This window comes from Phocoena phocoena, chromosome 11 (genome assembly GCF_963924675.1).
Source record: "Phocoena phocoena chromosome 11, mPhoPho1.1, whole genome shotgun sequence".
Classification (NCBI taxonomy): domain Eukaryota; kingdom Metazoa; phylum Chordata; class Mammalia; order Artiodactyla; family Phocoenidae; genus Phocoena; species Phocoena phocoena.
This window is the reverse complement of record NC_089229.1, coordinates 75,101,973-75,174,061: the sequence shown is the minus strand read 5'-3', so window position 1 is coordinate 75,174,061 and position 72,089 is coordinate 75,101,973.

Here is a 72,089-nt window from a genome sequence, read left to right as displayed (position 1 = left end):
CAGATATTATTCAGCCATGGTAAAGAAGGAAATCCTGCCATCTGTGACAGCAGAGATGGACCTTGAAGACATTATACTAAGTGAGATAAGTCAGACAGAGAAAGGCAAATACTGTGTAATATTGCTTATATGTGGAATCTAAGAAAGCCAAATTTGTAAAAACAGAGAATAGAATTGTGGTTACTAGGGGCCAGGGTGTGGGGGAATAGGAGAGAGGTAGTTTAAGGGTGCAAACTTGCAACTAGTAGATAAATAAGTCTTGGAGATCTAATGCACAGTATAGTGATTATAGACAACAATATTGTATTATAAACATCAAACTTGCTAAGAGAGTAAATCTTAAATATTCCAAACCCCCAAATAAATAATAATTATGTGACTGATAGAGCTGTTAGTTAACAATACAATGGCAATCATACTGCAACATGTAAATGTATCAAGTCAACATATGTACACTTTAAACTTATGCAATGTTATATGACAAATGCATTTCAATAAAAAACCTATTTAAAGGCTTTGGAAAACAAACAGAATAGCACAGAATGAATGGGCTAGAAACAGAGAAGGACAGAAACCCAAAAGGTGAGATGAGCATTTGTAGTTCCTTTTCCTCTGGGTTCTTTGTAGACTCTGCAGGAGTTAGATGAAAGACCTATAGGCTGTGACAGTCTCACTGAGCTTGGTGGCCTGCAACTGGTGTTCAGGACCCCTGGGGACCTTGCAAAACTCCTTGCTTTGAATGACCTCAGTAAAGATGAACAAGAAGTAGCCATGGTTCTCTCATATGGCTCAGTTTAGATTTATCTCAATTCTGGGGAACTGGATTGAGGAGACCTCAGTTTGCTTGTGGCCCAGGTGCCTGGCAGAAGCAAACATAATTCCTCCTTAGAGGAAAATTACATCATCTTAGTCCTCAAAATGTTATTTTCACAAACAATTTTGCAAATAAAACCTGTTCATAATAAAACTTAATTTAGAAAGTAAGATAAGACAGCACGAAAGAAAATAAGCAGAAATGGTGAACAATAGAAGAAGACCAATAAAGTCTGATTTTAGACCTATAAAATGAAGAATAAAATACCGAATATTTAAAAACATTGGCTAAATGCCAGGACATAAAGCCAAAGTCAAAAAATTAAAACCATACTTATTATTAATTGCCACACTGCCATTATGCTAGAAGTTAGTAACAAAAAGATTATTAAAAAATCTCCATGTTTGTAAAATAAGAAATACATTTCCAAATAATTTGTTGGACAAATAAGGAATCATAATAGAAACGAGGTAACATTTTAAGCTAAATGACAATAAAATAATACCTAATAAAACTTGAAGGATATAGCTAATGCCCTGCTTAGAGGGAAAAATATAACTTTATTTTTTAAATTTATTTTTAAATTTTTATTAATTAATTTATTTTTTTTGTGGTATGCGAGCCTCTCACTGTTGTGGCCTCTCCCATTGTGGAGCGCAGGCTTGGTGGCCATGGCTCATGGGCCCAGCCGCTCCACGGCATGTGGGATCCTCCCGGACCGGGGCACGAACCCATGTCCCCTGCATCGGCAGGTGGACTCTCAACCACTGCACCACCAGGCAAGCCCGGAAAAATGTAACTTTAAAATAATTTGTTCAAAAGAAGGAAGGTTGAATAAAGAAGAAAAAAAAAAAGCATGAAAAATTAAATCAAAGACTGTAAGAGCAGAAAATAATGAAGAGTAGAAATTAATTAAACAAAAATGAACACACAATAAAGAGTATTAACACATCTGAAAGTGGTATGATTGCTCCAAGACAGAGAGAGCGAGAGAGGAGAAGGAGAAAGGAAGCATAAATAACTGATGTCAGGAATGTGAAAGAAAATATCACTGAAGATCCTGCAGACATTAAAAAGAGCAAAAGAGGGGGCTTCCCTGGTGGCGCAGTGGTTGAGAGTCCGCCTGCCGATGCAGGGGACACGGGTTCGTGCCCCGGTCCGGGAAGATCCCACATGCCGCGGAGCGGCTGGGCCCGTGAGCCATGGCCGCTGAGCCTGCGCGTCCAGAGCCTGTGCTCCGCAACGGGAGAGGCCACTCCGCAACGGGAGAGGCCACAACAGTGAGAGGCCTGCGTACCGCAAAAAAAAAAAAAAAAAAAAAAAAAAAAGAGCAAAAGAGGATATTAAAATCAGAACAACTTCATAGCAGTACATTTGAAAATTTTGATTATATATATAAATTCCTAAAAATTTATGCTAACAATACTGATAAAAGAAGAAATTAAAAAATCTAAATAGTATCAGAATGTTAAAGAAATTAAATCTATAATATAATCCATAGTTATCAAACACAATTCCCACAACTTTATACTGATAAAGCTTAAAAAATGAAATCTACCAAATATTTTAAGTCTTGCACAATCTCTTCTAAAGAATAGAAAAAAAGGAAATACTCCCCAAAGCATTTTATATAACCAGAATAATCTTGATATCAGAGTCTGACAAGAATATAAAAGAAGGAAAATTGCAGAACTATCTCATGCAAGATAGTAGATGCAGAAATCCTAAATAAAATAAAGACATAACAAAATGAATTCAGGAGTTATGTATGTGGTGTGTGTGTGTGTGTGTGTGTGTGTATGCATGTCTGTATATGTAGAGAGAGAAAGTTATGTGTATGTGTGTAGTATGTTATGTGTAAGCATGTGTGTGTATATATAAAGAAAGTTATTCTAAAAATGCAAGCTGTGTTTAACATTGAAAAAAATCCATCACTGAGATTTCCAAATTAAGAGAATGAAGGAGAAATACCATATGATCATCTCAACAGATGAAGAAATAACATTTGTGAAATCCAACATCCATTTATAGAACAGCTTAAGAAGTAAGACATTTTGTTAATGTATATCTACCTACAGTGAACATCATATTTGATGGTGACAGTTTGAAATACTTCCCTTTGCAATTGGTAGCAAGACAAGGATAGCTGCTATCTTATCTCTATTCAAATTGTAGCAGAAGTTTTAACCAAGGTAGAAAGGAAAAAAGAAGAAAAATTAGAAGTCAGAAAAAGAGAAATAAAAACGGTCATTACTGATTGGTATTACTATGTAAATAGAGAATCCAAAACCAGGTATGGATATATAATTAGAATTAATTGGAAGTTTAGGAAGTTTGCCAGATATAATTTCATGATATAGAAATCCATTTTTTTTTTTTTCAGTACGCGGACTTCTCACTGCTGTGGTCTCTCCCATTGCGGAGCACAGGCTCTGGATGCACAGGCTCAGCGGCCATGGCTCACGGGCCCAGCTGCTCCGCTGTATGTGGGATCTTCCCGGACCGGGGCACGAACCCGTGTCCCCTGCATCGGCAGGCGAACTTTCAACCACTGAGCCACCAGGGAAGCCCCATTTATTTTTCTGTACTTGTAACAAACAGAAAATAAAATTATACTTTATAAAGTATATATAATAGGGAGATGGGGATTGATATATACACTAATATGTTTAAAATAGATAACTAATAAGAACCTGCTGTATAGCACAGGGAACTCCAATTTGCTGTACAGTAGAAACTAACACAACATCCAATTATCAGCTGCTAGGGTTTTTTTTTTCTTTCTCTACTCACAGAGGACCTAGGAGGCCACTGTACATTCCAACAATTTTCTTCTAATCACCAGTAAGCAGGGAACATGGGTGAGGGGTTCTGTCCCTGGGAAGGCCTCACAGAATCCTGCTCAGTTTCAGTAGGACAACATCACTGAATACACATGGCTGAAAATATTTGACTTTATCTAACACTATATGCAAAATAACAAAGTGCTGGTGGTGGATTGTAAAAATAAAGGTAAAAGGTGAAACATAAAGCATTTAGAAAATTATAAACATAATTTTCCTCAAGATCTTGGGATAGGGAAAAACTTTACACAGAAAATGAAAAGCACCCAAGCCAAAGAAAAAGATTGATAAATTTGAGTACCTTAATACTAAGAACTTCTATTTATTAAACACTATCACAAAAGTAAAAAGGCAAGTATCAGAATGGACAAGAGATATTTGCAAAAATATATAACCAACAAGGGGCTCATATCTCGAATATGTAAAAAACTCTTAAAAGTCATCAAGAAAAATAACTCAGTAGAAAATTGTGCCAGGGACATAAACAAGAACTGCTCAAAGGAGGATATATAATGGCCAATACACAGATGAAAAGATAGTCAAGATCTCTCAAAATAAGAGAAATGCAAGTAAAAACCTTGATGTAATCCTAATGTACAACTACTATTAGAGAATGGCAAAATTAAAGACTGTCAATACAAAGTATTGGTGACTATGTGGAACAAAGGGAATTCCTTTAGTGCTGATGGGAATGTGAAGTTGTGTAACCAATTTAGAAACAGTTTAGCATTATCTCCTAAAGTTAAATTAATGTATATTCTGTTACCTAGGGATTTCACTCTCAGGTACATACCCAACAGAAATGCATATATATGTGTACCAAAAAACATGTATGAGAGTGTTCATATCACCATTATTCATAATACAAAAAATCTAACCTAGAAAATTCCTAGTGTCCATTAATAATAGAACTGATGAACAAATTTTGGTATATTCATGCAATGAAATGTACAGCAATGAAAATGAACAAATATTTGCTCTTCAAAAACACAGATGATTTTTTAAAAATAGATCTTTATTGGAGTATAATTGCTTCACAATACTATGTTAGTTTTTGTTGCACAACAAAACGAATCAGCCATATGCATACACATGTCCCTATATCCCCTCGCTCTTGAGGGTCCCTCCCGAGCCTCTTTCCCATCTTCCCTATCTCACCCCTCTAGGTCACTGCAGAGCACCGAGCTGATTGTAATGTTAAATTTAAAAGGTCGTATACAAAGTGATACATCCTGTATGATTTCATTTACGTGAAAGTCAAAAAAACAGGCAAAATGAGACTGTTTGGTTTAGAGATACATATTAAAGCTAAAAAACAAATTAAAGATAAAAACCATGAAACTCCAGTTATTGGTTTCATTCACAGGGCAAGAGGGGAATTGGTAATGGGGTGGGAGGGGTTCTCTAGGGTTCTGTCAATACTCTTTTTCTTAAGGTGGATCGTACTTATCTGGGTGTTCATTTTGGGATAAATTACTTAACTGTACTTTTTCGTTTTGTGCTCTGATGCTCCCATAGGTGCAGCAGCAAAATGTACTCCACTGTGTTGGAATACAAATAAATAGAAAGTGTGGCTCTTCTGAGTTTTGCTCTATAATATGGTGACACACAACTTAAAGATTTGTAGACAAAAATGTAGGAACTTTTAGGAAGTAATACACAAATTAGTACAAATTAATATAGATTTAAATATTTAATACTGTATCTTATTAAAAGATTGAATCTCATGCAGCATGAGGCACAATTCGTAACAACATAGGTGTTCAATTCTTGCAAAAACAATAGTTCTCTCTGACATAGTCCTATCCAAAGATTCTCATTGGTGACAGTTCATAAAATTAATTTATTTTTAAAGCAAGACAAGAAAAATTTTAAATATAAAATTCTCTCTCTGACTGTCTGAGCCACTACACCCTGCTCTTTAGTGTGTATTGTGCATCTACATTATATATTAGCTAGAGCCCCTTAGAACACATATTCACCCTACTCACCCAAGAAAGGAATTTCCTCCTCCTAGACCCAGCAAGGTAACCCCTTAGGAGATAACATTTATTTCTCAATCCTATAAGGGGTCATGATGACCCGCTACTTGCCTTGCTGTATTACGTAAACTGTCAGTGTGTTACTCTGATGTATAACCTTTTATTTCAAAAACTTATATAACTGTGCTTTGACCTTTAAGGAAAAAAGAAGTCCTCAGAGCTTTCTGAAAGACTCTCTCCCAGGTAATAATTCTAAGGTTGGCTAGAATAAATTTTTCATTTCTCTTTTTTCTTTTTTTTTTTTTAACATCTTTATTGGGGTATAATTGCTTTACAATGGTGTGTTACTTTCTGTTTTATAACAAAGTGAATCAGATATACATATACATATGTTCCATTATCTCTTCCCTCTTGCGTCTCCCTCCCTCCCACCCTCCCTATCCCACCCCTCCAGGAGGTCAAAAAGCACCGAGCCGATATCCCTGTGCCATGGGGCTGCTTCCCACTAGCTATCTACCTTATGTTTGTTAGTGTATATATGTCCATGTCTCTCTCTCGCCCTGTCACAGCTCACACTTCCCCCTCCCCATATCCTCAAGTCTGTTCTCCAGTAGGTCTCTGTCTTTATTCCTGTCTTACCCCTAGGTTCTTCATATTTTTTTTCTTAAATTCCATATATATGTGTTAGCATATGGTATTTGTCTTTTTCTTTCTGACTTACTTCACTCTGTATGACAGACTCTAGGTCTATCCACCTCATTACAAATAGCTCAATTTCGTTTCTTTTTATGGCTGCGTAATATTCCATTGTATATATGTGCCACATCTTCTTTATCCATTCATCCGATGATGGGCACTTAGGTTGCTCCCATCTCTGGGCTATTGTAAATAGAGTTGCAATGAACATTTTGGTACATGACTCTTTTTGAATTATGGTTTTCTCAGGGTATATGCCCAGTAGTGGGATTGCTGGGTCATATGGTAGTTCTATTTGTAGTTTTTTAAGGAACCTTCATACTGTTCTCCATAGTGGCTGAACCAATTCACATTCCCACCAGCAGTGCAAGAGTGTTCCCTTTTCTCCACACCCTCTCCAGCATTTATTGTTTCTAGATTTTTTTGATATTGACCATTCTGACTGGTGTGAGATGATATCTCATTGTAGTTTTGATTTGCATTTCTCTAATGATTAATGATGTTGAGCATTCTTTCATGTGTTTGTTGGCAATCTGTATATCTTCTTTGGAGAAATGTCTATTTAGGTCTTCTGCCCATTTTTGGATTGGGTTGTTTGTTTTTTTGTTATTCAGCTGCATGAGCTGCTTGTAAATTTTGGAGATTAATCCTTTGTCAGTTGCTTCATTTGCAAATATTTTCTCCCATTCTGAGGGTTGTCTTTTGGTCTTGTTTATGGTTTCTTTTGCTGTGCAAAAGCTTTGAATTATCATTAGGCCCATTTGTTTATTTTTGTTTTTATTTCCATTTCTTTAGGAGGTGGATCAAAAAGGATCTTGCTGTGATTTATGTCATAGAGTGTTCTGCCTATGTTTTCCTCTAAGAGTTTGATAGTTTCTGGCCTTACATTTAGGTCTTTAATCCATTTTGAGCTTCTTTTTGTGTATGGTGTTAGGGAGTGATCTAATTTCATACTTTTACATGTACCTGTCCAGTTTTCCCAGCACCAATTATTGAAGAGACTGTCCTTTCTCCACTGTACATTCCTGCCACCTTTATCAAAGATAAGGTGTCCATATGTGCGTGGGTTTATCTCTGGGCTTCCTATCCTGTTCCATTGATCTATCTTTCTGTTTTTGTGCCAGTACCATACTGTCTTGATTACTGTAGCTTTGTAGTATAGTCAGAAGTCAGGGAGCCGATTCCTCCAGCTCCGTTTTTCGTTCTCAAGATTGCTTTGGTTATTCGGGGTCTTTTGTGTTTCCATACAAATTGTGAAATTTTTTGTTCTAGTTCTGTGAAAAATGCCAGTGGTAGTTTGATAGGGATTGCATTGAATCTATAGATTGCATTGGGTAGTAGAGTCATTTTCACAATGTTGATTCTTCCAATCCAAGAACATGGTATATCTCTCCATCTATTTGTATCATCTTTAATTTCTTTCATCAGTGTCTTATAATTTTCTGCATACAAGTCTTTTGTCTCCTTAGGTAGATTTATTCCTAAATATTTTATTCTTTTTGTTGCAATGGTAAATGGGAGTGTTTTCTTGATTTCACTTTCAGATTTTTCATCATTAGTGTATAGGAATGCCAGAGATTTCTATGCATTAATTTTGTATCCTGCTACTTTACCAAATTCATTTATTCACTCTAGTAGTTTTCTGGTAGCATCTTTAGAATTCTCTATGTATAGTATCATGTCACCTGCAAACAGTGACAGCTTTACTTCTTCTTTTCCGATTTGGATTCCTTTTATTTCCTTTTCTTCTCTGATTGCTGTGGCTAACACTTCCAAAACTATGTTGAATAAGAGTGGTGAGAGTGGGCAACCTTGTCTTGTTCCTGATCTTAGTGGAAATGCTTTCAGTTTTTCACCATTGAGGATGATGTTTGCTGTGGGCTTGTCATATATGCCCTTTATTATGTTGAGGAAAGTTCCCTCTATGCCTACTTTCTGCAGGGTTTTTATCATAAATGGGTGTTGAATGATCATATGGTTTTCCTCGTTCAATTTGTTAATATGGTTTATCACGTTGATAGATTTGCATATATTTAAGAATCCTTGCATTCCTGGAATAAACCCCACTTGATCATGGTGTATGAACCTTTTAATGTGCTGTTGGATTCTGTTTGCTAGTATTTTGTTGAGGATTTTTGCATCTATGTTCATCAGTGATATTGGACTGTAGTTTTCTTTCTTTGTGACATCCTTGTCTGGTTTTGGTATAAAGGTGATGGTGGCCTCGTAGAAGGAATTTGGGAGTGTTCCTCTCTCTGCTATATTTTGAAAGAGTTTGAGAAGGGTAGGTGTTAGCTCTTCTCTAAACGTTTGATAGAATTCACCTGTGAAGCCATCTGGTCCTGGGCTTTTGTTTGTTGGAAGATTTTTAATCACAGTTTCAATTTCAGTGTTTGTGATTAGTCTGTTCATATTTTCTATTTCTTCCTGATTCACTGTTGGCAGGTTGTGCATTTCTAAGAATTTGTTCATTTCTTCCAGATTGTCCATTTTATTGGCATAGAGTTGCTTGTAGTAATCTCTCATGATCTTTTGTATTTCTGCAGTGTCAGTTGTTACTTCTTTTTCATTTCTAATTCTATTGATTTGAGTCTTCTCCCTTATTTCTTGATGAGTCTGGCTAATGGTTTATCTATTTTGTTTATCTTCTCAAAGAACCAGCTTTTAGTTTTATTGATCTTTGCTATTGTTTCCTTTATTTCTTTTTCATTTATTTCTGAATAGATCTTTATGATTTGTTTCCTTCTGCTATCTTTGGGTTTTTTTTTTGTTCTTCTTTCTCTAATTGCTTGAGTTGCAAGGTTAGGTTGTTTATTCAAGATATTTCCTGCCTCTTAAGGTGGACTTGTATTGCTATAAACTTCCCCCTTAGAACTGCTTTTGCTGCACCCCATAGGTTTTGGGTCGTTGTGTCTCCATTGTCATTTGTTTCTAGGTATTTTTTTATTTCCTGTTTGATTTCTTCACTGATTACTTCGTTATTCAGTAGTGTATTGTTTAGCCTCCATGTGTTTGTATTTTTTACAGATCTTTTCCTGTAATTGATATCTAGTCTCATGGCATTGCTGTCGGAAAAGATACTTGATACAATTTCAATTTTCTTAAATTTACCAAGGCTTGTTTTGTGACCCAAGATATTATCTATCATGGAGAATGTTCCATGAGAACTTGAGAAAAATGTGTATTCTGTTGTTTTTGGATCGAATGTCCTATAAATATCAATTAAGTCATCTTTTTTAATGTATCATTTAAAGCTTGTGTTTCCTTATTTATTTTCATTTTAGATGATCTGTCCATTGCTGAAAGTGGGGTGTTAAAGTCCCCTACTGTGAATGTGTTACTGTCGATTTCCCCTTTTATGGCTGTTAGTATTTGTCTTATGTATTGAAGTGCCCCTATGTTGGGTGCATAAATATTTACAATTATTATATATTCTTCTTGTATCAATCCCTTGACCATTATGTAGTGTCCTTCTTTGTCTCTTCTAATAGCCTTTATTTTAAAGTCTATTTTGTCTGATATGAGAATTGCTACTCCAGCTTTCTTTTCATTTCCATTTGCATGGAATACCTTCTTCCATCCCCTTACTTTCAGTCTGTATGTGTCTCTAGGTGTGAAGTGGGTCTCTTTCAGACAGCATATATAAGTATCTTGTTTTTGTGTCCATTCAGCCAATCTATGCCTTTTGGTGGGAGCATTTAGTCCATTTACATTTAAGGTAATTATCGATATGTATGTTCCTATTCCCATTTTCTAAATTGTTTTGGGTTCGTTATTATAGGTTTTTTTCCTTCTCTCATGTTTCTTGTCTAGAGAAGTTCCTTTAGCATTTGTTGTAAAGCTGGTTTGGTGGTGCTGAACTCTCTCAGCTTTTGCTTGTCTGTAAAGGTTTTAATTTCTCCATCAAATCTGAATGAGATCCTTGCTGGGTGGAGTAATCTTGGTTACAGGTTTTTCTCCTTCATCACTTTCAGTATGTCCTGCCACTCCCTTCTGGCTTGCAGGGTTTCTGCTGAGAGATCAGCTGTTAACCTTATGGGGATTCCGTAGTGTGTTATTTGTTGTTTTTCCCTTGCTGCTTTTAATATGCTTTCTTTGTATTTAATTTTTGACAGTTTGGTTAATATGTGTCTTGGCATATTTCTCCTTGGATTTATCCTGTATGGGACTCTCTGGGCTTCCTGGACTTGTTAACTCTTTCCTTTCCCATATTAGGGAAGTTTTCAACTATAATCTCTTCAAATATTTTCTCAGTCCTTTTTTTTTTCTCTTCTTCTTCTGGAACCCCTATAATTCGAATGTTTGTGTGTTTAATGTTGTCCCAGTGGTATCTGAGACTATCCTCAGTTCTTTTCATTCTTTTTTCTTTATTCTGCTCTGCAGTAGTTATTTCCACTATTTTGTCTTCCAGGTCACTTATCCATTCTTCTGCCTCAGTTATTCTGCTATTGATCCCATCTAGAGTACTTTTAATTTCATTTATTGTGTTGTTCATCATTACTTGTTTCATCTTTATTTCTTCTAGGTCCTTGTTAAATGTTTCTTGCATTTTGTCCATTCTATTTCCAAGATTTTGGATCATCCTTACTATCATTATTCTGAAATTTTTTTCAGGTACACTGATTATTTCCTCTTCATTTGTTAGGTCTGGTGAATTTTTATCTTGCTCCTTCACCTGCTGTGTGTTTTTCTGTCTTCTCATTTTGCTTATCTTACTGTGTTTGGGGTCTCCGTTTTGCAGACTGCAGGTTCGTAGTTCCTGTTGTTTTTGATGTCTGTCTCCAGTGGCAAAGGTTGGTTCAGTGGGTTGTGTAGGTTTCCTGGTGTAGGGGCTAGTGCCTGTGTTGTGGGGGATGAGGCTGGATCTTGTCTCTATAGTGGGCAGGTCCACGTCTGGTGGTGTGTTTTGGGGTGTCTGTGGACTTATTATGATTTTAGGCAGCCTCTTTGCTAATGGGTGGGGTTGTGTTACTGTTTTGCTAGTTGTTTGGCATAGGTTGTCCAGCACTGTAGCTTGCTGGTCGTTGAGTGAAGCTGGGTGCTGGTGTTGAGATGGAGGTCTCTGGGAGATTTTTGCCATTTGATATTATGTGGAGCTGGGAGGTGTCTTGTTGACCAATGTCCTGAAGTTGGCTCTCCCACCTCAGAGGCAGAGCCCTGACTCCTGGCTGGAGCACCAAGTGCCTTTCATCCACACAGCTCAGAATAAAAGGCAGAAAAAGTAGAGAGAATTAGCAGAAGTATGAAGAAAGAAAGAAAGAAAGAAAGAAAGAAAAAGAAAGAAAGAAAGGAGAGAAGGAAGGAAGGAAGGAAGGAAGAAAGATAGAAAGAAAGAAAGAAAGAAAAGAAGGAAAGAAGGAAAGAAAGAATGGAGGGAGGGAGGGAGGAAGGAAGGAAGGAAGGAGGGAAGAAAGGAAAAAAGACAGAAAGAAAGGAGATACAGTAAAATAAAATAAAGTACAATAAAGTTATTGAATTAAAAAATAATTATTTAGAAAAAAAAAAGGGATGGATAGAACCTTAGGATAAATGTTGGAAGCAAAGCTATACAGACAAAATCTTACACAGAAGCATACACATACACCCTCACAAAAAGAGGTAAAGGGGAAAAAGTCATAAATCTTGCTCTCAAAGTCCACCTCCTCAATTTGGGATGATTCCTTGTCTAAAGGCGGGAAGGAAGGAAGGAAGGAAAGAAAGAAAGAAAGAAAGAAAGAAAGAAAGAAAGAAAGAAAGAAAGAAAGAAAGAAAGAAAGGTATAATAGAGTTATTAAAATTAATTATTAAGAAAAAAATTAAAAAAAAAAACAATGGACGGATAGAACCCTAGGACAAATGGTGGAAGCAAAGCTATACAGACAAGATCTCACACAGAAGCATACACATACCCATTCACAAAAAGAGGAAAAGGGGAAAAAATCATGCTTGCTCTCGAAGTTCACCTCCTCAATTTGGGATGATTCGTTGTCTATTCATGTATTCCACAGATGCAGGGTACATCAAGTTGATTGGGGAGCTTTAATCCACTGTTTCTGAAGCTGCTGGGAGAGATTTCCCTTTCTCTCCTTTGTTGTCACAGCTCACAGGGGCTCAGCTTTGGATTTGGCCCCGCCTCTGCGTGTAGGTCGCTGGAGGGCGTTTGTTTTATGCTCAGATAGAACGGAGTTAGAGGAGCCGCTGATTCGGGGGCTCTGGCGCACTCAGGCCGGGGGAAGGGAGGGGCATGGCTTGTGGGGCGGGCCTGCGGCGGCAGAGGCCGGCGTGACATTAAACCAGCCTGAGGCCCACCGTGCATTCTCCTGGGGAAGTTGTCCCTGGATCCTGGGAACCTGGCAGTGGCGGGCTGCACAGGCTCCCCGGAAGAGGGGTGTGGATAGTGACCTGTGCTCGCACACACGCCCCTTGGTGGCGGCAGCCGCAGCCTTAGCATCTCTTGCCCGTCTCCAGGGTCCGTGCATTTAGCCGCGGCTCATGCCCGTCCCTGGGGTCCGCGCTTTTAGCCGAGGCTCACGCCTGTCTCTGGAGTTCCTTTAAGCAGCGCTCTTAAACCCCTCTCCTCACGCACCAGAAAACAAAGAGGGAAGAAAAAGTCTCTTGCCTCTTCGGCAGTTGCAGACTTTTCCCCGGACTCCCTCCTGGCTAGCCGTGGTGCACTAACCCCTTCAGGCTATGTTCAAGCCGCCAACCCCAGGCCTCTCCCTGCGCTCCGACCGAAACCCGAGCCTCAGCTCGCAGCCCCGCCCACCCCGGCGGGTGAGCAGACAAGCCTTTCGGGCTGGTGAGTGCTGGTTGGCACCGATCCTCTGTGCGGGAATCTCCCCGCTTTGCCCTCCGCACCCCTGTTGCTGTGCTGTCCTCCGCGGCTCCGAAGCTCCCCCCTCCACCTCCCGCAGCCTCCACCCGTGAAGGGGCTTCCTAGTGTGTGGAAAGTTTTCCTCCTTCACAGCTCCCTCCCACTGGTGCAGGTGCCGTCCCTATTCTTTTGTCTCTGTTTTTTCTTTTTTTCTTTTGCCCTACCCAGGCATGTGGGGAGTTTCTTGCCTTTTGGGTGGTCTGAGGTCTTCTGCTAGCATTCAGTAGGTGTTCTGTAGGAGCTGTTCCACGTGTAGATGTATTTCTGGTGTATCTGTGGGGAGGAAGGTGATCTCCTCGTCTTACTCTTCCGCCATCTTCCCAGCACCCCGACCCATTTCTTTTATAGATTGACTATTCATTAAGTGTTTTCAATGACAGAGTAATCAGGGTGAGCAATAAATTAGCAATGGCTGAATGGAAGAGACTTTAGATACCATTACTTCAGAAATTACAGAAAAATATTCGACAAAATGTGTTAGCTCTTCTAAACCAGCCTATAAACCACTCTATGACACAATCTCAAAAAGGAAGTGGTCAAATAAAGACTAAGACAGGAATGGGAAAATATAGGTAAAGTTTTTTTTTTTTTTTTTAATTTTAGAGCAGTTTTTATGAGCTACTATATCTGATGTGAGGGGAGAAACACCTATGTAAAGTTTAGAAATTCCTTGTATTTAACTTTATTCCTCCCATTTCCTTCATTTAAATTTAAGTAAAACTAAAATTTATGTTTTTATTAAAAATCCAAGGTTTCTAAAGTTTTCTTCCCATTTCCTTTTAGTATGTGTTCATATAAGGATGTGTCTAGAATAATATTTACCAAATTTAAAGATAGTTATTTCTGGGACCTTCAAGATGGTGGAGGAGGAAGAAGTGGAGATCACCTTTCTCCCCACAAATACATCAAAAATACATCTGCATGTGGAACAACCCCTACAGAACACCTACTAAATGCTGGCAGAAGACCCCAGACTTCCCAAAAGGCAAGAAACTCTCCATGTACCAAGGTAGGTTAAAAGAAAAAAGAAAAAACAGAGACAAAAGAATAAGGATGGGGCCTGCACCTCTGGGAGGAAGCTGTGAAGGAGGAAATGTTTCCACACACTAGGAGGCCCCTTCACTGGTGGAGACGGGGGGTGGGTGGGGGGAAAGCTTCAGAGCCACGGAGAAGAGTGCAGCAACAGGGGTGCAGAGAGCAAAGTGGAGGGATTCCTGCACAGAGGGTTGGTGCAGACCAGTGCTCACCAGCCTGAGGTGTTTGTCTGCTCACCTGCCAGGGTGGGTGGGGCCTGGTTGCTGAGGCTTGGGCTTTGGAGGTCAGATCCCAGGGAGAGGTCTGGAGTTGGCTGCATGAACACAGCCTGAAGGGGGCTAGTGCACCACATCTAGTTGGGAGGGAGTGGGGGAAAATGTCTGGACCTGCTGAAGAGGCAACACACCATTGTTTTAGGGTGCATGAGGAGAGGGGACTCAGAGCACCTCCTAAACAAGCTCCAGAGATGAGTGCAAGCCCAGCTATCAGCGTGGACACCAGAGATGTGTATAGAGCACTAACGCTGCTGCTGCTGCCACCAAGAAGCCTGTGTGCAAGCACAGATCACTATCCACACCTCCGCTCCTGAGAGCCTGTGCAGCCTGCCACTGCCAGGGTCCCATGATCCAGGGACAACATCCCCGGGAGAACACATGGCACACCTCAGGCTGTTGCAACATCATGGCGGCCTCTGCTGCTGCAGCCTTGCCCTACATTTTGTACCCTTGCCTCTCCCCAGCCTGAGTAAGTCAGAGCCCCCTAATCAGCTACTACATTAACCACGTCCTGTCTGGACAGGGAACAAACGCCCTCAGGTGACTTACACGCAGAGGTGGGGCTAAATCCAAAGCCAAATGCCAGGAACTGTGTGAACCAAGAAGAGAAGGGACAATTCAATGCCACCAAACCAGCTTTACAACAAATGCCAAAGGAAGTTCTCTAGGTGGGAAACACAAGAGAAGGAATAGACCTACAATAAGAAACCCAAACAATTAACAAAAAGGTAATAGGAACATACATATTGATAACTACCTTAAATGTAAATGGATTAAATTCTCCAACCAAAAGACATAGATTGGCTGAATGAATACAAAAACAAGACCCATATATATACTGTCTACAAGACACGCACTCCAGACCTAGGGACACATACAGACTGAAAGTGAGGGGATGGAAAAGATACTCCATGCAAATGGAAATCAAAGAAAGCTGGAGTAGCAATCCTAATATCAGACAAAACAGACTTCAAAATAAATACTACCACAAGATCCAAAGAAGGGCACTACATAATGATCAAGGGATAAATCCAAGAATAAGATATAACAACTGTAAATGTTTATGCACCTAAGCACGAACACATCTATATATAAGGCAAATGCCAACAGCCATAAAAGGGGAAATTGACAGTAATACAATAATAGTAGGGGACTTTAACACCCCATTTTCACCAATGGACAGATCATCCAAAATGAAAATAAATAAGGAAACATAAGCTTTAAATGATACATTAAACAAGGTGGACTTAATTGAAATTTATAGGACATTCCATCCCAAAACAACCAAATACACTTTCATCTCAAGTGCTCATGGAACATTCTCCAGGGTAGATCATATCTTGGGTCACAAATCAAGCCTTGGTAAATTTAGGCAAATTGAAATCATATAAAATATCGTTTTCAATCACAATGTTATAAGACTAGATATCAATTACAGGAAAAAATCTGTAAAAAATACAAACACATGGAGGCTAAACAATACACAAATAACTAAGTGATCACTGAGTAAATCAAAGAGGAAATTAAAAAATTCCTAGAAACAAATGACAATGAAAACACAAAGACCCAAGACACATGGGATGCAGCAAAAGCAGTTTTAAGAGGGAAGTTTATAACAATACAATCTTAACTCAAGAAACAAGAAACATCTCAAATAAACAACCTAACCATACACCTAAAGCAATTAGAGAAAGAAGAACAAAATACCCTAAAGTTAGCAGAAGGAAAGAAATCATAAAGATCAGATCAGAGATAAATGAAAAAACAATAGCAAAGATCAATAAAACTAAAAGCTGGTACTTTGAGAAGATAAACAAAATTGATAAACCATTAGCCAGACTCATCAAGAAAAAAAGGGAGAAGGCTCAATCAATAGAATTAGAAATGAAAAAGAAGTAACAACTGACTCTGCAGAAATAAAAAGGACCATGAGAGATTACTACAAGAAAATATATGCCAGTAAAATGGGCAACCTTGAAGATATGGACTAATTCTGAGAAAAGCACAACCTTCCAAGACTGAACCAGGAAGAAATAGAAAATATAAGCAGACCAATCACAAGCATTGAAGTTGAAATTGTGATTAAAAATCTTCCAACAATCAAAAGCACAGGGCCAGAAAACTTCACAGGCAAATTCTAGCAAACATTTAGAGAAGAGCTAACACCTATCCTTCTCAAACTCTTCCAAATTATAGCAGAAGGAGGAACACTCCCAAACTCATTCTACAAGGACACCATCATCCTGATACCAAAACCAGACAAAGATGTCACAGAAAAAGAAAAGTACAGACCATTACCACTGATGAACATAGATGCAAAAATTCTCAACAAAATACTAGCAAACAGAATCCAACAGCACATTGAAAGGATCATACACCATGATCAAGTGTAGCTTATCCCAGTAATGCAAGGGTTCTTCAATATATGTAAATCAAGCAATGTGATAAACCATATTAATAAATTGAAGGAGAAAAAACATATGATCATCTCAATATATGCAGAAAAAGTTTTCGACAAAATTCAACACGCATTTATGATAAAAACCCTGCAGAAGGTAGGCTTAGAGAGAACTCACATCAACATAATAAAGGCCATATATGACAAACTCACAGCAAACATCATTCTCAATGGTGAAAAACTGAAACCATATCTCTAAGATCAGGAACAAGACAAGATTTCCCACTCTCAGCACTATTATTCAACATAGTTTTGGAAATCTTAGCTACAGCAATAGAGAAGAAAAAGGAAGAAAAGGAATCTAAATTGTAAAAGAAGATGTAACACTGTCACTGTTTTCAGATGACATGATACAACACATAGAGAATCCTAAAGATGCTACCAGGAAACTACTAGAGCTAATCAAAGAATTTGGTAGAGTAGCAGGATATAAAATTAATGCACAGAGATCTCTTGCATTCCTATACACTAATAATGAAAAGTCTGAAAGAGAAATTATGGAAACACTCCCATTTACCATTGCAACAGAAAGAGTAAAATACATAGGAATAAACCTACCTTAGGAGACAAAAGACCTGTATGCAGAAAACTATAAGACACTGAGGAAAGAAATTAAAGGCAATGCAAACAGATGGAGAGATATGCCATGTTCTTGGATTGGAAGAATCAACATTGTGAAAATGACTCTACTACCCAAAGCAATCTACAGATTCAATGCAATCCCTATCAAACTGCCAATGGCATTTTTCATAGAACTAGAACAAACTACTTCCCAATTTCTATGGCAAGTTCACAATTTCTATGGCAACACAAAAGACTCTGAATAACCAAATGAATCTTCAGAAAGAAAAATGGAGCTGGAGGAATCAGGCTCCATGACTTCAGACTATACTACAAAGGTACAGTAATCAAGAGTGTATGGTACTGGTACAAAAACAGAAATATAGATCAATGGAATAAGATACAACGCACAGAGATAAACCCACGCACATATGGTCATTTTATTTTTGAAAAAGGAGGTAAGAATATACAATGGAGAAAAGACTGCCTCTTCAATAAGTGGTTCTGGGAAAACTGTACAGCTACATGTAAAAGAATGAAATTAGAACACTCCCTAACACCATACATAAAAAAAACCCTCCAAATTGGTCAAAGACCTAAGTGTAAGGCCAGACACTGTAAAACTCTTAGAGGAAAACATAGGCAGAACACTCTATGACATAAATCACAGCAAGATCCTTTTTGTCCCACTTCCTAGAGAAATGGAAATAATAACAAAAATAAACAAATGCATCCTAATGAAACTTTCCTTTGCACAGCAAAGGAAACCATAAACAAGATGAAAAGACAACATTGAGGTTGGGAGAAAATATTTGCAAACCAGGTACCTGACAAAGGTTAATCTCCAAAATATACAAGCAGCTCATGCAACTCAATATCAAAAAAAAAAAAATAAACAACCCAATCCAAAAATTGGCAGAAGACATAAATAGACATTTCTGCAAAGAAGATATACAGATTGCTACAAACACATGAAAGGATGCTCAACATAACTAATCATTAGAGAAATGCAAATGCTAAATGCAAAAACACAATGAGGTATCACCTCACACCAGTCAGAATGGCCATCATCAAAAAGTTTACAAACAATAAATGCCAGAGAGGGTATGGAGAAAGGGAACCCTCTTATACTGTTGGTGGGAATGTAAATTGATACAGCCACTATGGTGAACAGTATGGAGGTTCCTTAAAAAACTAAAAATAGAACTACCATACTATCAAGCAATCCCACTACTGGGCATATACCCTGAGAAAACCATAATTCAAAAGGACACATATACCACAATATTCATTGCAAAACTATTTACAATAACCAGGACATGAAAGCAGCCTAAGTGTCCATCGACAGATGAATGGATAAAGAAGATGTGGCACATATATACAATCGAATATTACTCAGCCATAAAAAGAAATGAAATTGAATTATTTGTAGTGAGGTGGGTGGACCTAGAGACTGTCATACAGAGTGAAGTAAGTCAGAAAGAGAAAAACAAATACCATATGCTAACACATATATATGGAATCTAAAAAAAAAAATGGTTTTGATGAACCTAGGGGTAGGACAGGAATAAAGACACAGACATAGATAATGGACTTGAGGACACAGAGAGGGGGAAGGGTAAGCTGAGACAAAGTGAGAGAGTGGCATTGACATATATACACTACCAAATGTAAAATAGATAGCTAGTGGGAAGCAGCTGGGTAGTACAGGGAGATCTGCTAGTTCCTTTGTTTCCACCTAGAGAGGTAGGAGAGGGAGGGTAGGAGGGAGTAGCAAGAGGGAGGGGATATGAGGATATATGTATACATATAGCTGATTCACTTTGTTATACAGAAGAAACTAACCCACCATTGTAAAGCTATTATACTGCAATAAAGGTGTTAAAAAATATATAAATGTATCAAATCAACATGTTTGTTGAATACCTTAAACTTAGTCAATGTTATATGTCAAATTTATTTCAAGAAATAAGAAAGAAAATTAGGACATCCCTGCTGGCACAGTGATGAAGAATCCACCTGCCAATGCAGCAGACACAGGTTTGAGCCCTGGTCCAGGAAGATCCCACATGCCATGGAGCAACTAAGTCTGTGTGCCACAACTACTGAGCCTGAGCACGTAGAGCCCATGGTCCACAACAAGTGAAGCCACTGCAATGAGAAGCCCGCACACCACAACAAAGAGTAGCCCTCACTTGCCGCAACTAGAGAAAGCCTGTGTGCAGCAGTGAAGACCCAACGCAACCAAAAATAAATAAATAAATAAATAAATTTATTAAAAAAAAAAAAAGACAATTTAAAAAACACAAATGGGAGAAATAGGAAATAGTATAGCGATAATGAGTCCTGAGCAAGTCCAAAACCTTAAGACCCATTGGGGTTGTTGTCTGTAAGCAGATAGGGTAGGGGGTCTCCAGAGGAAAAGAACCAGATATAACTTTCTTAATATAAGAGAAGCCATTTTAGACCTAAGTCATTTTGCTATCTAAGCATAACCACAGTGCTTGCAGAAAAATAGGTCTGGGTAGTTCATAATTTTAAGGGAATAAAAGAAGGTAAAAACAGCTATTACCAGGTCAGGGAGAAAACATAACCATATCAGATACAATATATCAGTTGTAAAGACTCCCAGTTATGTTTCAAAGGTAAAGATTAGCCCAAACCACATTCTTGAGCTGTTTTGCAGAATTCAAACCCCCTTGAGCACTCACCCAACAGATTAACTGGAAACTAAGGAATGAAGATGCTGACCTTTTCTGACCCTTGTGACTTCAATCAGCTAGAGCCTGGACACTGTAAACCTTTGCCTCAATTCTGTGCTGAATTCTCCTTTGCTTAAGCCCCTCCATGAATATACATACACTCTTAGCTTAAAATTTCCCCAATTATGTTGTTCAGGGAGACAGTGCTTTGGGAAATGTTCCAGGTGTTCTCCTTACTTTCTGCAAGTAATAAACCCTTCCTTCTCCCTGCCCCCAAAATAAAGATAGTTATTTCTGTACTATCCTATAGTACAGAATTCTTTTTACATTCTTTTTACTTTCAGATTTCTTAGAAGTTTTATGTGGACATGTATCATTTTTTTCTAAGTCCCTAAAGTTTTAAAAAGAATAAACTGTAATATAAAACTGAAGGATTGAGAAATAGAGGTTAAATATATTAAGTAAATTATTTAAATTGACAAAGATAACAAGTGAATAAATAAAAATGAAATTATAACTAACAAAATTGGAAGGCAGTCAAGAAGTAAATTCCTTGTCTTCCATTTTACGGTTCAGTAAATATTAAATGGAGTTGAAAGATCAAGGAATAGGATATAAGCATATTATTTGATTTTATGCCTATTGTCAACACTGCAGCTAGAATATTTTAAAAATGTAAATCAGATAATAATATTTTCTCACAAAACACTACAGTGACTTCCCATTCCACTTTGAAATTCAAAGCCATGGCTTTCTTGGCTATCTAGTCCTTGTGTGATTTGGCAGGCTGCCTCTCCATTATCCTTAACACTCCCCATTACTCACTAGGCTCCCTGCTGACTGCCTCCTTGCCCATCCTCTACATGCCCTCAGGGTTTTTACCCTAACCCTCCTTTTTGTAAATGAACTATTGTCTTATCACCAGCCAATTCATGAAGGGAATTTTGAAAAAGTATTTGTAAAGAAGAGGAAAAATAATGACATAACAGTATACTTAAGTCATTTATCATTATAATGTGAACAAAACATTTTGTTTCAGGGAAGTAAAATTTTCCATTTCTTTATTAAATTTCTAAATATGTACAGAGCCTAGGGATGTGAAATTGTGATTGCTGAAAATAACTTACCTGGAAAGTTTTAGTAATTCTTGCCTCTAAACCATTATAGTGAATACAAGCAGAAACCAAAAGGACCACAAATCTAAAAAATTTGTACCAAACATCTCTGGCATGCATTGTAGTTGTCATTTTCCCAGTCACCTTAACCAACAGGAAAGTGAGCTATTACTTACTTGTTATATTCATGGTTGTGAAAATTCTGAATGAACCTTCAGTACATTTCCCTAGTGAGTTGACAGGATATGTTCCCAACTCCAGACGACAAGAGGAATTGCTTCTAGTTTTTAAGTCTCCTGAGAAAATCCTTTGGGTAGGTGATTTTTAAAAGAAATTATATCAACTCAACTGCAATCTGGATCTTTTATGTCACAGCAATTATTTTTCTTCTATAAAAATTAAAAAATAATAGCTACCATAGGTTGTTGCTAAGCACAGTTACATATAAGACCTAACTTAATCTTTAAAAAAGCGTATAGGGCTTCCCTGGTGGCGCAGTGGTTGAGAGTCCTCCTGCCGATACAGGGGACACGGGTTTGTGCCCCGGTCCGGGAAGATCCCACGTGCCGCGGAGCAGCTGGGCCCGTGAGCCATGGCCGCTGAGCCTGCGCGTCCGGAGCCTGTGCTCGGCAGCGGGAGAGGCCACAACAGTGAGAGGCCCGCGTACCGCAAAAACAAAACAAACAAACAAAAAAAAAAACCAATAAAAAAGCGTATAAATAGTTATTATCCACATTTTCCAGAAGAGGAAACAAAGTTTTAAAATGCCACATTGAACAAGGTTAACAAGGCTACATAGTAGAGCAGAGTTTTGAACCTGAGTTGGTTTAATTTTGAAGCCTGTTGTGCTCTCAACTTCTAAATTAACTGACTCTTCCTAATGTCATCATCTTGCCTTGATCCAACTTGTCAATTCTTATTAAGACTGGCTCTTGTGGTTAAAATACACAGAGGTTTGTTGTAGACGAACATGTTTGTTTTCCCTGAATATTTTAACTAAGGCTGATTAAAAACAGTCATCTCAGTCATTAAATAATGACATTAGGGCTTCCCTGGTGGTACAGTGGTTAAGAATCCGCCTGCCAATGCAGGGGACACAGGTTCGAGCCCTGGTCCAGGAAGATCCCACATGCCGTGGAGCAACTAAGCCTGTGTGCCACAATTACTGAGCCTGCACACCTAGAGCTCGTGCTCTGCAACAAGAGAAGCCACCGCAATGAGAAGCCTGTGCACCACAACGAAGAGTAGCTCCCACTCACCGCAACTAGAGAAAGCCCGTGCACAGCAACGAAGACCCAACGCAGCCAAAAATAAATAAATAAAATTTAAAAATTACAAAAAAAAATGACATTAATAGTAATCTGTAAATATCACCTACCAATTTTGGAAACCAATTTCTTAAATTTCACCTAGTAAATTTCAATTTTTCTCTAATACATATTAGTTTTTCTTTCAAACTGAATGTTTTACATTTTCAAAATTTTAATAAATGTGTATTGTGTTTGAAACTCAATTTCTTCTGAAGAAAACCTCTGAAGATTTAGAATAGAAAATTATTTTTGCCACATTCATGACATTGTACAATAGGATTATTTTTAGGAGAGCCATTGTTTCTGCCAACAAAATCATATTAACAGTAAATTTTCAAAGTCACATTTAAAAAATTCTTTCTCCAAGCATGGAATTCACTCAGAAAATTATTTCATTTTTATTATCCTCCTTTGCTTATTATTATCATTTCACTTTAAAAGGACAGATTGTGTGTGTGTTTTCAATTAAGCAGATAATATATTTATATGAGTTTTAGGTAAGAACTTTTCAACTGCACATAACAGAAAACCTTACATTAACCTAGTTTCAAGCATGAACAAGTTTATTATCATATATAATATGGCAATCCAGAAATAAGGAGTACCCCAGATCATAATATGGATTAGGGACTAAATGATGTCAGCAAGAATCCAGGATCTTTTGATCTCCCTGCTGAGCTGTCTCCAGAACCAGCTTCATCCTAATGCTAATTCCTCCCTTATGGTAGTAAGATGACCCCTGTATCATTTTGGGCTATATGCTGTTTTTTTCTTGTGCAGCACAGAAGAGTGAGAATAAATACGCCTCTTCCAACCCTGAAACATAAATCCACCAAGTTTTGTCACTTACCCATGTTTGGATCAATAACATATTCCATGGAAATGTCCTGAGATCATAAATTTAGATAAAGTAGGATCAGTCCAAGCCTAGGAATTGGGAATGTTTCAACTTCCTGAAAACTCATGTCTGAGTGGGTAAGGTGGGATATCTGAATAAAATCAGCCTTTCACTGGGAAGAAGTAAGTAAAACAGATAAATAGATAGTAAACAGTACCTGTGAGAACCCACTAAAATAAGTATTTTGAAAAGTTGAAGTAGATAAAAGAATATCAATGAACACTATGAGGCAAATATATTTTGGGCAAAATTGTAAAAATACTTATGAGACCCACAACGTTTTTGTGAAATCTGAAAGCATAATAATAAAGCATTAACTAAAAACTTTGACATCCCCTGGGTCAGGGATCTCCTCATGTATTGGCCTAGGGACATAGTAGGTGTCTGAGAGAGGTTTAGTATTACTTGCCTCTATAACGTCATAGATGGCTGTCATGTTTATTTTATTTATATAGCTCATATAGTCTATCTTCTGAGTGCTCTGTGGATATTAACTCATAATTCTCATAGCAACCTTAGGAAGTAGTTGCTGTATTATCATCTCTATTTTACAGGAGAGGAAACTGAGATGGATAGAGGTTAAGTGACTTGTCCATCTTGTGAAGCTGGGCTTTGAATAGAGCAGCCTGGCTCCAGAGTCCATGTTTCAAACCACTATCTTATGATTCTCATGGTTCTTTTCAAAAGGAAGAACAGAATAATCCCAAATACCTTCTCACTGAATCTAACTTCAGACTGAATTCTCTTCTATGTTCAGGAGTTGGCTTGAGTTTAGAGTAGATATCCTAGGGTTATTCCCAGCCCAAACAAGTGCCATGCATCTGGAAGGAAGAAGAATCTAGAACTATACAAATACAAACAAGCCAGTCATGAGGTCACCTGCAGTTTGGGAAAAAAATTAGTCTTCTTGGAGTGATGGACTGTTCTCTGTCATGAGTGCACAAACAGGCATAGCGCAGAAGAAATTGGTAATTGCTTTTTGAGCAGTTAAGTTCTGTGCTTACAGACAGTTGACAGTCAAGGAAAACCAGGAGATAGAATAAATTAGAATAAATACATCTGAAATACAACACACACGTTTAGCAGCCTTGTCACTCATTTTGTTAAAACACTTGCATGCTAGATGGTAGAAGAGTAAGACGTGGAGATCACCTTCCTCCCCAAAGATACACCAGAAATACATCTACACCTGGAATAACTCCTACAGTACACCTACTGAATGCTGGCAGAAGACCTCAGACCTCCCCAAAGGCAAGAAACTCCCCACGTACCTGGGTAGGGCAAAAGAAAAATAAAAAACAGAGACAAAAGAATAGGGATGGGACCTGTACCAGTGGGAAGGAGCCATGAAGGAGGAAAGGTTTCCACAAACTAGGAAGCCCCGTCGTGGGCAGAGACAGCGGGTGGCAGAGGGGGGTGAGCTTCGGGGCCGCGGAGGAGAGGGCAACAACAGGGGTGCGGAGGGCAAATCGGGGAGATTCCCGCACAGAGGATCAGTGCCGACTGGCACTCACCAGCCCAAGAGGCTTGTCTGCTCACCCGCCGGGGCGGGCAGGGCTGCGAGCTGAGGCCTGGGCTTCGGTCGGAGTGCAGGGAGAGGACTGGGGTTGGTGGCGTGAACACAGCCTGAAGGGGTTAGTGCACCACGGCTAGCTGGGAGGGAGTCCGGGAAAACGTCTGGAGCTGCGAAGAGGCAAGAGACTTTTTCTTCCTTCTTTGTTTCCTGGTGCATGAGTAGAGGGGATTAAGAGCGCTGCTTAAAGGAGCTGCAGAGACGGGCGTGAGCCGCGGCTAAAAGCACAGACACCAGAAACGTGCAGGAGACACTAAGGCTGCTGCTGCTGCCACCAAGAAGCCTGTGTGCGATCACAGGTCACTATCCACACACCCCTTCCAGGGAGCCTGTGCAGCCCACCACTGCCAGGGTCCCGGGGTCCAGGGACAACTTCCCCAGGAGAACGCACGGCGTGCCTTAGGCTGGTGCAATGACACACCAGCCTCTGCCGACACAGACTCGCCCCGCACTCCGTGCCCCTCGCTCCCTCCAGCCTGAGTGAGCCAGAGCCCCCGAATCAGTGGCTCCTTTAACCCCATCCTGTCTGAGCGGAAAAACAGATGCCCTCCGGTGACCTACATACAGAGGCGGGGCCAAATCCAAAGCTGAGCCACCGGGAGCTGTGAGAACAAAGAAGAGAAAGGGAAATCTCTCCCAGCAGCCTCAGAAGCAGCGGCTTAAAGCTCCACAATCAACTTGATGTACCCTGCATCTGTGGAATACATGAATGGACAATGAATCATCTCAAATTGAGGAGATGGACTTTGAGAGCAAGATTTATGATTTTTTCCCCTTTTCCTCTTTTTGTGAGTGTGTATGTGTATGCTTCTGTGTGAGATTTTGTCTGTATACCTTTGCTTCCACCATTTGTTCTAGGGTTTTCTCCATCCATTTTTATTTTTTTAACTTTTTTTTCTTAATAATTATTCTTTTATTTTAATAACTTTATTATATTTTACTTTATCTTCTATCTTTCTTTCTTTTTTCTTTCCTTCCCTCCTTCCTTCCTTCCTTCCTTCCTCCCTCCCTCCTTTCTTTCTTTCATTCTTTCCTTCTTCCTTCCTTCCTTTCTTTCTTTCTTTCTTTCTTTCTTTCTACTTCTACTAATTCTTTCTTTCTATATTTTCACCTTTTAATTCTGAGCCATGTGGATGAAAGGTGCTTGGTGCTGCAGCCAGGAGTCAGTGCTGTGTCTCTGAGGTGGGAGAGCCAACTTCAGGACACTGGTCAACAAGACACCTCCCAGCTCTACATAATATTAAATGGCGAAAATCTCCCAGAGATCAGCATCTCAATGCCAAGACCAAGCTTCACTCAATGACCAGCAAGCTACAGTGCTGGACAACCTATGCCAAACAACTAGCAAAACAGGAACACAACCCATCCATTAGCAGAGAGGCTGTCTAAAATCATAATAAGTCCACAGACACCCCAAAACACACCAGCAGACATGGACCTGCCCACCAGAAAGACAAGATCCAGCCTTATCCACCAGAACACAGGCACTAGTCCCCTTCACCAAGAAGCCTACACAAATCACTGGACCAACCTTAGCCACTGGGGACAGACATCAAAAACAATGGGAACTACGAACCTGCAGCCTACAAAAAGGAGACCCCAAACACAGTAAGATAAGCAAAATGAGAAGACAGAAAAACACACTGCTGATGAAGGAACAAGATAAAAACCCACCAGACCTAACAAATGAAGAGGAAATAGGCAGACTACCTGAAAATGAATTCAGAATAATGATAGTAAAGATGATCCAAAATCTTGGAAATAGAATAGACAAAATGCAAGAAACATTTAACATGGACCTAGCAGAACTAAAGATGAAACAAACAACGATGAACAACACAATAAATGAAATGAAAAATACTCTAGATGAGATCAATAGCAGAATAACTGAGGCAGAGGAACGGATAAGTGACCTGGAAGATAAAATAGTGGAAATAACTACTGCAGAGCAGAATAAAGAAAAAAGAATGAAAAGAACTGAGGACAGTCTCAGAGACTTCTGGGACAACATTAAACACACCAACATTCGAATTATAGGGGTTCCAGAAGAAGAAGAGAAGAAAAAAGGGACTGAGAAAATATTTGAAGAGATTATAGTTGAAAACTTCCCTAATATGGGAAAGGAAAGAGTTAATCAAGTTCAGGAAGCACAATGTGTCCCATACAGGATAAATCCAAGGAGAAATACACCAAGACACATATTAATCAAACTGTCAAAAATTAAATACAAAGAAAACATATTAAAAGCAGCAAGGGAAAAACCACAAATAACACACAAGGGAATCCCCATAAGGTTAACAGCTGATCTTTCAGCAGAAATTCTGCAAGCCAGAAAGGACAGGCAGGACATACTTAAAGTGATGAAGGACAAAAACCTGCAACCAAGATTACTCAACCCAGCAAGGATCTCATTCAGATTTGATGGAGAAATTAAAATCTTTGCAGACAAGCAAAAGCTGAGAGAGTTCAGAACCACCAAACCAGCTTTACAACAAATGTTAAAGGAAATTCTCTAGGCAACAAACACAGGAGAAGGAAAGGACCTACAATAATGAACCCAAAACAATTTAGAAAATGGGAATAGGAACATACATATAGATAATTACCTTAAATGTAAATGGAATAAATGCTCCCACCAAAAGACACAGATTGGCTGAATGGATATAAAAACAAGACCCATATATATGCTGTCTACAAGAGACCCACTTCAGACCTAGAACACATACAGAGTGAAAGTTAAGGGATGGAAAAAGATATTCCATGCAAATGGAAGCCAAAATAAAGCTGCAGTAGCAATTCTCATAACAGACAAAATAGACTTTAAAATAAAGACCATTAGAAGACACAAAGAAGGACACTACATAATGATCAAGGGATCGATCCAAGAAGAAGATATAACAATTGTAAATATTTATGCACCCAACATAGGAGCACTTCAATACATAAGACAAATACTAACAGCCATAAAAGGGGAAATCGACAGTAACACATTCATAGTAGGGGACTTTAACACCTCACTTTCAGCAATGGACAGATCATCCAAAATGAAAATAAATGAGGAAACACAAGCTTTAAATGATACATTAAAAAAGATGACTTAATTGATATTTATAGGACATTCCATCCAAAAACAACAGAATACACATTTTTCTCAAGTGCTCATGGAACATTCTCCAGGATAGATCATATCTTGGGCCACAAATCAAGCCTTGGTAAGTTTAAGAAAATTGAAATTGTATCAAGTATCTTTTCCAACCACAACGCTATGAGACTAGATATCAATTACAGGAAAAGATCTGTAAAATATACAAACACATGGAGGCTAAACAATACACTACTTAATAACGAAGTGATCACTGAAGAAACCAAATAGGAAATAAAAAAATACATAGAAACGAATGACAATGGAGACACGACGACCCAAAACCTATGGGATGCAGCAAAAACAGTTCTAAGAAGGAAGTTTATAGCAATACAAGCCCACCTTAAGAAACAGGAAACATTTCGAATAAACAACCTAACCTTGCACCTAAAACAATTAGAGAAAGTAGAACAAAAATATCCCAAAGTTAGCAGAAGGAAAGAAATCATAAAGATCAGATCAGAAACAAATGATAAAGGAATGAAGGAAATGATAGCAAAATCAATAAAACTAAAAGCTGGTTCTTTGAGAAGATAAACAAAATAAATAAACCGTTAGCCAGACTCATCAAGAAAAAAAGAGAGAAGACTCAAATCAATAGAATTAGAAATGAAAAAGGGAAGTAACAACTGACACTGCAGAAGTATAAAAGATCAAGAGAGATTACTATAAGCAACTCTATGCCAATAAAATGGACACCTGGAAGAAATGGACAAATTCTTAGAAATGCACAACCTGCCAAGACTGAATTAGGAAGAAATTGAAAATATGAACAGACCAATCAGAAGCACTCAAATTGAAACTGTTATTTAAAATCTTCCAACATACAAAAGCAGAGGACCAGATGGTTTCACAGGTGAATTCTATCAAACATTTAGAGAAGAGCTAACATCTGTCCTTCTCAAACTCTTCCAAAATATAGCAGAGGGAGGAACACTCCCAAACTCATTCTATGAGGCCACCATCACCTTGATACCAAAACTAGACAAGGATGTCACGAAGAAGAAAACTACAGGCCAGTATCACTGATGAACATAGGTGCAAAAATCCTCAACAAAATACTAGCAAAGAAAATCCAACAGCACATTAAAAGGTTCATACACCATGATCAAGTGGGGTTTATTCCAGGAATGCAAGGATTCTTCAATATGCGCAAATCAATCAATGTGATAAACCATATTAACAAACTGAAGGAGAGAAACGATATGATCATCTCACTAGATGCAGAGAAAGCTTTTGACAAAATTCAACATCCATTTATGATAAAAACCCTGCAGAAAGTAGGCATAGAGGGAACTTTCTTCAACATAATAAAGGCCATATATGACAAACCAAAACTGAAAGCATTTCCACTACAGTCACGAACAAGACAAGGTTGCCCACTCTCACCACTCTTATTCAACATAGTTTTGGAAGTTTTAGCCACAGCAATCAGAGAAGAAAAGGAAATAAAAGGAATCCAAATCAGAAAAGAAGAAGTAAAGCTGTCACTGTTTGCAGATGACATGATACTTTACATAGAGAATCCTAAAGATGTTACCTGAAAACTACTAGAGCTAATCAATGAATTTGGTAAAGTAGCAAGATACAAAATTAATGCACAGAAATCTCTGGCATTCCTATGCACTAATGATGAAAACTCTGAAAGTGAAATCAAGAAAACACTCCCATTTACCATTGCAACAAAAAGAATAAAATATCTAGGAATAAACCTACCTAAGCAGACAAAAGACCTGTATGCAGAAAATTATGACACTGATGAAAGAAATTAAAGATGATACAAATAAATAGAGAGATATACCATGTTCTTGGATTGGAAGAATCAACATTGTGAAAATGACTCTACTACCCAAAGCAATCTTCAGATTCATTGCAATCCTTATCAAACTACCACTGGCATTTTTCACAGAACTAGAACAAACAATTTCACAATTTGTATGGAAACACAAAAGACCCCGTATAGCCAAAGCAATTTTGAGAAAGAAAAACGGAGCTGGAGCAAGCAGGCTCTCTGACTTCAAACTATGCTACAATGCTACAGTAATCAAGACTGAATGGTACTGGCACAAAAACAGAAATATAGATCAATGGAACAGGATAGAAAGGGCAGAAATAAACCCATGCACCTATGGTCACTTAATTTTGACAACGAGGCATAATACACAATGGAGAAAAAACAGCCTCTTCAATAAGTGGTGCTGGGAAAACTGGACAGCTACATGTAAAAGAATGTAATTAGAACACTCCCTAACACCATACATGAAAATAAATTTAAAATGGATTAAAGGCCTAAATGTAAGGCCAGACACTGTAAAGCTCTTAGAGGAAAATATAGGCAGAATACTCTATTAAAAAAATCACAGCAAGATCCTTTTTGACCCACCTCTTAAAGAGAGGGAAATAAAAACAAAACTAAACAATTTTGACCTACTGAGACATAAAAGCTTTAGCGCAGCAAAGGAAACCATAAACAAGATGAAAAAACAGCCCTCATAATGGGAGAAAATATTTGCAAATGAAGCGACTGACAATGGATTAATCTCCAAAACATACAAGCAACTCATGCAGAAAAGAAAATGTTATTAAGAAAATCTTAAGGAAGAGAAAATACATTTACAGTACTGTAATTAATTTATTGATACCATTTAAAATTACATTCATCTGTTTACAAGATGAATCTGTCTGTGAATACCTACATCAGTATGGTCTTTTATGATACAAAACACTGTTTTTGTTATATGTATTACTAACACTAGATATCAAATATGAAAAGATAGTATGAAAAAGAAATTTATATATATTTATAGGTATGGTGATTCATGCACTGATAATGAAGCAGTGGTATGATTGCTTTATAGTAGCCTAGTGTAATCAATACAATTGCTTCACAAGAGCCTAGGCTATACACTAATGAATGAATCATTATAAATGTTTATGACATACAGTATTACTGTCATATTCATAATACAGTATTAGACAAATTTTACATTAAGAAACCCCTATCTACCTGTGATGATAGACTGATATGCATTTTCTCCAATGTAATTCTTAGAAAGAAAAGTTATAAAACTGTCAGAAAATGAACACATTGTTAATTTTATTGATATATCAAATATCACTTAACTTATGCCTATGTAAAGATAGGTTATCCACTTCAATACAAGTTTTGTACATGATGTTCTACACGTGTATTTTTGTATATTTTGTTGAAAAAATTTCTATGTATACCTGAACCTGAAGAGTTCAAACACATGTTTTTCAAGGGTAAACTGTATATATTTGTATATACATATATATAAATGAAATCTTGTCTAGCAATGGAAATTAACAAACTACTGTTACACATATAACAACATGAATGAATCTCACAAAACATAACATTCAATAGAAGAAGCCAGACACATAGCAATACATACTCTATAATTCCTTTAATATACAATTTTAAAAGGCAAACCTAATCTGTGGTTACAGAAGTTAAGAGCGTGGTTTCCTTTGTGGAGGTGACTGATTAGGAATGGGTTGGAGGAATTCTACTAGGGATGCTAATAATTTTCTATAATACCTTAATTTGGTGGTGGCTACATTGTGTATGTTTGAAATATTTATGAAGATATTCACTTAAAATATATGAACTATATTTTATATTACCATTAATTAAAAAGTTTAAAAAACCCTATAGTACCAGTGCACTCATGCACAAAAAGAATTCTTTGCCAACAACATATTATTTACTGGTATCCAAAACTAGTGAGTCAGGAGACCTTCAAGAAGGTGGAGGAGTAAGACGTGGAGATCACCTTCCTCCCCACAAGTACATCAAAAATACATCTATATGTGGAACAACTCCTACAGAACACCTACTGAATGCTGGTGGAAGACCTCAGACTTCCCAAAAGGCAAGAAAATCCCCACGTACCTCGGTAAGGCAAAAGAAAAAAGAAAAAACAAAGACAAAAGAATAGAGATGGGACTGGCACCTCTGGGAGGGAGCTGTGAAGGAAGAAAAGTTTCCATGCACTAGGAAGCTCTTCACTGGCAGGGATGGGGGGGTGGGGGAAGCTTCAGAGCCACAGAGGAGAGCATGGAAACAGGGGTGCAAAGGGCAAAATGAAGAGATTCCTGCACAGAGGATTGGTGCCGACCAGCATTCACCAGCCTGAGAGGCTTGTCTGCTCACCCACTGTGGTGGGTGGGGGCTGGGAGCAGAGGCTCAGGCTTTGGAGGTCAGATCCCACGGAGATGACTGGGGTTGGCTGAGTGAACACAGCCTGAAGGGTTGTGCATCACAGCTAGCTGGTAGAGAGTGCGGGAAAAAGTCTGGACCTGCTGGAGAGGCAAAATACCATTGTTTCAGGGTGCTCAAGGAGAGGGAATTCTTGCTCCGTGTGCCCGCAGATGGCAGAGCACTGCCTAAGTGAGCTCCAGAGATGGGCACAAGCCACAGCTATAAGCTTGGACCCCAGAGACGGGTATGGAACACTAACGCTGCTACTGCTGCCACCAAGAATCCTGTGTGAAACTGCAGTCTACTACCTACAACTCCCTGGGAGCCTGTGCAGCCAGGCACTGCCAGGGTCCTGTGATCCAGGGACAACTTCCCTGGGAGAACACACAGTGTTTCTCAACCTGTTGCAATATCATGCTGGCCTCTGCCACCACAGGCTCACCCTGCATTCCAATTATGACTACCATACTCCTCCCCTCGCCAGCCTGAGTGAGCAAAAGAGCCCTAATCAGCCACTGCTTTAAACTTTTCCTGTCTGGGTGAGGAACAGATGCCTGAAGGTGGCCTACAAGCAGAGGTGGGGCAAAAACCAAACCTGAACCCCAGGAGGTGTGTGAACAAAGAAGAGAAAGGGAAATTTCTCTGTGTGGCTTCAGGAGCAGCGGATTAAATCTCCACAGTCAACTTGATAGACACTTCATCTGTGGAATACCTGAATAGACCATGAATGTTTCTAAAATTGAGGCAGTGGGCATTGAGAGCAATTGTAGACTGGGGGGTTTGCTTTCTGTGTCTGATTTGTTTTTAGTTTTATGCTTATCTTAGCTTAGTTTTTAGTGCTTGCTATTGGTGGATTTGTTTATTGGTCTGCTTGCTCTAGTCTTTTTTTTTTTCCTATTTTCTCTTTTTGTGAGCATGTGTGTATATGCTTCTTTGTGTGATTTTGTCTGTTTGGGTGTACTTTTACCATTTGTCCTTGGGTTCTGTCTGTCCCTTTTTTTTTTTTTTAAGGAGTTTTTCTTTTAGTTGTTGTTGTTTTGTTTTGGCTGCTAGTTTTTTTTTTTTTTTTTTTTTAAAGACTGTGTGTGTGTGTGTGTGTGTGTGTGTGTGTGTGTATGTTTCTTTGTGCGATTTTGTCTGTTTATTTTTGCCTTTGCCATTTGTTTTGGGGTTCTACCTGTTTGAGGTTTATTTTCTTCCTTTTCTTCCAAGCCGTGTGACCAGCAGGGTCTTGTTGCTACAGCTGGTTGTCATGCCTGAGCCTCAGAGGTGGGAGAACCGAGTCTATGACACTGGGCCATCAGAGACCTCCTGGCCCCATGTAATATTAATTGGTGAGAGCTCTCGCAGAAATCTACATCTCAACAATAAGATCCAGCTCCACCCAACAGCCAGCAAACTACAGTGCTGGACACCCCATGCCAAACATATAGCGAGATGGAAACACAACCTCACCCCTTAGGAGAGAGGCTACCTAAAGTCATACTTAGTTCATAAACTCCTCAAAACAAACCACCAGATGCAGCCCTGCCCTCTAAAAGGACAAGATGCAGCTCCACCTACCAGAACACAGGCCCCAGTCCTTCCCACAAGGAAGCCTACACAAGCCACTGAACCAACCTCACTCACTGGGGGCAGACATGAAAACCAACAGGAACTATGAACCTGCAGCCTGCCAAAAGATGACCCCAGCCACAGTAAGTTTAAAAAAATGAGAAGAAAGAGAAATATGAAACAGATGAAGGAGCAAGGTAAAAACCCCACAGACCAAATAAATGAAGAGGAAATAGACAGTCTACTGAAAAATAATTCAGAATAATGATAGTAAACATGATCCAAAATCTCAGAAATAGAATGGAGAAAATACAAGAAACGTTTTACAAAACCTAGAAGAACTAAAAAGAAAACAAACAATGATGAACAACACAATAAATGAAATTAAAAATACTCTAGAAGGATCAATAGCAGAATAACTGAGGCAGAAGAATGGATAAGTGACATGGAAGATAGAATAGAGGAAATATCTGCCACAGAGCAGAATAAAGAAGAAAGAATGAAAAGAATTGAGGACAGTCTCAGAGACCTCTGGAACAACATTAAATGCACCAATGTTCGAATTACAGGGGTCCCAGAAGAAGAGAAAAAGAATGAGTCTGCGAAAATATTTGAAGATATTATAGTCAAAAATTTCCCTAATATGTGAAAGGAGATAGTTAATCAAGTCCAAGAAGTGCAGAGGGTTCCATACAGGGTAAATCACAGGAGAAACACACCACAACACATATTAATCAAACTATCAAAAAATAAAGATGAAGAAAAAATATAAAAGCAGCAAGGGAAAAGCAACAGATAACATAAAAGGGAATCCCATAAGGTTAACAGCTGATCATTCAGCAGAAACTCTGCAAGCCAGAAGGGAGTGGCAGGACATATTTAAAGTGATGAAAGGGAAAAACCTACAACAAAGATTATTCTACCTAGCAAAGATCTCATTCAGATTCGACAGAGAAATTAAAACCTTTACAGAGAAGCAAAAGCTAAGAGAATTCAGCACCACCAAACGAGCTTTACAACAAATGCTAAAGGAACTTCTCTAGGCAGGAAGCACAAGAGAAGGAAAAGACCTATAGAAACAATCCCCAAATAATTAAGAAAATGGTAATAGGAACAAAAATATTGATAATTACCTTAAATGTAAATGGAATAAATGCTCCAACCAAAGACATAGACTGGCTGAATGGATACAAAAACAAGACCTGTATATATGCTGTCTACAAGAGACCCACTTCAGACCTAGGGACAGACTGAAAGTGAGGGGATGAAAAAGATATTCCATGCAACTGGAAATCAAAAGAAAGCTGACATAGCAATACTCATATCAGACAGAGTAGACTATAAAATAAAGACTATTACAAGAGACATAGAAGGACACTACATAATGATCAAGGGGTCAATCCAAGAAGAAGGTATAACAATTGTAAATATTTATGCAACCAACATAGGAGCACTTCAATACATATGGCAAATGATAGCAGCCATAAAAGGGGAAATTGACAGTAGCACAATAATAGTAGGGGACTTTAACACCCTGCTTTCACCAATGGACAGATCAACCAATATGAAAATGAATAAGGAAACACAGCTTTAAATAAAACTTTAAACAAGATGGATTTAATTGATATTTATAGGACATTCCATCCAAAAACAATAGAATACACTTTCTTCTCAAGTACTCATGGAACATTCTACAGGATAGACCATATATTGGATCACAAATCAAGCCTTGGTAAACATAAGAAAATTGAAATTGTGTCAAGAAGATTTTCCGACAACAACGCTATGAGATTAGATATCAATTACAAGAAAAAGCTGTAAAAAATACAAACACATGGAGGCTAAATAATACACTACTAAATAACCAATAGGTCACTGAAGAAATCAAAGAGGAAATTTAAACATAACTAGAAAAAAATGACAATGAAAACAGGACAACACAAAACCTATGGGATGCAGCAAAAGTAGTTCTAAGAGGGAAGTTTATATCAATACAAGCTTACCTCAAGAAACAAGGAACATCTCAAATAAACAACTAATCTTAAACCTGAAGCAATTAGGCAAAGAGGAACAAAAACAACAAAACCCCCCACATTTAGCAGAATAAAGAAATCATAAAGATCGGATCAGAAATAAATGAAAAAGAAAGGAAGGAAATGACGGCAATGATCAATAAAACTAAAAGCTGTCTTTTTGAGAACATAAACAAAATTGAAAAACCATTACCCAGATTCATCAAGAAAAAAAGAGGGAAGACACAAATCAACAGAATTAGAAATGAAAAAGGAGAAGCAACAACTGACACGGCAGAAATACAAAGAATCATGAGAGATTACTACAAGCAACTATTTGCTAATAAAATGGACAGCCTATAAGAAATGGACAAATTCTTAGAAAGGCACAACTTACCGAGACTGAAACAGGAAGAAATAAAATATGTAAACACACAAATCACCATCACTGAAATTAAAAATGTGATTAAAAAACTTCCAACAGACAAAAGCCCAGGACCAAATGGCTTTACAGGCAAATTCTAGCAAACAATTACAGAAGAGCTAACACCTATTCTTCTCAAACTTTTCCAAAATATAGCAGAGGGAGGAACACTCCCAAATACATTCTACGAGGGCACCATAACCCTGATACAAAAACCAGACACAGATGTCACAAAAAAAGAAAACTACAGGCCAATATCACTGAAGAACATAGATGCAAAAATCCTCAACAAAATTCTAGCAAACAGAATCCATCAGCACATTAAAGGGATCATACACCATGATCAAGTGGGGTTTATTCCAAGAATGGAAGTATTCTTCAATATACACCAATCAATCAATGTGATACAGCATATTAACAAATTGAAAGAGAAAAACCATATGATCATCTCAATACATGCAGAAAAAGCTTTCGACAAAATTCAACACCCATTTATGGTAAAAACTTTCCAGGATGTGGGCATAGAGGGAACCTACCTCAATATAATAAACGCCATATATGACAAACCCACAGCCAACAGTGTTCTGAATGGTGAAAAACTGAAACCTTTTCCTCTAAGATCAGGAATAAGATATGGTTGCCCAATCTCACCGCTGTTATTCAACACAGTTTTTGAAGTTTTAGACATGGCAATCAGAGAAGAAAAAGAAATAAAAGGAATCCAAATTGGAAAAGAAGAAGTAAAGCTGTCACTGTTTGCAGATGACATGATACTATACATAGAGAATCCTAAAGATGCTACCAGAAAACTACTAGAGGTAATCAATGGATTTGGTAAGGTAGCAGGATACAAAATTAATGTACAGAAATCTGTTGCATTCCTATACCCTAATGATGAAAACTCTGAAAGAGAAATTAAGGAAACACTCCCATTTACCACTGCAACAAAAAGAATAAAATACCTAGAAATAAACCTACTTAAGGAGACGAAAGAACTGTATGCAGAAAACTGTTAAGACATTGTGAAAGAAATTAAAGATGATACAAACAGATGGAGAGAAATACCATTTTCTTGGATTGGAAGAATCAATATTTTGTAAATGACTATACTACCCAAAGCAATCTACAGATTCAGTGCGATCTCTATCAAACAACCACTGACATTTTTCACAGAACTAGAACAAAAATTTTCACAATTTGTATGGAAACACAAAAGACCCTGAATAGCCAAAGCAATCTTGAGAAAGAAAAATGGAGCTGGAGGAATGAGGCTCCCTGACTTTAGATTATATTACAAAGCTACAGTAATCAAGACTGCATGGTGCTGGCAAAAAACAGAAATATACATCAATGAAATAGGATAGAAAGCCAAGAGATATACCCATGCACTTATGGCCAACTTACCTTTGATAATGGAGGCAAGAATATACATTGGAGAAAAGACAGCCTCTTTAATAAGTGATGCTGGGAAAACTAGACAGCTACATGTAAAAGAAAGAAATTAGAACACTTCCTAACACCATACACAAAAATAAACTCTAAGTTGATTAAAGACCTAAATATAAGTCCAGACACTATAAAACTCTTAGAGGAAAACTTAGGCAAAGAACTCTATGACATAAATCACAGCAAGATCCTTTTTGACCCACCACCTAGAGAAATGAAAATAAAAACAAAAATAAACAAATGGGACCTAATGAAACTTAAAAACTTTTGCACAGCAAAGGAAACCATAAACAAGATGAAAAGACAACCCTCAAAATAGGAGAATATATTTGCAACCCAAGCAACTGGCAGAGGATTAATCTCCAAAATATACAAGCAGCACATGCATCTCAATACCAAAAAAACAAACAACCCAATCCAAAAATGGGCAGAAGACCTAAAGAGACATTTCTCCAAGGAAGATATACAGATTGCCAACAAACACATGAAAGGATTCTCAACATCACTAATCATTATAGAAATGCAAATCAAAACTGCAATGAGGTATCATCTCACATCAAAAAATCTACAAACAATAAATGCCTGAGAGGGTGTGGGGAAAAGGGAACCCTCTTGCACTGTTGGTGGGAATGTAAACTGATACAGCCACTATGGAGAACAGTATGGAGGTTCCTTAGAAAACTAAAAGTAGGACTACCGTATGACCCAGCAATCCCACTACTGAGCATATACCCTGAAAAAGCCATAATTCAAATAGAGACATGTACCACAATGTTCATTGCAGTACTATTTACAATAGCCAGGACATGGAAGCCACCTAAGTGTCCATCATTGGGTGAATGGATATAGAAGATGTGGTACATATATACAATGGAATATTACTCAGCCATAAAAAGAAATGAGGTGGATGGACATAGAATCCGTCATACAGAGTGAAGTAAGTCAGAAAAAGAAAAGCAAATACCATATGCTAACACATATATATTGAATCTAAAAAAAAAATGGTTTTGAAGAACCTAGGGGCAAGACAGGAATAAAGATGCAGATTTAGAGAATGAACTGAAGTACATGTGGAGGGGTAAGGGTAAGCTGGGACTAAGTGAGAGAGTGGCCTTGATGTATATACACTACCAAATGTATAATAGATAGTGGGAAGCAGCTGCATTTCACAAGGAGATCAGCTTGGTGCTTTTTGATCATCAAGAGGGGTGGGATAGGGAGTGGGGGAGGGAGACTCAAGAGGGAGGGGATATGAGGATATATGTATGTATATAACTGATTGACTTTGTTATATAGCAGGAACTAAGAAAACATTGTAAAATAATTATACTCCAATAAAGATGTTAAAACAAACAAACAAAAGAAAACCAAATGAAAAACTAGTGAGTCCCGCGTATGCTAATGGTTTGCTCTGAAGAATAATTTTTCTAAAGGATGAAACGAAGTTTGGAATTTCTGCACAAATTAATATGACTGATATAATTCAATGTTTTCAAATATTTACTGAGCTGCTGTTTTGTGCCTATCATTTTTCTAGGTGCTGTAGATTTCATTTTTGTAAGCTAAAATATTCAAAAATGTTTCAGAATTATTAGTTTTTTTCAGAATAATAAAGTACGATAATAGTTACTATACTCTTCTATCTAATCAGTGTTTTTTAAAAATTAATTCTTATTGGCGTATAGGTGATTTACAATGTTGTGTTAGTTTTTGCTGTACAGCAAAGTAAATCAGTTATACTTATACATATGTATATGTATATATATACTGTTTGTTAGATTCTTTTCCTATATAGGTTATTACAGAGTACTGAGTAGAGTTCCCTATGCTATACAGTAGGTTTGTATTAGTTATGTATTTTATATATAGTAGTATGTATATATCAACCCCAATCTCCCAATTTATCCCTCCCCTGTCCCCCCTTGGTAACCATAAGTTTGTTTTCTACATCTGTGACTGTATTTCTGTTTTGTAAATAAGTTCACTTGTACCATTTTTTTTTTTTTTTTTAGATTCCACATATAAGCAATGTCATATGATACTTGTCTTTCTCTGTCTGACCAGTATTGAGTGAAAGTCTTGCATGTCAGCTGAATAAGCCTACAGCTACTATAATTCTTCAGGCTAATTGGCAAATAGGCAAATGCTTCTGCCAGTATGACTACCAAACTCTTTTTCTCTGATGGTCTAGTCTCTGGCTAAGGATTTGTTCAGATAAATGGATGTGATTGATTTGGATTATATGTGTGAAGAAGTGAGGTGATAACCAGGTCTGAGTGAAAAGACATAGACCTGTCTTTGAAACTTTGGCTTATTGGAGCAGGAACACTGGGAGTATGAGAGGGGAGTTATTTAGGAAATTTTACAATCTAAGGATCAACTGCTATAACTTCATGGGCAGTTGAGTTGCTAGGTTAGGAAATCTCTTAAATCTATCATAAGGCTAATTTAATCGATTATTTCTAAAAGGCTAAACCAGTAAGGATTTTATTTGGAACTTCATAAAACATTGATTCTTTAGAATACCATTAACATATAATTAGACAAAATATACCTCTTTCCTACAGTGAGTACAAAAGAGTTTTCACTCCAAGGGGATAAGTGTTATGTTGGTTGAGTCTCTGTGTTAAAGAACCATTTTCTTTATTAGAGTGCATGATCAGTTATTGTAAATTTCATTATACCAGCTCTGGCTATAAACAACTTATCCAATATGTCAATATGTAATCTTTTTTATTTTTACTTTTTAAATTGAGATATAGTTGGTGTGCAATATTGCATAAGTTACAGGTGTGCAACATAGTGATTAACAATTTTTAAAGGTTATACTCTATTTATGGATATTATAAAATATTGGCTATACTTCCTATGTTGTACAATGCATCATTGTAGCTTATTTATTTTATACATAATAGTTTGTAACTCTTAATCCCCTAAACCTATTTTGCCTCTCCCCCTTCCCTCTCCTCACTGGTAACCACTAGTTGGTTCTCTATATCTGTGAGTCTGCTTCATTTTTGTTATATTCACTAGTTTGTAGCATTTTTTTGAATTCACATACAAGTGATATCATACAGTATTTGTTTTTCCCTGTCAGACTTATTTCACATATCATAATGCCTTCCAAGTCCATCCATGTTGGTGCAAAGGGCAATATTTTATTTTTTTAATGGCTGAGTAGTATTTCATTGTATATATACATCACATTTTCTTTACCCATTCATCCATTTATTGATGTTTAGGTTGCTTCCATATTTTGGCAATTGTAAATAATGTTGCTATGAACATCAGGGTGCATGTATCTTTTCGAATTAGTGTTTTTGTTTCTTTCAGATATATATACAGGAGTGGAATTGCTGGATCATATGGCAGTTCTATTTTTAGTTTTTTGAGAAATCTCCATATTGTTTTCCACAGTGGCTGCACCAACTTACAATCCCACCAACAGTGTACAAGGGTTTCTTTTTCTTCACATCCTCACCAACATTTGTTACTTGTGTTCTTTTTTGGGAATAGCCATTCTGACAGGTGTGAGGCGATATCTTGTGGTGTTAATTTTCATTTCTCTGATGATTAATGATGTTGAACATTTTTTCATGTGCCTGTTGGCCATTTGTGTGTCTTCTTTAGAAAAGTATCTATTCAGGTCTTTTGCCTGTTTTTTTAAACATCTTTATTGGAGTATAATTGGTTTACAATGTTGTGTTAGTTTCTGCTGTATAACAAAGTATCAGCTATATGTATACATATATCCCCATATCCCCTCCCTCTTGTGCCTCCTTCTCACCCTCCCTATCCCACCCCTCTAGGTGGTCACAAAATTCAGAGCTGATCTCCCTGTGCTATGCAGCTGCTTCCCATTACCTATTTTACATTTTGTAGTGTATATATGTCAACGCCATTCTCTCACTTTGTCTCAGCTCACCCTTCTCCAACCCCTGTGTCCTCAAGTCCATTCTCTATGTCTGTATTTCTGTCCTGCCCCTAGGTTCATCAGAACCTTTTTTTTTTTTTTTTAGATTCCATATATATGTGCTAGCATATGGTATTTGTTTTTCTCTTTCTGACTTACTTCACTCTGTATGACACACTCTAGGTCCATCCACCTCACTACGAATAACTCAGTTTTGTTTCTTTTTATGGCTGAGTAATATTCCATTGTATGTATGTGCCATGTCTCCTTTATCCATTCATCTATTGATGGACACTTATGATGCTTCCACATCCTGGTTATTATAAATAGTTCTGGCCATTTTTAAATCAGGTTGTTTGTTTTTTAGATGTTGAGTTGCATGATCTGTTTATATATTTTGGATATTAACCCCTTATCAGTCATATTGTTAGCAAATACTTTCTCCCATTCAGTAGATTGTGAATTCATTTGTTCTTTAAAACTTTTTAAGTCTAATTAGGTTTTGTTGTTGTTTTTGCTTTTATTTCCTTCTCTTTAGAAGAAAGATCCAAAAAAATTTTGCTACTATTCATGTCAAAGAGTGTTCTGCATATGTTTTCTTCTAAGAAACTTTTATGTTTTCTGTTCTTACATTTAGGTGTCTAATCCATTTTGAGTTATTTCTGAATATGGTTCAAAGGAATATTCTAATCTCATTGTTTTACAAGTATCTGTCCAGTTTTCCCAGTACCACTTATTGAAGAGACTGTCTTTTTCTCCATTATATATTCTTGCCTCATTTGTTATAGGTTAATTGACCATAAGTGTCTGGTTTTATTTCTGGGCTCTCTATTCTGTTACATTGATCTGTGTGTCTGTTTTTGTGCCAGTACCATGCTGTATATACTACAAGACTACTGATTACTGTAGCTTTGGAGTATAGTCTGCAGTCAGTATGATTCTTCCAGCTCTGTTCTTCTTTGTTAAATTTTATTTTTTATTTTTGGCTATTTGTGGTATTTTGTGTTTTTATACAAATTTTAAAATTGTTTGTCCTAGTTCTGTAAAACATACCCTTGGTATTTTGATAGGGATAGCAATCTGTAGATTGCTTTGAACAGTATGTTTATTTTAACAGTATTAACTCTTCTAATCCATGAACATGGTATATCCTTCCATCTGTTTGTGTCATCTTCAATTTCTTTCATTAGTGTCATAGTTTTCTGAGTATAGGTCTTTCACCTCCTTAGGTAGGTTTATTCCTAGGTATTTTATTCTTTATGATGAGATTGTTTCCTTAATTCCTCATTCTGATACTTCATCATTAGTGCATAGAAATGAAACAGATTTCTGTGTATTGATTTTGTATCCTGCAACTTTACTGAATTCATTGATGAGCTGTAGTAGTTTTCTGGTGGCATCTTTAGGATTTTCTATGTATAGTATCATGTCAACTGCAAAAAGTGACAGCTTTACTTCTTCCATTCCAATTTGGGTTCCTTTTATTTCTTTATCTTGTCCAGTTGCTGTGGCTAGGAATACCGATATTATGTTGAATAAAAGTGGCAAGAGTGGGCATTCTTGTCTTGTTCCTGATCTTAGAGGAAACAGTTTTAGCTTTTCAACATTGAGTATGATGTTAGCTGTGGGTTTGTCATATATGGGCTTTATTATGTTAAGGTATGTTCCCTGTATGCCCACTTTCCTAAGAATTTTTATCATAAATGAATATTGAATTTTGTTGAAATCTTTTTTTGCATCTATTGATATGATCATATGACTTTTATTCTTCATTTTTTTAATGTGGTGTATTACATTGATTGACTTGCAGATATTGAAAAATCCTTGCATTACTGGAATAAGTCTCACTTGATCATGGTGCATGATCCTTTTAATGTATTGTTGGATTTGGTTTGCTAATATTTTGTTGAAGTTTATTGTGTCTATGTTCATCAGTAATATTGGTCTGTCATTTTCTTTTTTTGTGATATCTTTGGTTTTGGTATCAGGTTGAGGCTTGCCTTGTAAAATGGATTCAGAAGTGATACTTCCTTTACAATTTTTTTGAGTAGTTTGAGAAGGACAGGTGTTAATTCTTGTCTAAATATTTGGTAGAATTCACCTGTGAAGCCACCTGGACTTGGACTTTGTTTGGAATTTTTAAATTACTGATTCAATTTCATTCCTGGTAATTGTGTGTTCATATTTTCTATTTCTTCTGGTTCAGTTTTGGGAGATAGTACATTTCTAAGTGTTTGTCCATTTCTTCTATGTTGTCCATTTTATTGGCATATAGTTGTTCATAGTAGTCTCTTATGATCTTTTTTATTTCTGTAGTGTCTATTGTAACTTCTACTTTATCGTTTCTGATGTTATTTATTTGGGTCCTCTCTCTCTCTCTCTCTCTCTCTCTCTCTCTCTCTCTCTTTTTCTTGATGAGTCTGGCTAATTTTATCTTTTCAAAGAACCAGCTCTTAGTTTAATTGACCTAATCTTTTGCCTCTACTTCATTTATTTCTGCTCTGATCTTTAAAATTTCTTTCTTTGTCCAAACTTTGGGTTTTGTCTTTTCTTCTTTTGTTCCTCTAGGTGTAATGTTAGGTTGTTTACTTGAGATTTTTCTTGTTTGCAAAAGTAAGCTTGTATCAATATAAACTTTCTTCTTGGAACTGCTTTTGCTGCATCCAATAGGTTTCGGATTGTTGTGCCAGGCTTTCTGCCCAGTTGGCTGTGCAGCCAGTGGGAGAACTTAGGGCTGGTGCAGCCCACTGGATGTTGGGGTTGCGTTTCTCTGACGCTGTCTGTGTGTCTTGTAAACCTTGGTTTTCTTATCTGTTAATTGAAGAGAGATAACAGGACCTATTTCCAGGAAGTTTGGGGGAAATAAATGAGGCAACACACATTTAGCTCTCACAAGGCTTACCAAATATTAACTACAATAATTGTGGTCCTTTTTCTTAAATAAGTAACACAACATACAATGTAAAGTATTTGTTTTCTCTTATTTCCCATCCTTCACCCCACAAGCTATGAGAATACCATTGATAATTATGTTAATGAAAAGTCATAGTTTACAAACAGGACCACTTTCTGGATATTTGACCTTAGGAAAACTACTTAACTTCTCATTGCCTCTATTTTTTCATTTGTGAAATAGGAATGATAGTACTTATCTCATAAGTCTATTGTAAGGAATAAATAAAGCATTCAGGTAATGGTAATAGAATAAGATTTAGTATCAGTACATACCCTATTATATTAACTTAAAAATGTTTTTATGTATATAATCTCATTTGGCTGTGACTGCAGTTTTTCTAGGTGAGACTTTTTAGTAGATACTAAGCCACCTTGGACCCTTTCCAAAACATATACAAATAGACATTTCACTTGAAGTGCTTTTGGCATGGACACCTCAGTGTTATTACCAGGGTCTGAATGTCCAAACATAATCCTTATCCACCCATCTGCTAGGCCTGAAAATCAATAACTGCAGGTACTTTCCAATTTAAATGGCATCAATCATTTATACTTGAGTGTAGATACATTCATAACATTGGGACATTTCCTGAAAGTTTTGACAGGAGATGTAGGGTGATTGAATAAAGCTTAAGTATCTTGGGTGCCTGAAGAGGTCACCAGAAAGGTTAAAAGCCCTGAATCAGGAAAGCTAAAAATGTTAGATGGCACATATCATCTACTTAGGATGTTTGCCTATGGCTCACCCCAAATGTCTTCTCCTTCTTGATAGACAGATACCCTAACTGCATTGGCAGCTCCTTCAAAGATGTTTTTACTCCCTCACGGTAGAGAGGATATTTTCATTTTTGTCACAGACCCTTTTGATGAAATAAAACTGTCATGCCATTGAAAGGAGTTATTAATTCTAAATAAATCAGAACCTCAAATGTGTTTAATTAATTTCTGGTAAAATGTCATTGGATAATAACAACAATTCCAAATCTTAAATAAAATGAAACTGACTTAATTATGCCTGACGTGCTTTGAATGCATTGATTAAAATTCCTGTCCTTTCAAATCTAGGAATTGCATGATAGAGAAAACCTCCAATATCACTTTCCTGTGCCCTGGCTCAAGATTTCCATGTTTTTTACTGGACAAATATGTAGTACTTTGCTTGAGCCTAGTGTGTGTTCACAAAATGACTATAACCTGCCAGTCTATGTGGAAGAGCAAACTGTGGCAATTTGATCTTGCTTTGTTTTAGCTGCTGTGCAAGAATCAAAGGAACCAGACATATTTTTTCCTTGCCTTTAAGTTACTAGGATCTCAGAAGATGACTTCTGTTTAGATTTTGGTAAGAGAAGGACCACTAGAAATAAAGAAAAGAGACAAGAGTTAGGAAAGAAAAAGCAAAGATATCTTGATATAGGGAAAAAATGTGAGTGTCCTCAAGATTGGGAAAGGACGAGAGTATTGAGACATTTTTATCTCAGATCTAGTGTGCAGTGTCCTGGATGGGAGAGGCAGAGGTTGGCTTTGCTGTCTAAGGCTGAGGTTAGTAGCAAAGACCACTGGGAGTTGCAGGAATATTGGATGCAGCAAAAGCAGAAGGCGGGACTCAACAACAGCATTGGTAGCAGAAAGAGTAATCATATTGGCACCAAGCTTTCAGGAGAGACATATTCTTATATAGTGATATACTGCATCTCATATTCTTCTTCAATCTTGCAGTTTGTTAAGTAAGTTATAAGTTAAAATAAAAATCAGTAATATTCAAAACCTAATCTGTAGCTTGCAAATCATAGTCTGAGAAATAAGAGTATTGTATAACCACCATGACACATCTAAAACTATTAATCATGTAAGCCCATATATCAGGATTTTAAAAATACCTAGGAGGAATTGTTCACCATACCAGTCCACAGAAGCAAGGCTGGTGGAAAGTCTGAAGAGGGAGTCATCCATAACATAAATTTGATATTGAGTTTGGGTCTTGTTGGGAGAGTCTTAGAATTTTTAAAGGGTCTTGCTGGAAGGTTTAATCTTAGTTTAAGTGTTAAAAGAACTTTAAGTTCAGTGAGAGGGAGTGTGTGGTAGTTCAGTCTAAACAAATGTGAGTGTGGTATATTTGAGGAAATGCAAGTAGCTTAGAACGGCTGAAGGAAAGGATGTTAGCCTGTTAGCAGGCTGTTGAAGCAACTCAGACCAGAGAGGCAGAAGTGCTGGTGATGGTAGTGAGGAAATGAATTTTATAGTTATTTAGGAAATTACCTTCAGTGAACTTTTATCCTTAATCATATGCATATTTAAGAGAGAGGTAGTAATTTCAGATACCTTGTAGCTTTCCAGATTGGGAAACTGGGTGGTGTCTTTTATCAATTTAGGGAACACAGGAAAAGGAGCACTTTTGAGGGAGGGTGTTTTGATCCACTGCTCTTTCAGAGACCTTTTTTCAAAAGCTTATCCTAAGCCTACAGATAATGAGTTGAATTTCCCATCTATTGTGTTGCTTAAGGCAAAATAAACTACATCAACTCACAATCACCAAAGCAATAGATGTATTTAGGTTTTCCAGATCAGTTGTGATGTAGCAGAAATATAATATGTAGTAAATTGCATGTAATATAATGCTGGAAGACCCTTTATCCTATGTCATTACTGCCCAGCTGTCCTGAGTCTGCATGTGACCTTAGGAAATTAGCCTGAGAAAGGAACTAGAAAGAGGCAAAGACGATGATGTTTGGGAAACTTGGAAATTCTACCTGTGTTGTGTATGAATTTATTCTTGCTACATGTCCATGGGAAGATCTGAGCATGTGCAAGGGCCTGTCCAATTTCTAGTGAATTGAGAAGGGGCTGTGAATTTGGTTTTGGGTTGAGCGTCAGCCTGAAAAGTCTGGTATTGTGACCCTTAATAAGGTCACAAGTTGGTGTGAGCTATATGAGGGTAGATAACTTTACATATATGAAGCCTGTACCTTTATCTTCAATGACCCTATCCTGACCTTGTTTCTGGGAGTCAGGTTGATTTTGAAGATAATAGGGGCTTGTATTTTAGTGAAAGCATTGCAGACATGTTGGTATGGGGAGAGATTCAGGGGGCAATTACAACTAGGCCTGGAGTTCAAGATGGCTTTCTGAGTTGGATATTTAAGAGACTTTTCTGTATGTCTTGTAAACCCTAAATTGACTACTTTGAAGATCCTTAACTCATTTTCCCTCATCATTTTAAATAATAGATAGTCATCTACCCAGTACAGTGTTATAAAGTCTTTAGATTACCTTTAAAAGTCCACTAAAGTTTTACCATTTTAAGTTTAAATACACTTAAATTAGAAGTAATAATTTTTTGATTTGTAATAGGACTTATAGATTTTTATGTTGTATAGGCAATGAAGAAGTTCTCATGTATTAACTAAAGTGTACTGTAAGTTGAGAAAATTATGTAAAAGATTAAAACTTTTCAAACTCTTAATTACCTTGAAATGTTTGTAGAATGTAGATATTACTTATTAAATTCTTGTTGGGTTGCCCAAAAAGTTCATTTGGGTTTTTCCATAACATCTTATGGAAAAACCCGAACAAAATTTTTGGCCAACCCAATATATAAGCAAGTACTATATGTCATGCTATATATAATCTGGCAAAAAAAAAAAAAAAGACATCCTAATCTTTTAGAACTTTCCAGTTTAATACATAGTAAAAAAGATAAACAGAAATACAGTGATGTGTGTTCCAGATTAAAGAATATGGGGAGGGAGATGTTAGATACATGAACACAGCTAACCAAATTGTGCGTTGGACATTTGATACCAAATATGTAGAATTTCAATATTAATTATGCTTAATAGGTAGATGTAGTATTACTTTTTACTCCAATATGACTTCAGAATTTAATCAGATCTGTCACAAACAGTTAAAACAATAACAAAACTAAACTAAAGCAAAGCAAGAAGCCCAATGTTATGTTTTCCAGTTTCATTTTGTCTTCACCTTATTCTCACATCTACCTAGGCAAATGCCATAGCAACATTTTAGATTAAGTTATCTTTAATTTTTAAACTAAATTTTAGCTGACAATTGGCAAAATAACTTTCAAAAAGAGAGAAGAGTTTACACTGTTTGTTCCTGTAGAAGATAATCTCCCCATCCAGGGCCTGTATGTAGAGACCTTTAATGTTTAATTATAACATGGCAGCATTGCAGACAATGTGATTATCATCGACTTTTAAAAAAATTTGAAGTATAGTTGATTTACAATGTTGTGTTAGTTTCAGGTGTACAGCAAAATGGTTCAGTGTATGTATATGTATATATATATATATATATATATATATATATATATATATATACACACATATATACTGAATATATATATTCTTTTTTTCCAGATTCTTTTTCATTATAGGTTATTACAAGACACTGAATATAGTTCCCTGTGCTATACAGTAGGTCCTTATTGTTTATTTATTTTAAATATAGTATATGTATTTGTTAATCCCAAATTCCTAATTTATCACCGCCCCCCTTTCCCCTTTGGTAACTATAGTTTGTTTTCTATGTCTGTGAATCTGTTTCTGTTTTATAAAGTTCATTTGTATCATTTTTTAAGGTTCCACATATAAGTGATATCATATATTTGTCTTTCTCTGTCTGACTTGCTTCACTTAGTACAATAATATCTAGGTCCATCCATGTTGCTGCAAATGGTATTATTTCATTTTTTATGGCTGAGTAATATTCCATTGTGTGTGCGTGTGTGTGTGTGTGTGTGTGTGTATAAAATACATATACACCACACATCTTCTTTATCTATTCATCTGTCAATGGACACCACTTAGATTGCTTACACATTTTGGTTATTGTAAATAGTGCTGCTATGAAGATTGGGGTGCATGTATCTTTTTGAATTAGAGATTTTATCTTTTCTGGATATATCAACTTTTTAGGACAGGCCTAATAATGGGAGATTTGTAATGTAGTTTATAAAGATAAAGACTTAGCATTATAATTTCTTCAGTTCCTTTAGAGGTTGTGCAATGAGAGTCTTTACTTCTAGTTCCTTTTCATTTGCATGTTTTTCATTCTTTTTTGTGATCAATCTGTTTAATTATACATTTGAAGTGGCTAAATCTGCAATGAGTCTGGGACTATTGGCCAGGCAGAAGCATCTGGGAGTGCTTTGGGCCAGAAGAAGGCTCCATAAAATCCTTTGGATCCTCTTTGGCTTGATGATGCTTATTGGCAGCAGGCAGAAGTAGGGGATAGAAGAGAAGTTGAGCTGAGTGCACCTCCTCTGGGTAAATAATGTTATTTGCTGGTGATATTTTTCTTGAGGAAAATGACATGACTAAACAATTTTCTTACTTATTCTGAGTTTTTAGCCTAATTTTAGGAAAAAAAGAGGCTAACATGAATCTACCTTTTTTAATTTTTATTTTATAAGTATTCAACTAATAATACTGAGCTTCACTAAGTGCCAGGAAGTGGTTTAGGTGCCAAGAACATAGCATAAATGAAGACAAAGTCCCTGCCTTTATGATTAGTTTCTAAAACAAAGCCTCTTGAGACTGTAGGCTGGGTTTTTATTATTTATCACTTTTTCCCTTCTTTTCTTATTTTGTGAATGTCGTTACAATTTGGGGTAAAAATGGGCATGTGAACTCACCTCATCTTTCTTCCCTACTCTTGGGAGGCTGCGGCCTGAAGAAAACACATTTCATGCTGCCTGTTTAAGGGGCAGAGCACCATGTGTGAAGGAATGAGGTTGTTCAATGCTGCCTGTGGTGAATGGTAAATCTGTCTATTCTGGGTTTTAGTATAAGGAAGGCCATTTCTGCTACATGCCTAAGTGATGTTTTATCAAAACTTTATTAATAATGTTGATATCTTGATCTTTATGTATCTGTTTAAAATTTTTTGGATCTTATTTTTCAAATTATTTGAAACATGGGCAGGAAAAATGGATGTTATTTATTAGACCCCTTAAACCACCAAATTCTAGTGAAGATTTCAAGAATATTGACAGAAAGGTAAAACCTGACTTTTGATGAGCAAAATAACCTTGACTAGGTTATTTTTAGTTTGATGTTGCTTCTTCAAACTGGATTTTTGAACTTTGCCATGTTTTATATTATTCCATGTGGCTGGATTTTACAGTCAAGGACTCACTTTTAACTGTTCTAACGTAGGCAGGTAGCTTTAGTCATATTGAATTTTCACAATGACAAGACACTACAACTTAATATGGTTTTTCCACAAACAAGGGACTCTTTTCAGCTTATAGGGATAGGCCAATATTCATAAGACCCAGAGTACATGGTTCATGAGTCTCACCTACTCTTCTACGATGGTTTAGTGCAGAAGACACAGGATACTCTACGAACCTCAAGTATCATGGGATTTATAATTGAAATTACCCTAAGGTGTGTTGATGCTGGTGTTTTCTTGATCTTAAGAGAAGTTGTCAATGGAAGAATTTTTTAAAAATTGTGCCATGAATGTTGCATGGTTAATAGTGATTATAGTAATGCTACTGATTACATGATGTATGTACCCCAAATTCAGAAAGGTAAAAATAGGAAAAAATAGATTTTAGAATTGATGAAATATATAGGTGTTTTGAAGATTATTGGACATACTGAAAGAACTAAAAGTTCTGTTAGACCTCCTGAAAAAATTTACAAGACAATATAGGGCTGATCTACCGAGAAAGATACTACCTCTGATATAACACTTAAACTTATATTATAGCAAGAATCTATTGCCACTATCACACTGCTTTTCATACTCAGGAGACTGGAAAATAGGCACTGAAATTCTACCCAAGAAAGTCACACATTTCTAAACTCTTTTTTTTGCAAGAAACGCTGTCTAAGAGCCATAGGAAGATGACCTCTGCCTTATGTTCATTTATTTAGTCTCACAAGAGTTCTTCTAATTGGTAGAACCTAATTTGCATTAAGAATCCCAGATGCATGTGAGTTTGGTGAGTGTAGATTGTAGCTTTCCAACTTCTCCAAATAAAATAATATAGAATGGGAACTGAGTAGTGACTCTTCAATATTAAGTACCTTAAGTAAGAGTGAAAGTCTCAGAAGATGCTGAATAAGTGGGTCTTAGTGTGCAGGTTGTTGCATTTTTACCTTAAACTACCTGGGTGTATATATAGAGCACCAACAGTGACTCAATAGATCCAGGTAGGTGTTAGCCTTAATAAGGGGTTGTAACAGTGGACGGGTAGATTATAGGGAAAAGATTGCCTGATGGGTGGTATTATCCATCTCAGGAGAATGAAAGCAGAAAAGATTTTGTGAGCAATGATTTCTTTTCACAGATCCAGAAGTTACTGATTTCATCTTTCTCAAGATGGGACATCTTAAAGACAAACGTTAGATGGATATCATAGGAAAACAAATGCCAACTAGAATTGAAAGAGGAAGTAAAAGGAGGGCAGGTATTTAATCTCCAAAATGTTTAAGCTTATATTTCAATATATCTGGTGTTTATAGACTCTAGATATCTGGCAGACTGGCTGGCAACCTGACAAGATAAAATACTTTTTTCTAACAAAGACAATATATTGTATTTAAAAAATATGTAGACTTTATTGATAAAATAGAATTTATTTTTTAGAGCAGTTTCAGGTTCAGAGCAAAATTAGGTAAAAGGTACATTTATTTCCTATATATGCCCTGTCCCTATGCATGCACAACCTCTCTTATTGTCAACATTTTTTTTTTTTTTTTTTTTTCGCGGTACGCGGGCCTCTCACTGTTGCGGAGCACAGGCTCCGGACGCGCAGGCTCAGCCGCTCCGCGGTATGTGGGATCTTCCCAGACCGGGGCACGAACCCGTGTCCCCAGCATCGGCAGGCAGACTCTCAACCACTGTGCCACCAGGGAAGCCCCTGTCAACATTTTTGATCAGAGATATAGATTTGTTACAACTTATGAACCTACAAGGACACATTCTTTTTATTATTTTTTTTTTTTTGCAGTACGCGGGCCTCTCACTGCTGTGGCCTCTCCCGTTGTGGAGCACAGGCTCTGGACACGCAGGCCCAGCGGCCATGGCTCACGGGCCCAGCCGCTCCGCGGCATGTGGGATTTTCCCGGACCGGGGCACGAACCCGTGTCCCCTGCATCGGCAGGAAGACTCTCAACCACTGCGCCACCAGGGAAGCCCAAGGACACATTCTTAATTACTCAAAGTCCATAGCTTACTTGAGGGTTCACTCTTGGCATTGTATATTCTTTGGGTTTGAACAAATGTATAATGACATGTTTCCATCATTATGTATCATACAGAATACTTTTACTGCCTTAAAAATCTTCTACAATCTAAATAGTCATCCCTCTCTCCCCTCAGCTCCTGGCAACCACTGATCTTTTTATTGTTTCCATACTTTCACCTTCTGCATAATGTCATATAGTTGGAATCATAAAGTATGTAGCCTTTTCAGATTGGCATCTTTTACTTAGTCATATGCATTTACAATCCTTCCATGTCTTTTCATGGCTTTAAAGCTCATTTCATTTTAGTGCTGAATAATAGTTCATGTAGATAGTTTATCCATTTACCTACTGAAGGATGTCTTAGTTGCTTCTAAATTTTGACAATTGTGAATAAAGCTGCTCCAAATATCCTTGTACAGGTTTTTGTGTGGACATAAGTGTTCAGCTCATTTGGATAAGTACCGAGGAGTGTGACTCTTGGCTTGTATGGTAAGAGAATATTTAGTTATGTTTAGAAACTGCCATGCTGTTTTCCAAAGTGGCTGTACCATTTTTGCATTCCCACGAGCAATAAATGAGAATTCCTCTTGCTCCAAATCCTTGTTGGCATTTGGTATTGTCAGTGTTCTGTATTTTTGCCATTCTAATAGGTATGTAGTAGTATCTCTTTTTTATTTTAATTTGCATTTCTCTGATATCATGATGTTGAGCATCTTTTCATATGTTTATTTGCCATCTATTTATCTTCTTTGGTGAGGTGCCTGTTCAGATCTTTTGCTCATTTTTTAATCAGGTTATTTGTTTTCTTATTGCTCAAAGATTTCTTTGTACACTTTGGATATACAAAGTTCTTCATCACATGTTTTTTTGCAAATATTTTCTCCCAATCTATAGCTTATCTTCTCATTCTCTTGATGTTGCCTTTCACAGAGGAGAAATATTTAACTTTAACAAAATGCAACTTATCAATTATTTCTTTCATGGATCATATTTTTCTTCTGACTTCACTCAAGATTTTTTCTTTATCTTGGTTTTCTGTAGTTTTAATATGAAATGCCTAGGTGTAGGTTTTTGATAGTTTTGTTACTTGGTGTTCTCTGAATTTCCTGGATCTGTGGTTTGTTTTCTGTCAGTAATTTTGGAAAATTCTCATTACTACTTCAAATATTTCCTCTGCTACTTTCTCTCTTTTTCTGGTATTCCAATCACACCTATGTTACTACTTTTAAAATTGTCTTGCAGTTCTTTGTCTTTGTGTTCAGTTTCTTGTCTTTTCCTTTTCATTCTATTTCTTTGCATTTCAATTTGGGAAGTTTCTTTTGATTATCTTCAAACACACTGATTTCTTGCCTCAGCCTTGCCCAGTCTACCAATGAATCCATCAAAAGCATTTTAAATTTTTATTACAGTGCTTCTGATTTCTAGTATTTGCTTTTGAATCTTTACTGGAATTTCCATCTCTCTACTTATAGTACACATCTGTTCTTGCATGTTGTCTACTGTTTTTCATTGAAGCCCTTTAAATATTAATCATAGTTATTTTAAATTATCTTTCTAACAATTCAAACATCTGTATCATGCTTCAGTCTAGTTTTACTGCTTGCTTCCTCTTTAGACTGTGCTTTTTTCTTGCCTTTTAGCAAGCTATGTAATTTTTTGTGGGAAGATAGACATGATATGTTGGGTGATACAAACAGGTAAATAGGCCATTAGTGTTAGGTTTTATGTTAATCTGACTAGGAGTTTGGCTAAGTTTAATTTTTGCTGTAGCTCTAGGTGCCAGAGGCTTTCAATTCCTCTAGTGTCCTTCTATTTGTCTTCCCTGTTGACTTTGGGCTTTCCTAAGGTTCCTCTTCAGAGAGACTCTGTGTCTTGCAGCTCTTTCAGCTGTAATCCATTGTTATTATATTGGAACCCCATAAGTGTGGTGAAAAGTCATGGAAGAAGAGAAACATTTTGTAATCTTTTGATTAAATCTCCATTTTTAGTGGGACTGTGTTCCTCGGTCTTCACGGGTGTTTTATAGCCATTTCCCTCTCTTCAGTGAGACAGAAAGGCTAGAGGGGGCTACAGTGGTAGAAATGCCTTACCTGGAGGTGAAAAAAGACTATGGGAAAGTCTTTCTGACTGGAGAATTGTCCTTTGTTAGGGAGAATGGACTAAATGTGTTTTATAATGATTATCTTTTCTTTCCTAGCCAGACCCAGAAAGAATCTTACTCTACTCTTCACCATGCGTAGATGGATTCCTGGTGGTAAAGCCCCCAGGATTTTCTCACTGTCACAGTAATCCATGCTCTTCAGTCTCCAACAATTTGTCAGAATTATCTGTGTTCCTACTATGTTATAGGTCTGGTCTAGTCTGCATATCTCATCTATGAATCTTGTATTCATCTGTGTCTCTAGATTTCAGGGTGGTGATTTTCCGTATGACCTCAGTTCTCAAATTAGTTAAGAAAAGTCATTGATTTTCAACTGTTCAGCTTATTCCTGTTATAAGAACAGTTTTGATGACTTCCAAGATCTTTATAAGTTGGAACTGAAACTGGAAGTCCCTCTGTTAGGCTTTTATGGGTAACACGGACAATTTATAGGATGAGAAATAGAATAGGAGAGAGAGTCTCAATATTGGAGAGAGTAGTCTCAGATTCTTTTTTGATTGAGGTGCTGCTTGAAAGTATTTCATTACATTTTGGAGGCAAAATCAACACTACCAATCAGGCTGATCATAACAAGACATTAGCATTGGCCATAGCTTCATGAAGGTGGAAGCAAAGAAAATTCTCATCATCTCCTTAAAAATGAGATAATTATACCTTGCAGGACCATCATCATGATTGTTAAGCTCAAATGGCTAAGAGATTAAAAACTGAGGAAATGTTAGAAGGGGCCCTTATTCCCTATTCCTGTTTCCTTCCAGGCAGCTCCATTAGATTTATACTCTGGATCTGTCTTTACCTTCTCACTCTTCTCTAGAGCTGGAACACGACTTACCCTTGATGATTGTGAGAGAGGAACCAGGCATGCACACATCCACCCTTTTACTGTTCTTGAAAACTAGTTACCTGTAAATTGTATCCATTCTGTTCTGCTCCTCTAAGCTGTTTAGAGGGTCAGGTCCCACCTGGGGAAGACTGCAGTGTCCTGTGTAGCTCTGTAACTCTGGCAAGTATGCCTATTTTGTTTTTGTAATTAAAAATTCTATATCACCTCACACTTAAGCCATCTCATACAACCTAGGCTCTATCAGTAATAAAATAATTATTTTGATTTCCATTTTATTTACTTTTTTTTTTAAATGTTCAGCTCCATGCTAAGTAGCATTTATTTTTAATGTTCATTTACAAAGAACACTACAATCAGAATAATTCTGTGGAGGAAACAAATAACATTTCCCCTATAGAGAAGGCAAAAAAAAAAATTCCACTTACAGTCTGGAAATAGTTATTGCTGTCTCTAACTGCAAGTGTGTGTCTGTGTGTTTTAACACTTTTATTGGAGTATAATTGTTTTACAATGGTGTGTTAGTTTCTGTTTTTATAACAAAATGTATCAGCTATACATATACATATAACCCCATATCTCCTCCCTCTAGCATCTTCCTCCCACCCTCCCTATTCTACCCCTCTAGGTGGTCACAAAACACCAAGCTGATCTCCCTGTGCTATGCGGCTGCTTCCCACTAGCTATCTATTTTACATTTGGTAGTATATATAAGTCCGTGCCACTCTCTCACTTCGTCCCAGCTTACCCTTCCCCCTCCCAGTGTCCTCAAATCCCATAAAGTATTTATTTTTCTCTTTCTGACTTTCTTCACTCTGTATGACTATTCAAATAGTTTTACATTTACAGAAGAGTTGGACAGGTAGTATAGATAGTTCCTATAACCTGACACAGTTTCCCCATTCTTAACATCTTATATTACCATGGTAATTTTGTCACAACTAAGAAACAAACATTGGTAGATAATTAGTAACTGCATTCTAGGCTTAATTTAGATTTCATTAGTTTTTTTTCTCTAATGCCCTTTTATTGTTCCAGGATCAAATTTTTCATCAATTGGTCTAGAACAATCAGACCTTCCTTGTTTTTTATAACTTTTACAGTTTTGAGGTGGTTGAATATTTTGTATATAAGATGTTATGGAAAAACCCGAATAAACTTTTTGGCCAACTAAATAGAATGGTCAATTTGAATGTGTATGCTGTTTCTCTCATAGTTAGAAAGAGATTATGGATTTGAGGAAGAATACCATAGAGGTGAAGTGCTGCCCTCATCACACCAGACTGGGGTCCATGCTATCAACATGACTTATCACTGATGATATAAACCTTGATAACCTGGCCAAGGTAGTGTTTTCCAAGTTTAGCAAAACTGTAAAGTTACTCCTTCCACTCCTTTTTTCCATAATGTGATTGTTGGAAACAAGTCACTGTACAGTTCACACTCAACGGGAGATACTTAACAATTTTTGATTTAACTTGAAATTATAACATAGGCAGAGCAGAGAGTTGATATTTATCAGACCCCATGCAACCTCAACATTAGTAAATATTCACCTGCAGCGTTAGTCATGAGAACAGATCCACTAGGTGGATAGAAAAGGCATCATGGTGAGATGAAAAGGAGTGGGTTTCATGGCCAGGGACTTCTCTGAGGTGGGCAGCCAGTCAGAGACTGGCAATTGGTGCAAAACAGGGTCTGAAGGCTAGAATTATGGGGAGAGACAATATGTTCCCACAGGAGGATTTTTAGTACTTTGAGCATCAGCTAAGGAATACAGCATTTGACCAAACCCACACCAGGTAATCAGTTCCTCAGTGAGTTCCACAATTGAAAAATAAACCAATTTTCCTGTTTTGATTTGTATGAAAACTCAACGTTCTTTTGCTTGTTTTACCACATGTGTGTGTGACTAATTGACGGTAAGGAAAAAACAAATTAAATTTTAAGGGCAACCTCAGCCCCTGGGTCATCTTTGCTAAGGAAAGACAAATGGTAGGTGAAAAGACAAAATAAAGTCTTCCTCTGTTAACAAAGTTTTCTCACTTTAAATCAAATACCAAGGAAACTAATTTAATTTTGTGCTGTTTTCATCCTAAATCTCTTACACTCAGTAGGTTATTACTACTATAAAACTGACATTATTAACAGCTTCTTTAATCCATAAAAAAAGGGGAGGGGTCACTGGCTTGTTTGCTAGTTGTAGAATTTTTATCTTATCAACTTATTCTTTTCCAACTAAAATGACCTTAATTTTTATACTTTTACTTTAAATATCAGATAAACTTTTAAAATTTACATTTGTCAAAAAGTGTGTCTGAAAAGGACAGCTTCATAGACAACAGTTGAAAAATCACTCATATTTCAAGATAACAAGTGAATAGTTGGGGGCTAAACCTTGATACAGTAAATTCTCTGGACCTGCTAATATTTTCTTAGATTTTTTTTCTATTTTATTCTTAATGTTTTGATAATTATATACCCATATATGACTTTCTTTATGCTTTGTTTAACTTTTTTTATTTTATAAGTAATTCATGTCCATTGTGCAAAGTTGAAAAACAGAATACTAAAATGGAGACTATCCTGAAGCTATTTATTTTCAACAAATATTTGTGAAACATCTATTATTGGCACTCCTCTAAGTGCTAGAGTTGTAAAACAGAAAAATCCATGCCCTCATGGAGCTTTCATTCTACTGGAAAAAGACAGACAAAAAAAGTAAAATATGTGTTTTAAAGGATGTAATATGTGCTATGGAAAAAAAAAAAAAAAAAGCCAGGAAGGAAGAATGAGAGTGCGTGGGGAAAGATTACATATTAAAATAGAGCTTTGAGGGAAACCTTCAAACATTTGAAGGTTTTGACATTTGAACAAAGAATTGAAGGAGTTGAGGGAGAGAGCCAAGTGTAAGCCTGGAGCAAGAGCTTTCTAGGGAGAGCAAACAGTAAGTACAAAGGCCCTATAGCAAGGCTTTTACTGCAGTGAGGTAGTTGACAAGCGTTTGAGGGGTTTAAGCAGAGGAGAGATTTAATGAGTTAGCTTTTTAAAGGATCACCTTGGTTGCTCTGTGAGAACAAACACAGGTAAGGATGAAGGCAGAGAAACCAATTTTATGGCTCTTGACTGGGATTGTAGCTTGGGGGTGGTGAGAAGTGCTTGGATATTAGCTGTATGCTGATGATGGAACCAACAAGGTATCCAGAGGATTAAGAGAAGTCAATTAGTATGTCTAAAGGTTTGGTCTGAACAACCAGAAAAGTGAAATTGCAATTTACCAAGATGAGAAAGATTGCAAGGGAAGTGGATTTAGAGCAAAGATCAAGAGTTTGATTTATCAACATATGTTCTTATTTCCTTCAGGTTTTCTTTCTTTACATTTTTAATTTTTATGAGTAATATCCTTTTCACCAGTAAAACAATGTTATTTCAAATGCAATTATTTTTTAGCTGTAGCATGGGGAGAAATTCAATATGATTATAGTTAATCAACACAAAACAGTATTTATTCTGCTGGAAATTTGTGAGCTCATAAGTGAGGGACAAAAACTCATTTCATTTTAAATAATAATTTATAAAGTCTCAACATGCATTCTATTATTTTATGTCTAACATTTCAGTAAAATTAAAGAAACTAAAGATCATAGGAAAATCTGCCTGTGGATATTGGTGGAGATGAGGTTCAGTGCCAGCTCTCATGACTTCTACATTTTTTGCTTTTACAATAAATCATACTCTTCTTCCAACAGTATCCTTTTTGGTCTATAATAATGCTCAGACAATTATTTCTAGTTTATTTTTAGGTGATGATTTCTTTTTGTAAAATTATTATTTATTTATTTTTATTGGAGTATAATTGCTTTACAATATTGTGTTAGTTTCTGCTGTACAATGAAGTGAATCAACTATATGTATACATATATCTCCTCCCTTTTGGACCCCCTTCCCTGCCCCCCATCCCACCCATCTAGGTCATCACAGATTACTGAGCTGAGCTCCCTGTGCTATACAGCAGGTTCCCACTAGCTACCTGTTTTACACATGGTACTGTATTTATGTCAAACCTAATCTCCCAATTCATCCCACCCTCCCCTTCCCCCGCATCCACACATCCATTCTTTATGTCTGCCTTTCTATTCCTGCCCTGCAGATAGGTTCATCTATACCATTTTTCTAGATTCCACATATATGTATTAATATATGATATTTGTTTTTCTTTTTCTGACTTACTTCACTCTGTATGACAGATTCTAGGTCCATCTTCATCTCTACAAATGACTCAATTTCATTTCGTTTAATAGCTAATATTCCATTATATATATGTACCACATCTTCTTTACCCATTCAACTGTCAATGGACATTTAGGTTGTTTCCATGTCCTGGCTATTGTAAATAGTGCTGAAATGAACATTGGTGTACATATGTCTTTTTGAATTATGGTTTCCTCGGGGCATATGCCCAGTAGTAGGATTGCTGGGTCATATGGTAGTTCTATTTTTAGTTAAAAAAAATTTTTTTTTATTGGGGTATAGTTTTACAATGTTGTGTTAGTTTCTACTGTACAGTGAGGTGAAGTAGATTTCCCTGTGCTATACAGCAGGTTCTCATTAGTTATCTATTTTATACATATTAGTGTATATATGTCAATCTCAATCTCCCAATTCATCCTACCTCCCTCTCCCTGCTTCCCCCCTTGGTGTCCATACATTTGTTCTCTACATCTATGTCTCTATTTCTGCCTTGCAAACCAGTTCATCTGTATCATTTTTCTAGATTCCATATATATGTGTTAGCATATGGTATTTGTTTCTCTCTTTCTGACTTATTTCACTCTGCATGACCGTTTCTAGGTTCATCCACTTCACTACAAATAACTCAGTTTCATTTCTTTTTATGGCTGAGTGAGTAATATTCCATTATATATATGTACCATATCTTCTTTATCCATTTGTCTGTTGATGGACATTTAGGTTGCTTCCATGACCTGGCTATTGTAAATAGTGCTGCAATGAACATTGGGGAGCATGTGTCTTTTTTGAATTGTGGTTGTCTCTGGGTATATGCCCAGGAGTGGGATTGCTGGGTCATATGGTACTTCTATTTTTAATTTTTGAAGGAACCTCCATGCTCTTCTCCACAGTGGTTATATCAATTTACATTCCCACAGAAAATGCAAGAGGGTTCCCTTTATTCTGCATCCTCTCCAGCATTTATTGTTTGTAGATTTTTTAAATGATGGCCATTCTGACCTGTGTGAGGTGATACTTCATTGTGGTTTTGATTTGCATTTCTCTAATAATTAGTGATGTTCATCATCTTTTCATGTACCTCTAGGCCATCTGTAGGTGATGACCTTTAGTTCTACAGCATTTATGCTTAGTTAATTTTTTGGTCAACTAAAATAAATTTTTTGTGATGATCATGCGGTATATTTTCTGAGTTCTTGTATTATTGAGAATTTTTTAAAGTATGAAAATACAAGATTTTACATTCACCTTTCCCCATGCTCCCGCCACCTCCACCCATCCTGCTCCTTATCCCATAAATAATCTGAGCTCTGTGCCTTGGGGTAGGACTATTTGATATTTGTTCTCTTCTCTTCTTGTTTGGTTGCCTCGTGCAGACCTTTGCATCTCAGCATTCTGCTTGCTGTGCGTCAGTCACTTGATCTTACAAAGCCCCAACTTCATGAGAGAAGTCAGTGTCAGAGCACTCAGACTACCTGCATGAACACAGAGAAACAAACAGCAAAAATCTGGCCGTGACATGGAGAAAAGAAAGGAGAGTGGGAAAAGAATCCAGATAAAATCCAGCATGAAGGATGCTTCTACACCATGATAACCATCCACAATCACTTATTCATAGACTGACCAGAAAATTTGTTGTCGAAACTGGGATACATCTGAAAGTGAAAGGGGAGGCTGTTAATGGTTATGGTAAGGACAAATACCCTATTGGTGGAGCGTTCCTTGCATGCAAGGATTGTGTTACATGTTGGGATTTACAAAGAGGACACAGTGTATTCTCTTCCATACAAGGCTAAAATTTAGTTAGGGAGAGAAGATATTTACAAAAAATAAACACACCATGAATCAGCTAAATCAGGCCATGCCATGCAGCATACAGGATCTTAGTTCCCCACATCTGACCGGGGATCGAACCCATGTCCTCTGCATTGGGAGTGCAGTGTCTTGACTACTGGACCACCAGGGAAGTCCCTAGTGCCTAGATAAATCTCGACTGAATTGGGGAAGGCACTGAAGAGCACTGAAAGCTGGTACTTGTGTGGTCTGAAATTCAGGAGACCCTTGCCATCTCTTTCTGTATCACCAATTTCTTTATGTGGTTGGACAGCAGAGTATACATACAGGTGAGAAGAAGCAAGAGTGAAAGTTGAATGGATTAGCCAACTGAATGAAAGGAGGTGAAAGCCCCTGGTGAGGAGCAAGGAGACCAGCTCTCTTCCCTCAGAGGACTCACTGGAGTTGTTCAGGTCTCATTGGTGAGAACTCAGACATATGGCCATGCTGGCTGCAAGCAGATATAAAAACTGAGAAATTCTGTGGTATGTACTTACACTGGAATATTATTCAGCCTTAAAAAGGAATGAAATTCTGATACAACATAGATGAATCTTGAAAACATTAAGTGATGGAAGCCAGACACTAAAGGACAAATACTGTATGATTCCACTTACATGATAAGACAGCTGGATTCTCCTATCAGCTCCTGAAATCTGTTTCATTATCACATGTCATATAAGGTCGAGAAAACGTGACTGTACACTCGTGAAAGGATGGGAGTGGCAAAGGCATCTCTGTAAGAAGGAAGCTTCCCTCCCAAGCTCGTGGCATGAGAGAAGGATATGAGGCAGGAAGATGTGTCTGAGATGGGACAGTAGAAGGATGCATCTGCCTCCACCATCAGTCCTTTGCTCCAGGCCGTGCAACCTTCCCTGTTCTGCAGAGATTATGGAAGCTGTGATTGATGACATCCAAATTTACATTGGAAATCTTTGGCAGCTCCAAGGAACAAACCTAAGACATTCAGTCAACTGTTGTCAATATTTAATTATACCCACCTCATTCTCTGTATGCTATTCAGCCTCCTTAGCTACGCTCTCCTAAGTGTGAGAAAGTTCACAGGGCAGCACTGGGGAGGCAGGCTTATTTCATCTTCCCTAAGTGCTTCAGAGGTTAACTCTGAAATGTCAGGAGCATTGTGGGCAAATTGCAGGAAAAGCTAGAGAGGCCCTCCACCAGCAACCAAGATCTGTGCCAGTGGTTTTCTGAAGAGGTGTTGGGGTTTGCAGGTGGGATACAAAGTCACCTGGGGAGCTTTCTCAAAGTACAGGGAACCCCCAACCTCCTGGAGATGGATCTTGTCTCACCGCCAGCTCGGTTGAAAATCACTGATCTGGGTTGTTAGGAAAGAGCTTCATTAAATTTAGCATGTGAGGCTGTGGATAACCCCATCTCTGTTTCTGAGAAACAACTGTTTACTATTCTAGCACTCTGGAAACCTGGCAACCAGATAAGGGAGCTGGCAACCCTGAGCTCCTGAAGCTTCTGTGCAGCTGCCCTGTAAGGGACCCCTGTCCCGAGGGCTCCCACCTGCCCAGCTTGGTGTTCAAGTTAGGAGGGGTACAAGACCGAGAACTTTGCAGGACCCAAAAGGGCAGCTGGGCAACATATTTTTGATGAACCTGAGGACTATTAAGAAAGGAAATTCCACAAAGTCCATGTAACTTTCAGAAAATATTTTGTTCCATTTCTTGCTTTCTTCGTCCCGCCAATTATATTTCTGGATTTCCCTCTTTACATTTCTGCGTCTGGAACTGAATAGCAATGAAATGAACGTGATTGTCCTAAAGAGATATTCCTGGATGGAAAAATGGATTACTAAATGGGTTATTAAAAATCCCTGCTGCCACCCATGGGATGATAATCTTGATGAAATTGCAGGAGGATTTGAAGGACAGTTGGAGCCTGGCTACTCAGAGGGGGACTTTTTATCCTACTGTCTCTTATTCTAGGGAAAATGTGATGTGGCTTGCAGCTACCTAGGTATTTGGACTGAATTTGTTGCTGAACACTGAGAAGTTGCCTTGTTCACACTATCTTTTTGTATTTATTTATTTTTATTGAAGAATAGTTGATTTACAATGTTGTGTTAGTTTCAGGTGTACAGCACAGTGATTCAGTTATATATATATCTTATAACTATATACTTCCATTATAGTTTATTACAAGACATTGAATATAGTTCCCTGTGCTATAGAGTAGAACCTTGCTGTTTATCTATTTTATATTTAGTAGCATGTATCTGCTAATCCCACCCTCCTAATTTAACTCTCCCCCTCTTCCCCTTTGGTAACCATAAGTTTGTTCTCTATGTCTCACACTTTCTTTTTGAAACATTTGCTGCAGGCAAAGCCTTCTGCTTAGATGCCCTTCTTCTAAATCACACACATGCTAAAATGGGACTCCAGGCACCGGAAGGAATGGAAAGTCATGACGCGGGACACCTGTTCACAGCCAGTGCTATACAAGCTGAACGGACTGGAGCTAAATGAGTATGATGCCATCGTGGACATAGAATGTAATGATGTCACCAGATATTCCCTGCTTCAAGTGTCCTGTCTAAGGAAACTACTCATTAAGGAGAAAATAAAATAAAGTTTTAGTTCATCACCATTTGGTTTTGGAAATGCACTCTGGAAGAGGATAGAGTTTACTCACTTAAAGGGGGAGCCATTCTTTCCACTGAAGGCCAATACCAGTCCTGTGGGAGTCCATCAAGAAGTTCTTAGCACAACCCCAGAAGTCACCATGGGAGAACCACAGAGCCAGGCCATGTGCCTTCCCATCTGCTACGAGGCTCTGGTCCTGGGCTGCCAGTCCCTGACTGCATGACATTAATCTACGCTGCCCCTTGCACCTGCCCTTTTCCCTCCCACCCGCCCCCCTCCAACTGGGTGACTCCAGAGATTCCCTCTGCCTCACTTCAGAACACTGGATGTGCACGTGCATGCACGTGCACACGCACACACACTTTGCCTCTCTTTGCCCAGTTGCTTTGCCATTGCAGAATCATCACTGCATCACACCATGTCTGAGTTTAGCCATGTGTCCCACATGACAACCCCGCCCCCAACTCCTCTCCTGGTTCTACTTTCCTGGTATTGATTGTGGAAAGGAAAGACTCTCATCTTAGCACTCACGTCCTGCCAATGCACCTCCTGCTCCTCCCCACCACCTCGTGCCTTCCACTTGTCCATGACACCCTATGCAACCAGGGGGAATGTTTGGAAGGTCAAGGAACATATCTGATCCATCTTTAACTCCCAACAAACTAGTGTGTGATAAACTAATGTGTGTTTGATGAACAGAGTCAAATATATGATACACTTATTAATAGTTCAACAGGAACTTCCCTGGTGGTCCGGTGGTGAAGAATCCACATTACAATGTGGTGATGTGGGTTCGATCCCTGGTCAGGGAACTAGGATACCACCTGCCACGGGGCAACTAAGCCAATGCACCAGACCTACTGAGCCCACGTGCCTCAACTAGAGAGTCTACGTGCTGCAAATGATAGAGCCCACACACCCTGGAGCCTGTGTGCCACAACTAGAGAGAGAAAACCTGCACGCCACAACTAGAGAGAAGCCTGCATGCTTCAACGAAAGATCCCGCATGCCTCAACAAAGATCCTATGTGCTGCAACTAAGACCCAATGCAGCCAAAAATAAATTAAATAAATAAATAAATAAATAATAGATCTTAAAAAAAATGTTCGACAAAGAAAATACAAGGCCAATTTGGTTGGATATTAAATTTTTAATCACAATCCTATCATTTAAAAATCTTACAGATGTTATATTGACTTTTTTGCAAAGGATAAATTGGATTAAAGTTTGACTCTTTTGTTTGTATGTGTGTGTGGTATTTTTTTGGCTTGAATAAACATAGAATTTTCTTTATTTAGAGTTATAAAATTGCCAGTATACTTTGAAATTTGGTCTTTTAAAATTAAATTTGACTGGAATTCAGTGATTTCTCTCATTCTGCACTTAATATAGAAATTTCATCACAGGAATTTTTCTTCTGTTCAGTTTTTTATTGTTATCTTTTTTTCTTCAATAATCTGATGTATTATTTAGACTCATGTTCTGGGATTATCACAGTTAAGCCTTATTGTGTTTTCTTTCTGTTAGTTTTACTATTTATGGGAGAACTCACAAAATTTGCCCTCTGTGGAACAATTAAATTATTTTTGCAGTATTAATTTTATTCTTTGTTCACTCTTTTGAAGTTTTTAATTTCTTTACTGCATTTATAATTTCTTTGCAGTAGGTTTTTGGGGAAAACTTTAATAAACTCATAAATTATTACTTTGGACCTAGAAGATATGAGACAAAGAATCCAGTACCACTGATTAAACTGGTAAATATTTAGCCTCCTTCACACTATCCACTCCCACATACAAAACTTGCAAGTCCCTAAGGCAAAAAAAAATTGATAAAAAAGCCCAAACAGTTATATGATCAGTAGTAGAAAAGACCCATATCTACTAACAAGATCCATTAATCTTGCTAAAATTTATACCTTCCGCAGACAGTAGCTGAAGAACAAGTGCAGACCTGCATGGAGGAGCATATGGTGAACCTTTCCAAGTCCTGCTGACCACCTTATCTCTAAGAGTTGCAGAGTGATTTTATACTGCTTTACAAAACTGGCAGAATGAGGACCTGGGAAAAGGTCTTATTCTCTCTTGTTTTTCTCTGCCAACAGTCTTTTATTAAAGAGAAATCTGTAACAGACTTTTCCATGAAACACTTGAAAATCAAAAATTGAAAGTTTGCACAGAAAATTTGAGAAAAATCTTAGAGCTGACTCAACTATTTGATTAGCTGATTTCAGAAATAATATTTTATTTATATTTTAAAAACAGATTTCACACATATTAGAGGTGACTAGCCATACAGTTCAGTCAAAGAAAGTGTTTCTACCATGTTATAACCCTGCTTCTCATCCATCTCCTGTTTATCTAATGCTGCATGATTTTCATTTTCTTTCCTTAGGGCCTTCTGTTCCTGTTTCAAGGAGGCTGTATATTTGCTGATTCAATTGAGAATGCCAAATACTTTTCTAAAATCTTCTATACATTTTCTTTTTTGGTTCTCTTTTCCCTGTCTGTATCATTTGGTATGTTTTTGTTTTACTCATCCTCAATAACAAATCTATTGAGCATGAGAATTTGACAATGCAGTGTTTTTGCAGAGTGTTCCAATGAATTGCCTTGGGTACCCTTCTGTCTACTTGGCTGAATCAATTCCCTACTCATTCTACAGCTGGAAGGCAGATAATTGGGCTACCTCCTGGTTCAGCATCCAACAGTCTTTCATTTGTTTTACCTTTTCTGGCCTAAAATAAGATGATCTACCTTCACTATCTGAACAGATGAGATGAACAAAATGCCATAATTTCCAGTATTCACTGCTACCAAATGGCTTCCAAATTTGCCCTCATGTACCACTCTTTATTTGTGGGGACTGCACATTCTAAGCTGTAATGTTCCACTACATGCCTCATACATAATCTTACATACTGCCATTTTTCCAATTGTCACCATCACTGAGGGCTTGTGGAAAAAGAAGCCCAGGACCTTGACTGTCTCAAAATCAACCTCCGTGAACTAAAGGAACAATTGCCTTTTTCTAAACATTTTGGTGCCTTCCAAAGCCGTGTGACCCTCTCTTGTTGTTGCTGCCACTGTCACTACCACACACTTGGGCACCTATTTTTGCACACAATTTTGACATGACACTTGTAAAATGTGTCAAAATAGTCTTCTAAGTGTGGGTAAATTTGATGATTGCTTCAATAAACTGTGGCAGAAGCCAAATTGCTGAGAATCCCATGGGGGGCCCTTTGGCTCTTTTTTTTTTGACACCACACCTCTCCAAATCAGAGGACCATGTAGCATAAACTCCTTAGAACTGACATCTATATGTGTAATTCCCCAATCTATCTTTCCAACTGGAGACATTTTGGGCAGGGGGTGAGTCAGGGCTTCAGATGTTTTTAATCCTTCATTGTTCTCCCTAAAATTTACCAGTAAAAGAATGCTGAAATTCAGGGAGCAAAGACTCATGGTCTTTAGATTCATACTTTAAATGGTAGTGAGAGCCAGACATTCTACTTTGCTTAGTCTAGCCCCTGTTAATCAACAATTTCACATTAGCTTCCTTCTGTCTAGAACTTTCCTCCCTCCCTCCTTCCCTCCATTCCTTCCTCCCTTCCATTTCTTTCATTGTAGTAGGATCTTTGTTTTCTTTCCAGTTTATATAATATTTTCAACCAATAAACATGGTGCTCTTATACAAGTTTATAATAACATTAGCAACTCAAGTTTGCAAAGAATTTCCAAAAGGTTTGCTTATTTGTTTTTAATTAAATCCTCAGGTTTTGCAGATAAGCCAACAAAGGCTCAGAATAAAATATTTGAATAGACTTCACATGGCTAGGAATTTTCAAAGTTAAAATTAAACCCAGAATGTATCATTTTTAAATTATTTTTTTCTAGTTTTAGTGAGATATAATTGACATAATATTGCATAGGTTTAAGGTGTATGTCCAACCCAATGATTTGATATATATATATATATATTGCAAAATGATTACCACAACAAGTTTAGTTAACATCCATCACCTCATATAGCCACAAATGTTTTTCTTGTGATTAGAACTTTTAAGATTTACTCTTTTAGCAACTTTCAAATATAAAATACAGTATGACCATAGTTATCATGTTGTACACTACATGCCCCAAAATTATTTTTCTTATAACTGGAAGTATGTAACTTTTGACTACATTCACAATTTCTTCCGCCTACCCCCCCATCCCCCACCTCTGGTAACCACAAATTTAACCTCTGTTTCTGTGAGTTTGATTATTTTAGATTCCTCATACAAGTGAGATAAAGCAGTATTTGTCTTTCTCTGTCTGACATTTTAATTAACATAGTGTCCTCAACGTTCATCCATGTTGTCACAAATGGCAGGATTTCCTTCTTTTTGATGGTTTAATAGTATTATATAAATTTTTCTTTTATCCATTTTCACTACCCATTCATTTGTCAGTAGATATTTATGTTGTTTCCATGTCTTGGCTATTGTAAATAATGCTACTATAAACATGGAAGTGAACATGCCATATCTCTTTGACAAAGCGATTTCACAGAATTGGAATTGCTGGATCATATGGTAGTCCTATATTTCATTTTTTGAAGACCCTCCATACTGTTTTCCATAATGGCTGCACCAATTCTTGTCAATCTTTAAATTTTCTATGTATGGTATCAAGTCAACTGCAAAACATAACAGTTTTACTTCTTCCTTTCCAAATTGGATGTCTTTTATATCTTTGTATTGTCTGCTTCCTCTACCTATTTTTAAATTGTATTCTTTGTCCCTCTGTCTCTCTTTCTTTCCTGTTAACTTTGCAATGACTGAATCCTGATCAATTACCTGGTTTTGGGTGGTGTTATGAGGTTTCATCTTCTGGTGTCTTCCTAGTTGTCTGAAACAAAAGTCACTTCAGTGGTGACTTCCAATGTTCCACAAGGTAGTAAGTGTACACAATGATCAGGTTTTTACTGTACCCTTTCATGTTCATTCTCAGGTATGTTGGCTAACTTCCACTATTTCCCAAGGGAATATTAATTATTTATTACTAGGTATCTTCTAGTGAGAACTCTTTTGCCTAAAGACAGCTGAATCCCAGATCTTATGATTTCATTTGCCTCTGGCAGAAATTATGTAACTTTTTACTAAGTTTTCTTTCCAGAAACACTCCCATTTTGTGTGGGAATATTCCCCACAGTGACTATTTTTTGGTCCAAGATTTTTCTACTGGGTTTATCTCACATCAGGTAGTTTCCTCTTTTCTGACATATGTTGAGACCCTAACTTGGATGAAATCACTACACTTTTACATTCCTACTTTCTTGGACCAGTAGAATCAATACCACCTTTGAATCTGTATAACATGCAAATTCTTAGACTCCACTTCAAACCTGTTGAATAAGAAACTCTTGGGGTGGTGTCAGGTAATCTGCATTTTAACAAGTCCTTCAGGTGATTCTGAAGTGTGCTAAAGTTTGTAAATGCTCACTCTCCCAGGACATTTCAACTTTGTTGGAGGTAAAAAAAAGAAGAAAGCTGGCTGGAAGGATAAACATTTAAAAAAAATGGTCTCAGGGCTTTTGATATGCTAGTCTTATTTAATAATCATGACTCAAAACTGCTTCCCTTTTTTCAGCTTTAGGACTCTCCCATATTACCAGCTGGCCTTGTTCTTAGTAGCTGTCTGTCAATTTGTTGTGTCATTAGCATTTCCAGAGTTATTTTACATTGGATAGGTTTTCATCTACTAGGGAAATAGAGATTATGATAGACCATCATGATGAAATTTGGTGAGACATAGTATTTTTGCACATAGTTTTCTCTCCTCTGTAAAATATGGGGACATATTCCATCAGAGGCATCACAAACCAAGTTATATCTGGTTGACATCTGTTTTTTATCACTACATAATCTAATGATACAGAATTAGTGGGAAATATCTTTACCTGCTTGTTAGCCATTCTTTTATTCTTGCAGTATTTATGTTTGCTTTTGCAATGAAGAAGAGTTAAATTGTCTTAAATCTCTTAATCTTCATATGGACCTTTAATGACAAAGGTAAATTTTTCAAATAAGAAGTCTAATAAGAATATTTAATTCAAAATTTTAATTCTAATGGCATGAACCTCTTTTTAAACTGGTGGAGAACAACTTGTTCAGCCAGTTGGTTTCGTGTTGAATACACAAAATATACGATTATAACCAAGCAACACACACACAAAACCAGAAAAATTGGATTAATAGATCAAAAAACACAGTCATCAGCCCAAGCTGAGCGCTTTGCATGGATGCGTCTTATATCTTTTACACCTTCCTTGTTTCTTTTTCTTACTGGTTTTATACCACTTGCAACATAATGTCTTGGAACAAGAAAATAAAAACAGTTGCTCCCAAATATACTGCTTTTTATGTATCAGAAAAACAATGTGCGAAAAAAAATTAATTGGTAGTGCTTAAACACAGTGTTCTGCAAATTGAAAGAAATGCCTATAGGAACTTTCTGTTAAGTCATCTCTATCTGGAAATACCACAGTAATTGTTGGATAACCTAGGGTCTGTCTCATACAAAAGGTTTATTCTATGAAGGTTATGTTTTAGCTTTTAAATCATTTGGGGCTGAAAAAAATTACATTTGCTAAAGGATGTCCTTTATGTTAAAGGGAAATGATAACAGTCCAAAATTCAGATCTAAATGAAGGAATAAAGAGGACCAAAAATGGTAAATATGTGGATAAATATAAAAAAATGTGTTCCTTATTCTTATAATTTACTTGAAAGTAATTGTCTGTTTAAAGCAAAAATAATAACACTGTAAAAATAATGTTTCTAACAATATAGAGGTAAAGGTGATGACAGCAGTTACACAAAAATTGAGTAGGTGAATAAATGGAAGTATGCCATTAATATGTGTACTTATCAAATTTGTGAAGTGAGGGATGCAAATTATGTGGTAAGCTGAATAATGGTCTCCCAATCATATCCACATCATAATCCACAGAACCTGTGAATATGTAACATTATATGATAAAAGAGACTTTGCAAATGTGATTTAGTTAAGGATCTTGAGATAGGGAGATTATTTTGGATTATGTAGGTGGGCCCGATGTCCTTATCAGAGGGAGACAAGAGGATCAGAAAGCAGAGAGAAAGGTATAAGTATGGAAGCAGAAATTAGAGAGGACAGAAGATTGTTGACTCTCAAGATCTAGGAAGGGACCACAAACTGCAGAACTAGTTGGTCTATAGAAGCTGGAAAAGGCAAGGAAATAGATTCTTCTCTAGAACCACCCAAAGGAATGCAGGCCTGACAACACTTTGATTTTAGAACAGTAAAACGAAGCTCACACTTTTTTTTAAAATTGAAATATAGTTCATTTACAATATTA